We start from the raw sequence: 57,901 nt of genomic DNA, 5'->3' as shown, positions 1-57,901 counted from the left end.
TCCTTTAAAAATACAATAATACAGGAGGGAAGAAGGGAAAGGGGACATGTATGAAAACCTGTATATATGTTACAGGGAGGAAGAAGGGAAACGAGGGGCATGATGGAAACCTTTATATATGTTACAGGAGGAAGAAGGGAAAGGGGATCATGATGGAAACCTTCATATACTGTATGTTACAAAAGGGAAGAATGGAAAGGAAAACATGATGGAAACCTTTATATATAATACAGGAGGGAAGAAGGGAAAAGGGGGCATGTAGGAAACCTTTATATATGTTACAAGGGAAGAAGGAAAAGGGGGACAAGAAGGAAGCCTTCATATATGTTACAAGGGGGGAGAAGGGAAAGGGAGACATGATAGGAACCTTTATATTTCTTACAAGAGGGAAGAAAGTATAGGAAAGACATGATGGAAGCCTTTTTATATGTTACAGGGGGGAAGAAGGGAAAGGGGGACATGATGAAAACCTTCATAGCAATAGCTATGCTTTTGCAGACAGACTTAATAAATGTCTATTGGTTGTAGGTAGCCCCTGGCCAGCAACCAGTGCTCCCTGGGGGGGGGGGGGGGAGCACACTGCTACCGAATGTTGTGTCTGACTATTTAGCTGTATGCACTTGTATGCGAGGAGAACATACAATTGAATGCAGCAGGGTGATTGACAAGGCTAGGAGAGCATTGGCTTTTCACCCTGCCAATCACTGTTGTGGCCACAAGAGGCCGTTCCCTCCATTAGAGATGTGGAACATGAGTGATGTCACTTGTGCGCTCACAGAGCAGGGAGAAAGTTGACATGAGAAGACTACAGTACAGCAACCTCACAGGAGGTAAGTATGGCTTTTTTTCCTTATTTATAGAGGAGGAGACCTATGTAAATGGGTGGGGCTAAATCCTGGGAAGGAAGTTATCTATGGAGGTTGGGTATGGGATGGGCTAGCCAACTGAAAAGGGGGTACATAATTTGGAGGTACAGTCTACTCACAGTGGTGGTGGTATCTAACCAACAGAAGGATCACCAGGGAGATTACTGCTGGGGAAGGTGGTGGCTGCATGAGGAATATATACCAGGGGATTACCTACATGAGATGGTGCTGGAGGGCATGCCTTGGGGGGGATTGCCTGCATAGAGAGGTTTAAATAATAGATAGATCCACAAAGGGGAGTCTAATTTCTATATGAGGGCACAGAGGGCCCTAACTGCTGCTACATGGAAACAGAGGGAAATAATAACTATATTGGGGCACAGAAGGCCTAACTACTATATGGATGCACAGAGAAGCTGAATTTTAACATGAAGGTACAGAGGGGCCTCACTACTATATGGGGGTGCATCAGGGAGGGTCTGTATTCTATATGGAGGAACAAAGGGGGATAATCTATGTTAGGGTATAGATAGTGGCCTTTTTACTAAATGAGAGCATAGAGAGACCCTGCAAACTATATGAGGGCTAAAATTGGGTGTAAATACTACATGGAGGCATAAATTGGCTGCTCTCATATACCCTGTACACCAGGATTATTGGGGCTGATTTCTCCTACATATTTAGGCTATGATCACACTACGTAAAAGTACGACCATTGTTGCCATCGGCAACAACGGCCATACTTTATGTAGTGTGGAACATTGCCTACATTTCTATGGGATCCCGGCCGGAGCATTTACACATCGTATACGCTCTGGCTGGGATCCCTTGCGGACCCGCAAATAAATGACATGTCAATTTTCTGCTGCCACAATTCATTGAATTGCGGCTGTAGAAAACCCTGTCAGTTCACACAATGAAGCGAGCGGCTCCGGCCACTTGCTTCATTGTGTGCTGTGGTAGGTTCTGATGAGGGCGCGCATCAGAACCCTGAGGCCGGAAATATCATCCGGCCGGAAAGATCATTTTGCCGGTACTTAAGTACCGACCAGGATGATCCCGGCAGAGACCGGCCGTTCTGTGACCCGGCTGGAACGGCCGGTCGTTCACGTAATGTGAACATAGCCTTAATGTATTGTCATTTATTGTTTCTATGAATTAGTAAAGTAATTATTCCATTTAGTTATATTGCTGTAGTCGGGCTTTTTTGTATATAGATTATTTAGTATAGTTGCCTTGAACTGCATGGGACTATTTATTGTTATTAGAGATGAGCAAATACGATTCGAGCAAGATGATATTTGATCGAATATTGTGGTATTCGAAAGATTCAAATTCAATCGAGTAGTGAGGCGAATACGAGGGGAAATATTCGAAAGCCCTCCCATCTCAGTTGCCGCTTTTATTAATCCAATGACCATGCAGGGAGGCCGTGAGGGACCCTGGGAGTACGCACGCAGCGCAAAAACGGTATCTACCCTCATTGGATGGCTGAACCACATGACCTCGAATCTTAAATACTTGGCTCCCTCCTTTCGAAAGTCAAATATTTCACTACTCGCTCATCTCTAATTGTTATTACCCAGCATTTGTACTATACATTTACTCTATTTGTAATGCGGGTATACCCTTCAGGTGTTGCTAATTTGGTCTTTGACCATCAGCTATGGTATAGTTCTCATGCTGCCCAATAGATATTAGACAGATATATATGAGATAAAGAGATGTGTGTGGTATTACAACTTGGTTCCAATCTATTTTAGTGGAACTGATCTGCACTACCCCATCCAAGCTTTGGAGGTGAGTGGCGCTGTTTCTGGAAAAAGGCAGCTATGTTTTCGCAATGCTGATTAACCCCTTTTAATTTTTACATGGTTATATATGTGAAATGTAGAAAGTCTCTATGAATAATGTAGTAGAAAATACCCCTGCCCTCACTATTCTGTACAAAGTTGGGGAGTTGTTCACTTTTTATTTTTCCATTTTTATTGTTTGCTTTTTTTTTTTTAAATAGAGATGAGGGTAGAATTACGCCTATCAATGGGTTCAAGTTTCTATTCTTCATTTCAGGACTGACGGAATCATGTTGGCAATTGACCCAGTTGTGATTCTTGTACTGATTTTATTTTGCCTATTTTTAATAAAGTTTTTTAATGGGTCAAAAGACAACCATTTCAAAAACTTCCCACCTGGACCCAAACCCTTGCCGATCATTGGAAATATGCACATATTAAACCTGAAGAGGCCGTACCAGACTTTCCTAGAGGTAAGGTAACATTTTGTACCTCAGTATGGACGCGTATGATCTATACAGGAATAATTCCTTAATATAGCTCTTCCCGTTCCCAGCTCTCTAAGGAGTACGGCCCGGTGTTCAGTGTACAGATAGGAAGCCAGAAGATAGTTATACTGTGTGGATATGAGACGGTGAAGGACGCTCTTGTCAACTGTGCAGAGGAGTTTTCTGAACGACCTCATATCCCCATATTCCATGACATAACAAAGGGATACGGTAACTTCGTTTTTATCTTCTTAATTTTTTTTTTATTGTTGATATCATGGAATGAATCAACCAAATGCAGATACCAGTGTCCTACGAGCACATAGATTCGTTGATCTAAGGGACTGTCTTAAAGGGAATCAATGATTGTGTTCATGCTCACATCAGGCTAGTCCTGGGTTACTTCCGCTAGTCCTGCTGCCCGTGATTGATCTCTCCTTATACCACAACTAGAAGAGATCTATCAAGGTCAATGAGTGAGTGTGTGTGTGTCTGTGTATGTGTGTGTGTGTGTGTGTGTGCGTGTGTTTGTGTGGGGCGGATATTACAAGGTTGATAATAGTGCTATAAATAAACTGTGGTAAGATAGATAACTGCACCTTCATAAATCCCAGCACTTGTCCAATGTTAGAATCTTATACAGTAGTTAGGCTATAGCCCCCAAGGTAAGAACTGGGTAGCTACCCTCTAGGGGCACCCGAGGCTCCAAATATTAATTATAGAGTAGTTACAAGTCTACCCAGTCACTCTTTTTTGGAAGAACAGTCCGCACTTTCCACTCAACACCAATTTCTCTTTGTTTCTTAAATTCCCCTCCCTTTGACACCCCCCCCCCATAAAAAAGAAGTTTTATATTAACCCCTTAAGGTCCAAGCCAACTTTCGTTTTTGCGCTTTTGCTTTTTCCATTTTATGTTTAAAAGTCCATAGCGCTTGCATTTTTTCACCTAGAGACTTATATGAGTGCTTATTTTTTGCGAAACCAATTGTACTTTGCAATTACAGGCATAATTTTTCCATAAAATATGTTGTGAAATCGGAAAAAAATCATTTGCGCTGTCAAATTGAAAAAAAAACGAATTTGTTTTGATTTCGGGGAGTTTTGCATTTACGCCGTTCGCCCTATGGTAAAACTGACTTGTTATGCATGTTCCTCAAGTCGTTACGATTACTATGATATATAACATGTATAACTTATATTGTATAACTTATATTGTATCGGATGGCCTGTAAAAAATTCAAACCATTGTTAACAAATATATGTCACTTAAAATCGCTCCATTCCCAGGCTTATAGCGCTTTTATCCTTTGGTCTATGGGGCTGTGTGAGGTGTCAGTTTTTGCGCCATGATGTGTTCTTTCTATCGGTACCTTGATTGCGCATATACGACTTTTTGATCGCTTTTTATTACATTTTTTCTGGATTTGATGCGACCAAAAATGCGCAATTTTGCACTTTGGAATTTTTTTGCGCTGACGCCGTTTACCGTGCGAGATCAGGAATGTGATTAATTAATAGTTCGGGCGATTACGTGCGCGGCGATACTAAATATGTTTATTTATTTATTTATTTATTAATTTATATTTATAAAATGGGAAAAGGGGGGTGATTTGGACTTTTATTAGGGGAGGGGATTTTTTATTAATAAAAACACTTTTTTACTTTTTTTTTTACATACACTAGAAGCCCCCCTGGGGGGCTTGTATATACACAGCAATGATCTCTCATAGAGATCAATGCTGTGTATATACACAGCAAAGATCCATGAGATCGGTCATAGATTACTATGGCCTGCTGCAGGCCATAGCAATCTACTGCCGAGCCGGGATCAGCGTCATTCCGACGCTGAGGCCCGGCACGGGCAGAAGAACGGATCTCCCCCCCGCGATCGCATCGCGGGGGGAGATCCGACCCACTAGACACCAGGGATGTGATGTCTCAAGCCCTTCAATGCAGCTGTCAGGTTTGACAGCTGCATTGAAGTGCTTAATTAGCCGGCGCGGCAACGGGACCCGCGCCGGCTAACAGAGGCACTGCCCGGCTGCACGTGTCAGCCGGGATCAGCGCCGTTCAGAGCGGGGTCCCGGTATTAGATACGTCATGGGTCGCTAAGGGGTTAATACACTTATTATGTTAATCCCCAAAATGTGCAGTCTGTTATTTTAGCAGTATATAGTGGTAGTAGCCTGTTATTGAGACAAAGGTATATACATATTGTGTGGCATTAAACCTTGTCTAGGATCTGCAACATGTATAACTGGTAATAGTGTTTGTTTGTATGTGTACATATATATATATATATATATATATATATATATATATATATATATATATACCAACAAAACACAACAATCACTGAACTCAGGGAGAACAGCAAAAAAATCCAATGGCGTACTCCCTTACAAATCTTTACTGATTGTCCCCTACAAAATTTGAATATGCAAAGAATGGGTCCGTGAAGCCTCAGTTGCGAGTTTCAAAACACGGGAATAGCCAGATATCCCTCTCTCCAGAGAAGGAAGCCCGTTGCCAAGGGGTGCCTCCTAGTGGGGAGAGCACCAAACCACCCTGATACGTAGTCCCTCAGGTCCTGACTCTGTTGCGAGCTTTGGGACCTAAATAGGAAAACACCAGGGTGGCCCCTATAAGTCAAAGTCTAACTCTGTGGCGAGTATAATGACATAAGACAAGGGTTTCCAAGGCAGGCATTCATCCACAGACTGCAGTTTCGGGGTATTTGCCCCTCGTCAGTGTAGAGCAGGACTCTGGCTACCGGGGGAAAATTTTCACACTGAGGAGGGGCAAATACCCCGAGACTGCAGTCTGTGGATGGATGCCTAGCCTTAGTAACCCTTGTCTTATGTCGTTATACTCACCACAGAGTTAGACTTTGACTTGCAGGGGCCACCCTGGTGTTTCCCTATTTAGGTCACAAAGCTCGCAACAGAGTGAGGACCTGAGGGACTACGTATCAGGGTGGTTTGGTGCTCTGCCCACTAGGAGGCACCCCTTGGCAACGGGCTTCCTTCTCTGGAGAGAGTGATATCTGGCTATTCCCGAGTTTTGAGACTCGCAACTGAGGCTTCACGGACCCCTTCTTTGCATATACGACATGGAGAGAAAGGAGCTGTTGCACATCACATCTATGGCTGACACTACTGTCACTCGGCTATATATAAAAACCAACGCCAGGATGTTGGTATACAATTTGATCAAACCATATTGCCCCATGTACCACGTGCCGGTCTCCTGGTTCACATGGGTCCCTACATTAACCCCACACTGTATCAGTCAGCGACCGCCAACCCCGCAAAGCGTGCACAAACAGGGAAGCGAGGCCATGGAATGGCCCTGCAACCCCAATGTCACAGGACCAAACCCAAAGTGCCCCCCCAAACCCAGCAGGCAACACCGGCGGAGAAAGCTGCCGCCAAACAACACAAGTGTGAATATGGTATTGTACTCACAATTACTGCTGCAGATAGAATAGGAAAGATAGGAGGTACTGACATGTGAGCACAGGTGTATCCTGCTAATTTGGGTCATGTGGGTCTTACAAAGGGGAGTGCCAATGAATTTTATATATATATATATATATATATATATATATATATATATATATATATAAATATATATATATATATATATATATATATATATATATATATATATATATATATAATGAACATCTAAGATCATCTTAACTAATATTTTTTAACTATTATTTTCCCTTTCAACATGAGAATCTATGGCCTTTTACAGAATATTTTTCAGAGCATCCTTTCATTGACACAAGGTATGCTTATTTATTTATTAATTATTTCCATTGCTTAAAGTGTACCTGTCGTTATAGCTTTTAAAAGTTATAAAAACAGTGACACTTTAAACTGTAGTGTAGTGCATAAACATAATACAATATGTTTAGAGGACTTCATAAAGTGATTGCACCATCACAATAGATTTTAGTTCTTGCTAAGATCTGAAATTCCTCCTTGTATACAATAGGACAATATAACAGAAAACAGAAAATGGAATTTACTATGTTATAGATACCTGTGTTCCCCACTTTGTCATCAGCTTAATAACTCTAAACAATAAGAATTTTGTTCTATAGATCCGCTGTAAAATGTGGGGAAACCCGGAAGTAGATGCTTTATTTCCCTGCAGCACCACCATAGGTGTAATTAAGTATTACACAGCATCCATGTACATCAATGGGTTATCTGTGCAAAGCAGGACATGATAAGTCCTCCATAGTGATACTGTAAGGAACTTACCTTGTCCGGCTCCAGCGGCGTCTCCTTCCAGCTCGGCTCCGGCTGTCGGCTCGGGAGCGCGCCGCTGCTCCGCCCGCCGGAGCCGAGTGACGTCACGGAGACCCGACGGCGTCCCTAGCAACCGGGGACGCCGTGGGGTCACGTGACCGTCAGCTGGCGGGCCGGCACGCAGCTGATGTGTTTTGCACTCGGGCTGAGTGACAGGTCGCCCGGCCGCTCAGCCTGCAGTGCAACAGCTGCAGTGAGGCTGGACTCAGGAGGCCGGACCAATCAGCCTTTGGTCCGGGCTCCTGGTCCAGTATAAAGTTTCAGTGTGGCCAGCAGGTTATCGCTGGCTATTAGTTGTCCTGATCCCAGCTCCCCAGTCCCTTGTATTCTGTCCTATCCTTCTCCATTTTGTCTTGCCTGGATTCTGACCTTTTGCCTGTCCCCTGATTCTCCGCTCGGTTCTGATTTTGTACTGCGTTGCTCGTTTGGTTCCTGACTCGGCTAGTTGACTCTCCGCATTTTGTTTGTCTGTCTGTCTGCGTTTTATGTTCTGCACGTATACAGTATAGGGATTGTCTTCGTGGTTGTCCGCGACCGCCTAGGGTCGACTGAGGCAAGTAGGCAGGTGACAGTGGGTGGGGTCAGATTTAGGGCCCACTGTCTTGTGTCTTATCTTCCCCCAGCCACTCGTGACAGAATAGCCAGCCCAAAAATTTTGTGTGACGTGTGCCAACGATTTGTTATCATGGATCCTATGAAGGCACTAGTGGAACAGATGCAGAATCTGAACACATTGGTTCAGAATCTCGCTGAACGGGTTCAGGAGCAGGAGGCTGCTCCTCGACAGGTTACGATGACCACGCCCTCTCCCCCTGAACCGCCTGTACAACTCCCGGAAAAATTTAAGGGGGATAGAAAGAGTTTTCGAACCTTCAGAGAAGGGTGTCGGTTGTTTTTTCGACTGCGTCCCCGTTCGTCAGGAGATGAGGCCCAAAGAGTGGGAATAATCATGTCCCTCCTGCAGGGTCCCCCACAAGAGTGGGCATTCTCTCTCCCTCCTAACGCCATAGAACTAACTTCTGTGGACTTTTTCTTTTCGGCATTGGGACTATTGTACGATGACCCTGACAGGACTGCAGTGGCCGAGCGACAATTGACGTCCCTAAAACAGGGGAAAAGACCAGTGGAAGATTATTGCGCAGAGTTCCGCCAGTGGTGTATCCCATCTGGTTGGAACGACTCCGCTCTGCGCTACCAGTTCCGGGTGGGTCTCTCTGACCAGTTGAAGGACCTGTTAATAGCTTATCCTCCCCCTGAAACGTTAGAAGAGACAATGACGTTAGCCATTAGGGTAGACCGCCGGATGCGTGACAGACGAAGGGAGAAGTGCACCTCTGAACCTTGTAGTACCTCTTTCTCTCCTGTGTCTTTTCCTAAAAACCCCTCTTCCCTGCTGCCACCACCGGAGGAACCTATGCAAATTGGCGCCACCGATACAAGAACTAGACGAGCCCATCGGATGCAGCATAATCTTTGCTTATACTGCGGCAAAGCTGGACACCGGGTGCGGGAATGTACCTCCAGGCCTGGAACATCGTCGGAAAACTCCAGCGCCTGAGTGACTATCGAGGGGGTCACTCAGGCGCACAGGTACCACTCAATAAGAATAAATTGATGGTTCCCATCTCGCTATGCTTGGGCGAGAGATGTATCTCGGGGTTTGCCCATATTGACTCAGGGGCATCCGCTAATTTTGTTAATTCCGGGTTTTGGTCCGGTCTGGGGATATGCCCGCTTCAGCTTAAATGCCCGCTGAGTATCACGGGGGCGGATTTTACCCCATTGGCCCAAGGAAGGGTAAAATATATTACTCCTCCTCTCGAAGTGAAAGTGGGGTCGATCCATTCTGAGTGTCTAGATTTTTTGGTTATGGACAATTTGTCCTCTGATGTTATTTTAGGTTTACCGTGGTTGACCCAGCATAACCCTGTGTTTGATTGGGTAAACAGAGAACTTGTCCAATGGGGACCAGGTTGTGCCGCCCATTGTATTTCTTTGAATTTAACCGAATGTTCTTCGTTAGAAGGAGAGCTCCCTGAATTTCTATCTGATTTTCTTGATGTCTTTGATGAAAAATCGGTGGACGAGCTACCTCCTCATCGTCCATACGATTGTGCTATTGATCTAGTTCCTGAATCCAAGTACCCGAAAGGACGCATTTTTAACTTGTCTAAACCAGAGAGAGAGGCTATGCGTCATTATGTCAAAGAGAGTTTACATAAGGGTCACATCCGTCCTTCCTGTTCTCCCCTTGGTGCTGGGTTTTTCTTTGTGGGCAAAAAGGATGGTGGCTTACGCCCTTGCATTGACTATCGGGAATTAAATAAAATCACGATTAAAAATCAACATCCTCTCCCTCTGATTCCTAATTTGTTTGATCAGATTGTAGGGGCCCGGTGGTTCTCCAAAATTGACCTCCGGGGGGCCTATAATTTGATTCGTATAAAGGAGGGCGATGAATGGAAAACTGCCTTCAATACCCCCGAAGGACACTTCGAATACCTTGTCATGCCCTTCGGGTTGTGTAATGCACCTGCAGTTTTTCAACGTTTTGTTAACGATGTTTTTCGCGACTACCTGGGACGTTTTTTAGTGGTATACCTGGATGATATCCTGATTTTCTCTCCAGATTGGTCTTCGCATGTTGGTCATGTTCGTAAGGTTATGGAACTCCTAAGACTTAACCATTTGTTTGCTAAATTGTCAAAGTGCCAGTTTGGTGTTCAGGAGGTCTCTTTTTTGGGATATAAAATCACCCCTAGTTCTTTTGGGATGGATCCCCTTAAGGTGACGGCCATTACCAAGTGGGAGCGCCCAAGGAATCTTAAAGCTTTACAGAGATTTTTGGGATTTGCTAACTATTACAGAAAATTTATTAAGGGGTTTTCAGTGATTGCTAAGCCCTTAACAGATCTTACCAGAAAGGGAGCTGATGTGGATAACTGGACTCCTGAAGCCATTCTGGCATTTGACAAACTTAAAAGATGTTTTTCTGTAGCTCCGGTGTTGATTCAACCTGACTTTGAGCAACCTTTTATTGTCGAGGTGGATGCCTCAGAGGTAGGGGTGGGGGCTGTTCTTTCACAGGGTCCTGAAACTCTCACCAATCTCCGACCCATTGCCTATTTCTCTAGAAAGTTCTCCAAAGCAGAATGCAACTATGATATAGGCAATAGGGAACTCCTTGCCATTAAGTGGGCTTTCGATGAATGGAGGCACTTTCTAGAGGGGGCTAAACACAAAGTTAAGGTTTTAACCGACCACAAAAACCTTGTTTATTTAGATAAAGCTAAGCGTCTTACTCCACGACAGGCCAGATGGGCACTCTTTTTCACACGGTTTAACTTTGAAATCACCTTCAGACCGGGTTCCAAAAATGTAAGGGCAGATGCTTTATCTCGTAGTTTCGACGTCAATGAAGTCCCCATAAAGGAGTCTGAAACCATCTTATCTCCGGGGGTGGTGGTGGCTATACTGCAGCCCGATCTGGCTGCCCAAGTCGTCCAGTCTCAATCTATGGCGCCTAGAAATACCCCGGAGAACAAACTGTTTGTTCCCCCAAATCTTCGTTTGAGAGTCCTGGAAGAAACACATTGTTCAGTTTTGGCAGGTCATCCAGGTATTGCTGGTACTAAGTATTTATTATCTCGTCATTATTGGTGGCCATCTTGGGTCAGAGATACTAAGCTGTTTGTGGAGGCTTGTGAGATTTGCGCCAGGTCCAAGGTTCCTCGCAGATTACCCGAGGGACTTCTCCAACCCCTACCGGTACCTGCTAGACCGTGGACCCACATCTCAATGGACTTCATAACTGATTTACCACCCTCTAAGGGTAAAACTGTGATTTGGGTGGTGGTTGATAGGTTCTCTAAGATGTGCCATTTAATTCCTCTCAGCAAGCTTCCTAATGCTCGTACCTTGGCTTCTCTTTTTATTAATCATATCTTACGTTTACATGGTGTACCAGAGAATATTGTTTCTGACAGGGGAGTACAATTTGTGTCTAAATTCTGGAGGGAGTTTTGTGGTCGCCTGGGCATATCCTTGTCCTTTTCTTCAGCTTTCCATCCGCAGTCCAATGGTCAGACGGAAAGGGTTAACCAGTCACTGGAGCAGTTCTTGAGATGTTTTGTTGCAGGGTCACAGGAGAAATGGAGAGAATACCTGTCTTTGGCAGAGTTTGCCCTGAATAATCGTGAAAGTCAGTCTCTCAAAATGTCACCATTTTTTTGTAATTTTGGGTTTAATCCTCGTTGTTCTTCTGTACATGCGGCCGAGTCCATTAATCCATCCGCCGAAAAAATCTACAGAAAACTGTGCACAGTTTGGGCCCAGGCTCTTCAGAACCTGGTTAAAGCCCAAGAAAATTGTAAAAAACAATCAGACAAAAGACGTATATCTGGCCCTGAGTACAGGGTAGGTGACAAGGTATGGCTCTCTACTAAAAACTTGAGATTGAAAACACCATCTGGTAAACTTTCTCCTAAATATATTGGTCCTTATGCCATAGTAAAAGTTGTCAACTCAGTTTCGTTTAAGTTACTGTTGCCTAAGAGTCTAAAAATTCACGATGTCTTCCATAAGTCTCTGTTAAAGAAATATATTAATCCCGTGTTACCGTCTGCTCCTCCTGCTCCTTTGATTATTCAGGGTGAACTTGAATATGAGGTAGAGAGGATTCTGGATTCTCGCCGAGTTCAGAGTTCTTTACAGTATCTGGTTCATTGGAGAGGATTTGGCCCAGAGGAGCGCACTTGGGTAGCAAGTAGGGATATGCATGCACCTCGTCTCATTCGGCAATATCATTTGCACAACCCGTCTAAACCAGGTCCTGTTACTAAGGGTCCTGAGGCCCCTCATAGGGGAGGGGGTAATGTAAGGAACTTACCTTGTCCGGCTCCAGCGGCGTCTCCTTCCAGCTCGGCTCCGGCTGTCGGCTCGGGAGCGCGCCGCTGCTCCGCCCGCCGGAGCCGAGTGACGTCACGGAGACCCGACGGCGTCCCTAGCAACCGGGGACGCCGTGGGGTCACGTGACCGTCAGCTGGCGGGCCGGCACGCAGCTGATGTGTTTTGCACTCGGGCTGAGTGACAGGTCGCCCGGCCGCTCAGCCTGCAGTGCAACAGCTGCAGTGAGGCTGGACTCAGGAGGCCGGACCAATCAGCCTTTGGTCCGGGCTCCTGGTCCAGTATAAAGTTTCAGTGTGGCCAGCAGGTTATCGCTGGCTATTAGTTGTCCTGATCCCAGCTCCCCAGTCCCTTGTATTCTGTCCTATCCTTCTCCATTTTGTCTTGCCTGGATTCTGACCTTTTGCCTGTCCCCTGATTCTCCGCTCGGTTCTGATTTTGTACTGCGTTGCTCGTTTGGTTCCTGACTCGGCTAGTTGACTCTCCGCATTTTGTTTGTCTGTCTGTCTGCGTTTTATGTTCTGCACGTATACAGTATAGGGATTGTCTTCGTGGTTGTCCGCGACCGCCTAGGGTCGACTGAGGCAAGTAGGCAGGTGACAGTGGGTGGGGTCAGATTTAGGGCCCACTGTCTTGTGTCTTATCTTCCCCCAGCCACTCGTGACAGATACTCTTTGTAATGTCTCTCTACTCGGAGACTAGGATTGTGAACAGTGGACCCCCTCAGTCCGCCAATGAATCAGAATCCCCTAACAGGATCTATAATAATTGCTTTTCTAAACTGGAAAGCAGAGTTTTGGACTCACCAAGTTACCTGCACTTTATATTTCTGTGCACACTTTATGACTTCTGTAGACACTATAGAGAGACACTAAAGACTGGACAGTATGTTGTGTTTCTATATAATTCTGAATTAGCAATTTCCTCTATTTCCTCTGTCGACCAGTTTCTTTGCAGGTGTTCTTTTCTCCCATGGTGAGAATTGGAAAGTAATGAGAAGGTTTACAATTTCAACCCTAAGAGATCTGGGGATGGGGAAGAAACCCATTGAAAACCGAATCACTGAAGAATGTGACTTCTTAGTAAAGAAAGTTACGTCATATGGAGGTGAGTGATAGAGTTTTCTTTGCTACCATAGCAATATTCATAAATAACTATAATGGTGTCTTAAGTCCCGTTCATCCCCCCATTCTCAGTTGTAATGGATCATCATCATCGTTCCAGCTTCTCTATTGCTCTTACAAAAGAATTCCTTTCAATAATGGGGATTGTTTACTGCAAGAGCAGTGAGACTATAGATGTCATTGTCAAAAGGTTTTGTTATTTGTTTAGTATGTTTTTTTTTTTAATAATAATATTATAAATTAATTTATTTCTGGACACGAGGCATTGATCCAGGGATATAATCTGATCGCCTGGAGATTTTTGTTTACTCTGGGTCAGCACAGAAGACTGGACTTCAGAGAAACTTATACTTTTTTTTTTTTTAATTTTTATTTTACTTTATTTTGTTTAAATAAACTGTATTAGACTTATTTTCAGTGATAGTAATATGTACTTTGCCTACAATTCTCAGGGAAACCATTTGCAAACACAATGATAATAAATGCAGCGGTGGCCAATATCATTGTCTCTATATTGCTCGGTCACCGCTTTGACTATGATGATCCAGTGTTTCTAAGACTACTGCATTTAATCAATGAGAACATAAGGCTGGCAGCAACCCCAATGGTCATGGTAAGTTCCTTACATTACTCATAACCATGAATACTCATTTTACTATGGTATACACTAAGAAAAAGAGGCTGGTCTTGGCCACCTATACAGTGCCCCCCCCCCCCCTGAATATTTCATCACATGTCACACTTTTTTTTTTTTGGGGGGGGGGGGGGAACTGATGTAAAGTAGAATTGTCTTAGTTGCCCCTAGCAACCAATCAGATTCCACTTTTCATTCCTTGCAGATTTTTTAAAAAAATGAAAGGGGGAATCTGATCATTTGCCGGGGGCATCTGAGACAATTCTACTTTATACCAGTTTAAAAAATTTTCCCTAGTGTCTTATGATGATATACTATAGGAAATAACTGATTCATCACTTTTGTCCATTGCAGTTATACAACACTTTCCAATCTGTGATTCGCTGGTTACCAGGAAGCCACAGAAAAGTGCATGAGAATGCTGAAGAGGCACATACATTTATTACAGAGACCTTCACAAAGCACAAGGAGCAGCTAGATGTGAACGATCAGAGGACTCTTATAGACACTTTTCTTGTGAGGCAACAAGAGGTATTGTACATGAGCCATATTTTGACAGTGAATGAACGCTAACATATATGTACGACTGGATCCCTTGGCTAACATTTTTTGGCAATGTCAGAATTCATATATTGCACATTAGCCTTACACGATATAGTCAATTAATCCATCAACTTTTAGAAATACTTATGAAAAATTCAGGGAAATATGAGGTTGTTTTGTTGCATTTTACTGACCTCTATAGATGTGTCCAACCTCACCTTTCCCTTAGATAAGTTAGAGATAACGAAGGAAATATCCTTCTTGTTGTACTACTGTGCATTATCCTCACCAGAAGCTTCCTTTTAGAAAGCCACATGGCACATAATATCTGCTCCTACGTCTTACATTTGTTGATAATCCACATTTTTGTGAGAAGATTTTTAAATTTTTTTCTTTTTTTAGGATAAATCAGAATTTGCTTCTTATTTCCACAATGAAAATTTAACATTGGTCGTCAGTAACCTGTTCGCTGCCGGAATGGAGACGACCTCAACCACTCTACGATGGGGTCTTCTCCTAATGATGAAATATCCTGAGATCCAAAGTAAGGAACTATACTATATGACTCAAAATAATCCAGCGTTTCATAGTAGTAGCTTTTTTTTCCCATCTTTATATATTCTTATCGTAAGTGGGTGTACAAATGTCCACATGTGATAAATAATACCTGCACAATGTATTATCAACATGATGCAGCAATTGACATTGCGTATGGGTGTCTCAAGTCTCAGCTTGTATACAAGTCAATACACAATGTAAGCGTCAGTGAGCAGAAAGCTTGAGCCACCTTCTCCTTTCTGCACCGCACCTTAAAGGGGTTATCCAGGCTTAGAAAAACATGGCCACTTTCTTACAGAAACAGAACTTCTTCTGTCCTCAGTTTGGGTGTGGGTTTTGCAGCTCAGGTCCATTAAAATAAATAGAGCTGAATTTTAAAACCACACACAACTTGAGGACAGGGGTGGTGCTGTTTTTGCAAGAATGTACATAAGCTGTGCATTTTCTAAGACTAGATAACCCCTTTAAATACAAACCAATAGGAGGTAAAAAAGACTTTTATATTCTGGTGCAATCTCTCAAGTTTAGCTCTAAGGCCCCCTTAATACTTGTAACACTCATGATAAAAGACTAGGATTGTCATGAAAGCTAATGCCCCTTTTTTTAAATGGGTTTTCTGGGACTTTTTGTTGTTGATCTGTCCTCAGGGTAGGTCATCAATATCAGATCTGTGGTGCAACGACATCCGGCACTGTCACCGATTATCTATTTACCAGAACCACATATACAATTAACAGATTTAAAGGCAGAGTATTCCAGTTGCCTATAGCACCATTCTTAGTCAATGCAAAAAGCTGATTGATGGGGGTGTGAGGTATCGAACCCCTACCACATAGATACTAAAAACCTATCTTTCTGATAAGCCAGTGTTTAAAAAAAGTATTAAAAACCCTATGTAAGAAGAGAACACATGATACTCCATTGGCAACTGGTGATAGTTACGGATAACCCGCACAGTACCTTGTCATGTATAGTGCCAACTACAGTGTTTAATAGAAGTCAGTTAGTGCATTTATTTTCTTATTAGAAGAATTTTTTTTTTGTATGTCCATCCCAACAAATTAGAACACAATGACTGTCCCAATATTATTACAAAATTGGAAAATTCTAAAAAAAACAAAAAAAAAAAAAAAAAACACAAACCTTTTCTCCCCTTTCTCTCCCTAATGCCAGAAAATGTTCAATATGAAATAGAAAAAGTTATTGGATCATCTGAAGTTCAAGTAGAGCATCGGAAGAAAATGCCGTATACAGATGCCGTCATCCATGAGGTTCAAAGATTTGCCAATATAATTCCAACTAATATCCCCCATGCCACCACCAGGGATGTCACCTTCAGGGGGTATTTTTTGCCAAAAGTAAGTAAAATAAGTTTCTATACTGATAACATCCATTATATATCTTACTCATGGCCCCTCCGAATCAAAGCCTATGAGAGTTATGGAATGAACTGTGCAAAAGTTTAATGAACAGCACAGAATGCTGGGACTTCTATGCAAGAGTGAATTGGCAAACCCAGGTCAGGTGACCCAATTTAGGTGAAGACCCCAGATGACTCATAGTTGTCAGCTGTTAATGCAAATTAAGGCTATGTTCACACTACGTTCACACAGCCCGGATCATCAGGACCGGTACTTAAGTACCGGACGGATAATCTTTCCTCCGTTGAGCTCTGATGTGGGCGCATCAGCGTGCGCCAACATCAGAGCTTCCCATAGCACAGAGTGAAGCAAGCAGCCGGAGCCGCTCGCTTCACTGTGTGAACTTACAGGTCCTTCTGCGGGCGGAATTCATTGAATTCCGTCCGCAAATAATGGACCTGTCAGTTGTTTGCGGCGCCGTATGGGAACCGGCTGGAGTGTATACGATGTGTGTATGCTCCGGCCGAGATCCCATAGCAAATAATGCTATGTTCTACCCCGCAAATCTACGGCTGTAGTTCTGCGGCGAGAACTACGGCCGTAGATTTACGTAGTGTGAACATAGCCTCAGTGTGTATGTTATAAATGCCTATAGGGAAAAAAACTCCTTTAGAAGAATAAAATATGAATTCTATTGTAATTATTATTATTTTTTTAAATGAGAATTTCAGGATTGTATACTATTAAAGTTTTTGGTGTTTTTTTTTTTTTTTTTTGTAAGGCATGTACAGTATGAGGGCTATAATCCTGGTGACTATCTTTTTCAGAGCACATATGTGATGCCCTTATTGACCTCTGTACTTCGCGATGAAGCATACTTTGAGAAACCAAATGAGTTTAATCCAAAGCATTTTCTTGACTCCAAAGGACATTTTGTCAAAAATGATGCATTTTTACCATTTTCAGCAGGTAATTTAAAGAGGTTTTTGACCTCACACTGACAAGCAGGAGATTGGGGGGGGGGGGGGGGGGGTTACGACCGCTATACCCCCCACAAATCTCCAGATTGAATACAGCTGCGAGTGCGGCATATAACATGCGGCTCTACTTATTCCTATGGAGCTGCCAGAAAATGTTGAATGCTGTACTCGACTCTCTCCAACAGCTCCAGTCATTCTATATGGAGGGCCCAATAGGAATGAATAGAGCCACGGGTCACATTTCGTATCATGTGTGGACAAAAATACTGGCCTTTGCGAAAAAACATCAGGCTATACATTAGCCTTCCTTTTTGACAGGTTCCTAAACATGATGTAGATGAGGTTTTTAGTTTGAGTAATAATCCTTGTGTATATGTAAAATGGAGGTTAAAAAAATTGACCGTTAACATGGCCTCTATGGACTTGTCTTTTCTATCCTTACCATGTGGTCGCAAGTCCCGACCAGTTTTAGCCATCAACAGCCAACCAAAAATACTTCTATGCATGACTGTGGTCCTCCTCTTCTCCTAAAATAGTCCACAGACATATATGTTCATTCTACTTCATGATCCAGAGGTCTGGACAATGCCGGGTAATTTCTATGAGGACACACGGGCAATAGTATAATAGTATATGCAAAATAATTTTTAAAAACGTTGAATGTTGTGTCTTTTTTTCTTCAGGTAGAAGAAGCTGTGTCGGGGAAAACTTGGCAAAGATGGAGCTGTTCCTCTTCTTCACAAGATTGCTACAGAGCTTTACTTTTAAGGCTCCTCCTGGAGCTGAGTTGGACCTAACCCCGGCTCTTGGGTTTACAACACCACCTATGCCCCATTTGATGTGCGCCATACCTCGTACCTAGGAACAAGTCTACAGGGAAGCGATGAGTCAAGAGATAATGTATTTTAGTGACAAATGTGTGTTGTAGATCAATATTCTCGGACCATGCCAAGTGTTATAGCATTACCTCAACCACACAGCCAAACCTCAACGTCACTCCTATAGATTATAACTCTCAGGTATTCTAAAGTTTTTTTGCTGTGGACATTATAGCAATTATAACATTGAACTCTAAGCTTTTTCTTATTATTTATATTAAAGGAAGATCCTGGATCCAACATTTTATGTTTATTCACATGGTAAAAACTCTGCTTGCATATTCAGGACTCAAATACAGTTGGATACTTCTGTATGCCGATGCAGAGAGCTGTCAGCTCCTAGGCCAGCCATAACCTATTGTAGGGTAAAGATATTTCAGTCCCACGGACAGAAACGGGGGGAAGGGGGGGGGGCAGTTGAGTATTACACTCCTTAGGAACTGAGATGCCAGGCATAGGGTGCTCAGTACATAAAGAAGCAAGCACTCCCAACTTTGACTAAACTAGTCTAAGAAGAAAGTCTAAAAAATATATATTTTTTTTGTATGTTTTTTATTTGGACCATTTTCTTAAAGTGTCACTACCGTTTCACAAAACTTTTGCCACACCATAGAGACATGTCAAAAGTTTTAATTGGTCCGGATCTGAGTTTTCAGACCCATACCAACTGGGAGATAGAGTTGGGAGAAGACTGTACTAAGCGAGGTCCTCTCCTGGCTCTGTCATGTGATTAGTTGGACTTATCAGTCGGGGTCCATGGAGCTCCATTATGAGTCCGACTGATCACATGATACAAAGCTGGGAGAGGACCGTACTTAGCACAGTCTTTTCCTGGCTCTACTACCAGATTGGTACGAGTCTGAGCACTCACAACTGACCGATCAAAACTTTGGACGTGTCCGATGACATTTTCACAAATTTTGTGAAACGACAGTTTCAATTTTAATTAAATTTTTTTTGCCCAATTTAACACTCTTTGGGTGGAGCTACAACCAAGCCAGTAACTATTTGGGGGGGGGGGGGGGGGGGCAGAAAATAGATTTAAAGGGCAACTTTTTAATGTGTGTTAGTCATCTGCCTGGAGCCGTTCCGCCTCTCCCCCCCCCTCCAAAAAAAGTAATAAAAAACTATACATACACTAAAAACTATATTTACTGTCAACCCCTGTACTCTTCTCCCGCTGCCCATTTTGTGATGATGTCATCACAAGCGGGGGGTTTGACCTGGTCTTCCTCTTCTTCATCTTCTTGCTTTAGAATGAATGGAAGCGGAAAGGATGCCAGTGCGCGTGCACACCAGCAGCCTTTTCGTTGGCTGGAATGCATCACATGGCTTCCAACTCGCTTAGCTCTGATTGGCTGGGCAAGCTGGAAGCCATGTGATGAGATCCAGCCAATGAAAAGGCTGCTGTTGTGCATGCGCATCGGCAGCCTTTTCGCTCTCATTCATGCCATCGGACTGCGGAAGTAAAAAAGAAGATAAAAATGCGGACGGGGTTGACGGGGACCACGGCCGGCGGGATTTTTGAATGGCGATTGATTTAGGAGGGATGATGAGTATAGGGTCTGTGTCTGTTAGTTTTTTTTTTTTTTGCTGATGCCGGAGTTGCCCCCAAAATTGCTGCTTGTCATAACTTAGCCCAAAATAAGCCCCTTGCACCCATTGTATTATAGTAATAAGGTTAGTAATAATAAATATAAAACCTAGCCTAAAGCAAGGCAGCTACAATAAGTGGAGTTATGGAATTCTTTTCACATACATAGAGGATATTCCACCATTATCCCTGCTCAGCACTTGCTGAGCATCAAAACAATTGAAGGATTATCTTCTCATGTACTAGAAGCTTTTATTTGATGCAATCCACGCCAGTCGTTCAACCATCATGAATGGCATCATAATAAGTAATGCAGTAGTAATAGAGAAATCCAGGCTTAGTGTTACTCATATTCATCGCTGTCTTACACAACAGTAAGTTGTCACGGCAGGAACTGTGCATAGTGTAATGGTGTTAAATTGCTTTTGTAAGTCTGTGACTGCCTATTTATGTCATGCTCGCAGGTGTAGACAATGCTATGCGAAACTGAATTTGCCAGTTAACGCATAAATGGGGCTGAGTGATTGCGTCATGATTGTAATATTTTGGGGGGTTCTTCAGGATAATAATCTTAGGTATAAGGTATACCTTAGGTAAAACCTGAGACATAAGAAAAAAGGAAAAAATACAGTATACATATAGGGTCTTCTCTCCCTATGTACCAGTTGATTTTACATTGTATGCTCTATGTATGCATAGAGAGATTAGGTTATAGCTTGCTCTATATACAGCAGTCTTATACCCTTGTTTGGTTATGTACACACACCACAGAAAAGACTGGTCAGCTGTAACATTCCTGGCCAATAACGGCTACTGTATATATATATATATATATATATATATATATATATATATATATATATATATATAATTCCCTTTTGGTAAGGACTCAATTCTGAAAATATCAGCCTTTATTTTCAAACATCACTCGGATGACCTATTCCTTCCCACAGATTCTTCAGAGGATGGGGAGGTGGAGGACATCTGACTGTCCTAGGTGTATGCAGCCAGGAGCAGATATGGTCCATCTGTTTTGGTCTTGTGGCTCTATACAGCCGTTCTGGCAAGGAGTATGGAGAGAACTAGAAGCGAAAACCAGAATGGAGATCCTTTATTGTCCAGCAGTGGCGATCTTGGGGATACCACAGGACTTCAGGATGGGGAGGGAGGGTTTGGAGTTCTATTGTTCATTATGCCTAGGTTGAAACCCTATGATATCCCGTATAGAGATAATGTCGCTTGGGCACTATCCATGCTTAAGCACGCTGGTTATTAGACATAGGGTATATGAATGTGCTGTGCTTTTAGTATAGAGATTTGATGTATAGGTTAGGTGGAGGTTGTGGCCTACTAGGCTGGAGCCCGCTTTTTGTATATGTATGTTACATCCTAGGCGTGGTGACATTTCGGTTGATGTTGGGTATTTTTATTGTTTATGAATTTGGAAACATTTGATATTTTGCAATAAAAAATATTTAAAATAATTAAAAAAGCCGTTGTTTGCTGTGAAAATGATTGCTGTCTAAAAAACAAACAAACAAACAAAAAAAAAACGGCGTCAAAGGGGCAAAAAAAGACATAGTGTCAATATAGCCTGTGTGTATAGAGATGGCTCTTATATGTTGCTTAGGGTGTGTTTGCACTGCTTTTAACCACAAGACTATTGAATTCGATTTTTTTATTTTAAAATTAACATTTGTTATTGTTTAAAAAATGATTAAAAAAAAAAAACTGTGATCACTGATGCCGGTCAATGATAGTCACATAACCCTTTAAAGGGGTTATCCAGCACTGCAAAAACATGACCAATTTCTTCTAGAGACAGCACCACTATTGTCTCCAGTTTGGGTGAAGGTTTTGTAACTCATTTCCATTAAAGTGAATGGAGGTTAATTGCCAACCACACCAGAACCGGAGACAAGAGTGGTGCTGTCTCTGGAAGAAAGTGGTCATGTTTTTAGCGCTGGATAAATAAATGCTCAAGTCAATAACGAAAACAACATTTAAGTGGTTAAATGAGAGATGCTGTGTCGGACAGTGCCCAATCAGAATAGGTGTGTAAATTGACAGTTTTCATGGCAGCCAAAGGGCTTCTGAAGGCCGTCATGCTGGCAACAGGATGATCTGCTAATACAGCCCATACTAGCAGAGCACTGAACTAAGGGGCATTCACACATTCCATGTACAGTTAGTAAATTTAGTTAGCTTAAACAATAGTGCCAGTAAAAATTAGATTTAAAAAAATAAAATTGGGGTAAAAATATGGCAAATTTAGGCAACTTTTTATTTATCGAAAGAGTTTTACATAAAAAAAAAAAAATTATATAAACTTGGCCGAAAGTTTGGAAATTTTATTTAGCTCTGTCAATAGAAATAAGAAAGAGGATCCATATGAATGTAAGGAAGATGTCATTCATTTGTTTACCACTAGATGGTGCATTTGTGCAAAAGTCTGGAAATGCTTAAATGTACATTTCGTAATAACTTTAAAATCTAAATCAACAGTAGATGTGATATAAAGCAAGTTTGAAATTTACATTCAATATTTTTTTTGTTATATCATCATGCTATAAAACAAAGCTGAATCTATTAAAAATCAAGGTCCAGTCTACTGAAGGCAGAATTTCTGACTTGTGCTGGTTGAAAAAAACACTGGAATCCCTCCCAGTACAGAGTCACGGCTCAATGTGTCTATCAGTCATATGACTGCCTTCTTTCTGTGAACACTCAGATGGCCTGGGATACACAGGACTTCGTGTTTTCTGACTGTTTCTTGTTTTTTGAGAAAAAAAAAGAGTCAGAAAAATAATAATAATAATAATTAATAATAATAAAAATAATAATATACAGTATAATCAATATATTTGTAATTGTTGCACAGCTGTGGTCATGTAAGGGTTGTTGTTTTGTTTGTGATCTGCACACCAATGGGAGTTACTCCTCTCTTCTACCTATCTCTATCCTCCTTTCTTCTCGCACTCTCTTCTCCACCACTCACAGGATCTGTTACATAAACCCTATAGGAAGTTGTCACATGGGGAGAGGAAATGTAGACCCACTCTTAGTCAGTCCAGTGTAGACTTTTCTGGAGTGTGGGAGTAGACGGACACTTATGGAGAAAACAGAGACTTTCTTTAAAGCAACACTTATCCTCAAGATGCAGTACTAAACACCTATAGAAAGGACGAGTCAGAGGTCACCCCAACACACGCCGTGAACAGTTTAAACACAATGCAGGACAGTATCCTAAGGTAGAGGAACTGATAGAGCAAAGCAGCTAAGAGCCTATGCACTCTATCTCGCAACGCAGGTGACAACGGATAACTTTGGACACTTCGCTTAACTCAGGTAACTAGGACTGGGGCTTGTGTCACCCTGATAGGACTGGTAACTCAACACTGCAGGGTAAAAGGTGGTATAGCGACAAAGGTCGAAACACAGGCACAAGTATTTTTCTTCCTTCAAGTATTCTCTTTAAAGTGACACTGTCACCTCCTTTTTACATTCTGACATCTCTACACAGGTGTAAAGGGTAAATTTAGTGTTTTTCATACCTTATTTCATATCATACGTCTTGGTGCTTGTTCAAGTAAAAAGTCATCTTTTATCAACTGCAGATTGAGTTAAGTGGGCGGGGCCTCATGACATTAGCGCCACTTAGCCCTGCCCACAACGACACAGTTGGCCCCTCCCCCTCGTTGGCCATTGGAACAGGCTGGCCAAAAGGTCTAGACTCCACCCCCTTTACGTCGGCCAACCAATGGGCGTCAATGGGATGGGGCCAACGGGCCATTGTGGGCGGGGCTAAGTGGCGCTAATGGCGCTCATGACGTATGACATGAAATAAGGTATGAAAAACGCTAAATTTACCCTTTACACCTATGTCGAGATGTCAGAATGCACAAAGGGGGTGATAGTGTTACTTTAAGTCTACTTCATCTAAAGTTCTGGCAGAGCACAGTACTACATTGGGTTGGGACTCTCAAGACCTACTCCTCTCCACTACTCTGAACTCTCCCTATTCTTCTCAGCACACAACCAAGTCCACACTGCTACTCTTCTCTCTACCTCAAACAACTCTCGGTGCAGATCTAGTGAAGTCAAGCCTGCATTATACGATTCACTTGTATCACAGAAGATTTATCAGTAAAGAAAGAGTTTACAGTATTTATTTTTATCGGGACTCAGTGATTATTGCACAAGTTCCTACACACAAGTTACTCCGTTCTTGGGCCATCTCCACTTTCTGTGGGTGGCGGTACCGACAGTCCGGGTGGGTCATAACTCCACTCCGGACCACTGTGCTAAGCGCCCAAGGGATCCATCACTGCCCAGCAGGTCACCGACCATTGGGAAAGGATATAGACAGCCACAAAAACTAAAAGCTGGTGTGCCTTCATACCTGTGTGCTGATTCAGCACTCAGGTCACAACAACCTACCACCCGGCTGAGCTATACTCTACTGATCAACCATCACAGTAGTGGCGTAACAAAGCACCCTCTAGCAAGTGACCAGTCGAGCACACACCTGTGCCGTAACCAGGGGTTGCTAGGTGTTGTAAGCAGTCGGCTAGAGTGGTGGTATCACTTAGGCACTTTTCACGGTAGCCAGGAGTAGTGATGCCCATACAAGCACTGGGATTTGAAAAGGGTAGAACCAGGTGTGTGTAGGTGCAGCAGAGTAATAAGCACAGAGTCCAGCACTTAACCAGAAGATGACTTCAGTGAAATTTTCAGTACAATACAGGTTAACATGTGGCTGAAGAAAAGTGTGTCAAACATAATCACAGATCCTGAAGGGTCCACACTTAACTTTGGTTCTTAGAGTGCTTAAGGCAGAGTGTGAGTGTTGTGAGCCAGGGTAGCTATGCAGTGTTGTGGCAGCTCTGTGGGTGTAGGGTCACTTGGGCACGGTGGCCAGGAGTGGTGCTGTAACACCCCCCAGACAAACTGCACTGTGCTTGAGGTTTGGATAACCCAAGTCTGAAAAGATGTATAAGTGCAGGTGTGAAAGAATAGACCAGAGTCCAATGTTTGTAACGTGGTTTACTGGTAAGAACTTCAGTGCAAAACAAGTTAAAGACACTCTGGTAACTGCAGTTCAGGCAGGAGGTAGTAAGGAAAAGGTTATGACAGCAGGGTAGAGTAGAGGCACCTGTCCAATGTAGCAATGTACTCTGCCGGGATAGCATAGTAGAAGATAGAAGTAACAGAAGAAGAAGATACTTGTACTCTATACTTGTATATAAAACATATAATCTGACCGCCTTTTGGCCTATAGTGTTGGGTTACCCCTCCTGCTAGGGTAGTACGAGGTGCCATGTCCCTGCGCTTCTCAGAAGAGCCATGTGTTGCAGTAGGATACATTAACTTTTCCAGTGCCGAACTCCAGGTGTCTACCCTATGTGTTGCACACGGTATCCCTGGTGTGGACAAGGTTTCCTCAAAGGATGTTACTCCCTCCTAGGTGTTCTAGCACTGCATGCAGCTGTAGTCTGTGACATAAAGAAATTTCTCTTGCTCTGTGGTGTCTCTCTCCACCTCCACTGACTCAACGAGAAGACAAAAGAACCCTCCCACCAGGAACTAGCTCCATTTTATAGGGGTACCTTAGGGAGCCTGTGATTGGTGGGACTGTAAATGGGCGAGAGAGAATAATGAGGATAGGCAGAAAAGTTAGGGAAACAAGCCTGCACCTGTGATAGGAGGAAACACAATATGTGACATGAAACATTTAACCCTTGGACCTTCAGCTGTGCATAATACAGTACATACAATAAATACAACTGACACCTAGTGGGGAAAATACACAATACAATCTCCTTCATCCCCTTTTGTATGAACCTGAGAGAGTTACTTTGCCCAGGTGCATAGAAACTTAGTTGCACACCTCTGCTGGGACACTACGTGAGAAGTAGTTGAGTTGAGTGAATTAGAAAAGGTATAGTTGAGTTGAGCAGGTAGAAGGACTGTCCTGGGGACCTTGCCTATATAGTGGAGTACTTTGCTGGGATGGTAGGTAGGTAGTGACTTTTGTGAAAAAGACAATTGTACACATGGTTAAGATAGGTAGACAGGATAGAAATAAGATTGCCTTTTGCCAAACAAGCGGAAGAAGTGTAAGGTTTGGTAACATGAGTCCCAGGTTTAGGCGAAGCTAACCTCTCAAGGTTCCCCAAGAAGACCAAGCAAGTGTCAATGGAATACGTCAGCTAAGGCTCTTTGTTTCACTACAGATCAATCTCTGGTTCTGTACATTACCCTGACTCTAGAAGGATCCCTGGCATAGGCAAGGCTGAACCCAGGTGACAGTTACCCTGCCTTTAAGTCTAGCACTGCATAATACTAGTGGTAAGCTCCTGCAAACCAAATGCTATCTCTCTTCACCTCCAACTACAGACTGAAGTGCTCCCACCAGGAACTAACTTTCCTATATAGGGGTGACTGAGAAGAAGTGTAATAGGTTGACAGTGTGTGTGGTACCAGTGTGACATTGTGAAACAACCAGAGAGATGTAACTGTATATTATGAAATGTATGATATATGTTTTTAAACTGACATTCTGCATTTGGCCACAAGATGTTGCTGTTTTGCAGTATACAGCTAGTGTTGTTAAAGGGGTTATCCACCTAAGAGCTAAACAATGAAATGCTAGTATTACATACTAGCTGATGGTGTAGCAGAGCTGGAGCACGCATGGTGTAGCTATGTGCTGCATAACGGACATCTGTCCATCGGGGGTAGGGGTGTGGTGTAGGTTTAAATCTTTGTTTGCTGACTGTAAATTAAAACATTCTAGTTCCATCCAGACTCTCATCTATAACACTTACAATACACAAAGCTGAGACATAAAGACAGGTACATATGCAGAGATAGAGCTATAACATTTCAGATTACAAAAACCTAGGCTTAGAGACACATGTAAGTCTATGGAAGCAGCATGGGTGCATGGAGATGATGCAGATGTTGTCTACAAGTCAATAGACAGCAAGACCGGCCCCAAGAGAGATCACATGTCCTGTGTCTACAAAGGGAGGGGACAAGAGGGAGCTGAGTGTGGTCAGAGTGAACAAAGATAAGATGAATTTAGACATCCAGAGCAGGTAAATATGAGAAAAAAAAGGGAAAGGGTTATACATGTATATTAGACATGGTATGGTATTAGGAAGGGGTATCATTTAGAATATTGTTTTTGTTACCCAGATAACCACTTTAAGGCTGTGCTGTTGTCAATAGAGACAAACCTGACTGTTGGAAGATGAGACCTGAGTGAAGAAGAAGGAGGAGATAAGGGAAGTTTGGAGCAGCAATTTTGATGAGACAGCTGGCTATAGCAGACTGAGAGACCTGATGCCATCCACATGCTGTAGGGAGCAGGTATACTAGTCTGTGACTGGGGTCTATTGAGCAAGGAGAGACAACATAGAAGCTGTTTTAAATCCAATGTGAAGAAGAGCGACCGCCATCTTTGTTACAGAACTTTGAAAAGAGAGACTCCCTCACTCAGTAACGGTGACCGGTCATATATCTAAAGAAGACCAGTGCACGTGCGCACCAAACTTTCTAGGACCAACATCAGGCCTGTAGTTTGAATAGTTAGGGCAATTGTCTGTGACAGGCCACAATATGGAGAACCACAAGTCCCAGCCTTCCAGCAGGTAAATCCCCCCCACCCCACCCTACCAATATTTGTAAGAAAAGGACTCCGCAACCACAAAGCAACAAAAGCTCATTGTAAATGCATTTTTTGTTAACACATTTTTACATTTTAATGGATGAGTTACATTACATGAATATGTTCTTCATATGTGAGTTTATGCTTTTACTACTCTGATGGTTTATACAGTACTATACACATGTGCTGCGATCACTAATGTAAATGGGACCTGTTCACTATCAGCAGGTTCAATTGGTAAATTAGGAGTTAACATGCACTTGCTCTGTTTGATATAAAATGGGAGGGGATGGGAGGTTTCACCGGAAAGGAGACGAAATAACTTGTTTGTCGCTCACTCTGCTGTGGTCTGCTTTACTGTGCAGTGCTGGATTACCAAGGAACCAGGTGATCTACTCTCATTACTCCACGGTGCCGTGGTTACACACACACACACACACACACACACACACACACACACACACACTAGAGAAGAGCACAACTGGGGCATGCTCAAGCCCGACCGTTCGGCATTTGATTATCAGTGAAAAAGTTGGATGCAGCCCTAGGGAGTGATTGAAAATAATGATACATCCTATAGCCTATGGCTGCATCCATGTTTTCCAGGCAGCCTTAGGGCTGCATACAACTTCTTCAGTCACCGATAATCAAATGCTGAATGGTCGGACTCATCTGAAACACACACATACGCTGTATACGGTATGTGACATGCACACCACCGTACACTAAACACACGCAAACACCACTGTACACTACTGACAGGACACACTTGCCCACATGCACTGTACACAACACGCAGAAAACTGTACACTACATACGAACCCCTGTACACAAAAGCAAAGGCAGAACAAGGGGATGGGAAGGGTTGGGGGGGCAGTTGCTCTTGCTCAAGGCAGTGCACCGGGGGAAGGGGGGGGGCTGCCCTCCTCACATCGCCTCTTTCAGCAACTTTATTGTGACAAAGGCTCTGTGTATATGGAAACCCTCACCACCAGCGTCTTGTCACTGAAAAAGCACAAGAAGGCATTTTTACTGTGTGTGGTTTTGGGGGGGGGGTTGATGGTGGAGAGTGGGCACAGCAAGGGGGAATATTATATATGGGGGTGGAGGTGCACATGGGGGGGGCATCATATAGGAAGGTGGGTTGGGGGTTGACAGCAGGGGACATTATTATATATGTGGATGTGGGGGCAAAGCAGGGGCATTATTACTATATGGAGGGCACAGCAGGGGCATTTATAATGTATGGGGACACAGCAGGAGGTATTATTACTATATGGGCCCCAACAGGGGACATTATTACTATATGGGGCACAGCAGGGGGCATTATTACTGTATGGAGGGCACAGCAGGGAAGCATTATTACTATATTGGGGCCAAGCATGGAAAATTATTACTGTATGGGGCCATAGCAGGAGGTCTTATTACTTTATGGGACCCAGCATGGAACATTATTACTTCATGGGGGCACAGCAGGGCCCTATTACTATATAGAGGGCACAGATGGGGATATTATTACTGTATGGGGGTACAGCAGGGGGAATTATTACTTAATGGAGGGCACAGCAGGAGGTATTATTACTATGTGGGGCCCAGGAGGGAACATTATTACTTGATGGGGGCACAGTAGGATGCATAATTACATCATGGGCGCACTGCAGAGGGCAATATCACTATATGGGGGCACAGCAGGAGGCATAATTACTTCATGGGGGCACAGCAGGGGGCATTATCACTATATGGGGGCACAGCAGGAGGCCTATTTACTTAATGGGGGCACAGCAGGAGGCATACTTACTTAATGGGGGCACAGCAGGGGCATAATTTCTATATAAAGGAACAGCAGTGGGCATTATTACTATATGAGGAAACAACAGGAGGCATTATTACTATATGAGGAAACAACATGAGGCATTATTACTGTATGGGGACACGACACAGCAGGGGCATTATTACTTTATAAGGGAACAGTAGGGGGCATTATTATAATATAAGGGAACAGCAGTGGGCATTATTACTATATGAGGGCACAACAGGGTGCATTCTTACTATATGGGGACATAGCAGGGAGCAATATTACTATATGGGGACACAGCAGGAGGCGTTATTACTATATGGGAACAGCAGGGGGCATTATTGGTATATGGGTGCACAGCAGGGAACATTACAGTGTTCCTACTCCAACCACACACACTTGATGATTGGCTCAACATGCAATTATGGCGTCTCCGGGCATTTGTGGCGTTAATCATCTCCCCCAGGACTGCTCTGCATAGCCGCCCCCTGCAGGGATTACTGACTTGTCATACTGTCAAGCAGCGGGTGATAAGCATGCTGGGAGCACAGGTAATAGTAACTGTACATATCCCAGCAGCAGTAGTATAGCTCTGCAGACCTCCCAACAGTCAGTCTCTTCTGTGCTGCCCCGGGATGTTTTGACTCTTCCTCCTCCTCCTCCTCCTCCTCCTCCTACTTGTCATACTGAGATGAGTGGCACTCCTTCCCTGCTATCTGCTTATGATTTTATCTGTTTGTGTACTTTTATGAAGATCCAGGGGAATATAAGGAGGGGGATGTATAGTGTCTAGCTCCATACACATGCACTGTGACCATGGCTGCATAGCTGGAAACAACAGAGATGGAAAAAAACACAGCAGCTTCTGGACAAAGGGCTGTGATTGTGTAAAGGCTACAGTGAGTGTGTGATGCCCAGGAGATCCTGAAGGGCATACTGACAAGGGGGAATGAAGAAAGAGCAGCCTGTATAAGATTCGATCATGTGCCAGAGCTGTCAGGGAGAAAATGGTCACCCTATAGTGTCCGTCAGGGAGAAAGGAAGGGGGGCCATTGTGTGCTGGGCTGGATCTAAGGCAGTGCCAGCACTGTCAACTAGATGGTGTGATGGATCCCCGGCAGCCTGAATACTTGGCCAGGTTACTGGGGCAGCGGGGGATTTATCGGTGCTATATACTAACCTGTCCTGTTCCCCTGCCGCTGTCGGATCCCAGTGTGCACTGTTTCTTGTGTTTTCATAACGTCAGATAACATTGCGCTTCCACCACGAATGGATGCTCAGCATAGACTCTATAGTGAGCGACTGTATACTATGGGATCGCAATATCATTGGATATTCTGTAAACACAGGAAGTGGTGCAGAGTCGGTGGCCCAGGATCGGGTAATGGGACAAGTAAGTATACATTTCCGACATGTCCATCGCAGCCCTGGCTGCCTGGCCAAGTATTCATTTTTCTTGGACAACCTCTTTAAGCCCTGGTGTCACTATAAAGGATGCATGCAGCTGCAGATAACCAATTATTACTGTATGGGAGCACAGCTGGGGGCAATATTACTATATGGAGGGCACAGTGAGGGCATTATTAGTATATGGAGGGCACAGCAGGGGGCATTATTACTATATGTAGGGCACAGTGGGGGCAATATTACTATATGGAAGGAACAGATATATTACTATATTGAGCACAATGAAGGCATTATTATTGTATGGGGGCATTATTACGATATGGAGGGCACAACAGGGGGCATTATTACTATATGGAGAGCACAGTGGGAGTATTATTACTATATGGGGGCACAGCAGGAGACATTATTACTTTATGAAGGGCACAGTGGGGGCATTATTACTATATGGGCCACAATGGGGGCTTTATTACTATATGGGGCACAGTGGGGGAATTATTGTATGGGAACACAGTGGGGGTATTTTCACTATGTGGGGCACAGTGGGGGCATTATTATCATATGGGGCACAGCGGGGGCATTATTACTATATAATATTACTGTATGGGCATATTGGGGGCATTATAACTTTATAAGCACAATGGGGATATTATTACTATATGGGGCACAGTAGGGGCATTATTACTGTATGAGCTGCACAGTGGGGGCATTATTACAGAATAGGGGCATTATTACTGTATGGGGGCACAGTGGGGGCATTATTACTGAAGACAATATTATGGTATCTTACTCAAATGGCGGTGCCATACTCTGCAGAGACAAGTTGCATATGGGAAAAGTCTTCATGGTCATCAGAAGGGGAAGAAAAGGGAGAGAGAACAACTCTGACTCTGAGGTCACCAGTAGTCACTAGCTGTAACTGTAATCACTTATACAGGCTGCAGAGCTCCTATATAATACTAGTAGCTACCACCATAGGGGCAATGTATGAGGGGAATATTGATTATACTTGGGTTTGCGGTAGATACGGTGTATGTTTTCATGGTGTGTAGGGATTATTTAGCCTTTGTCCAGTGCTGGTAGTGCATGACTATGCTATTTTAGCTTTTTGCACTGATGTTGTCATAGGTTTTTAGGTCATCCACCTTTGCTGAAACATTGCCCAGTTATCTAATCTCTCTGCTCAGCGGCTGCCAAACCATGGAGGGAACATTGCACCCAGAGGCAGTATAATAGGTAATCGGTCTCATCCATCTCATACTTGGAGCCAGACCTGACAAGAAGATTTCAGAGATGCACCTGCTCAGAGGACAGTGCGAGAGCTGGACAGGTGATAACGTGGGATAGGGCCACAAAATGGTATCAGGAAAAGCTAGCTAAGCCTCTACACAACAGACACACTACACACATATCCATGTACACTGGACACAACAGACACCACTTTACACTACACACATATCGTCATACAGTGAACCAGGACCAGACTAGGACTGAAAAGCAGCCCTAACACATAAACCACCCTACCAGCCTACTGCAGCAAATTTTGCTGTATCAGGTCACACTGCTCAACACTCTCTTAAAAAATGTAAAATACACAAAGAAAATAGTATCTTTCTCCTATCTATCTTATATTAACTGGGCAACATGAGAATTTTCCTCTATCTAAAGGGCTTACCATGCAGCTATAGCAGTGACCAAAGGTGGAGGTTAGGCCCCAGGCCAAATTTTAGGGTACACAGCTCTGCTCATCATTATTCGTAAGGACGGGTACCCTATCAGTCTTGGTCAACTGATAAGCTGAATCGGATGTATTCTCTTGTTTTCCTTCGCTTACTCAAATGGAGTTCATCTTCTTCATTAATAATTTGGGACGTGAAAATTTTCAATCTAGAAGTTTATAATTTGGAAAATAGTTTAAAATTGTTGTGTAAAGTATGGCCTTGCCCTTGTGTAGGGTGTGAGGGTAGTGGGAAGCATGCCAATATTTCCTTACATACAGTAACTTTAGTAGCATCTTGTTTATAGGATTGGGATAGCCCTCTGGGCCAGGGATTTTCCCTTTCTTAATCACTTGAAAAAAAATCACAAAAAGAATAATACACGAAAAAAAGGATAAAATACAAATAAAAAAACACCTATACACATGTTTCTGACTTTAACTTCAATAATTACTTTGGAAAATCTGTCTGTGTAAACATACCCTTATTCTGGAAAAAAAGAAGCCATTGAAAAGAATGAAAAAAATAAAATAAAATAATAATAATAATAATAATAATAATAATAATAATAAATCATTATAATTACTATAATAATAATAATAATAATAATAATAATAATAATAATAATAATAATTGTTATTATTATTATTATTATTATTATTGTTATTATTATTATTCCTTTTTTTTCAGCTCTAGGGGCCCTTGTTATTGTTGTCTTGTTCTTTTGACATGGCACCTTAGCTTCTTATATTCTATTCACATAGCCAATTGTGTGGCAGGAAGGTACAATATGTTAAAGCGTCACTGTCATCATAGAAAACTTTTGACATGTCATAGAGACATGTCAAAAGTTTTATCGGTCCGGGGCTGAGTGTTCAGACCTGTACCGTTCAGGAAAATTAGCTGGGAGAAGAGCACGCTAAGCACAGTCCTCTCCCCGCTCTGTGTCACGTGATCAGTCAGGCTCATAATGTAAGTCTATGGAGCCCGTCCGATTATGCTGACACACAGTGGGAAGTGGACGCACTGCACGTTCTCAAAATCGGTATGGGGCTGAACACTCAGACATTGACCGATCAAAACTTTTGACATGTCTCTATGACATGTCAAACGTTTTCTATGATGACAGTCAAGCGTCATTGTGATCAAGTTAACACAGGCTACATTTGTAGTTTACATGTGGTTTTGGAGCATAGCGATAAGTGGATAGGGGAAGAGAGCTGATTGCTGTGTGTTTGTTCTAGTTGGCAGCTTAGCCATGCTACCACAATAATAATTAAAAAAAGAAAAAAAAAACTACTTTACAAAAGCTTTGTCACATTTTCCCATTCTTCTTTTATTCTGGAATGTAATTGTACAACCCACAGCAATGTCCTTATGCATTTATTATGTTTTCAATCATGGGAAGTTCCTGGGCCACATATCAGTAATGACCAGACTCCTGACGCAGTTCAAGTACCCAAATGTTTTTTTTGTTTTTTTTTCCATGGTGGCAAAAGCATAGAAATGTAAATGGGGGTCCTTAACATAGTAAAAGTTTCCATTTTCCATTTTAGGACTGACGGAATCATGTTGCCCATTGACCCGGTTACGATTCTCCTTTTGATTTTATTTTGCCTAATTTTATTAATGTTTTTTCAACCAAAAAACAATCTGTACAAGAACTTTCCACCAGGACCTAAACCCCTGCCGATCATTGGAAACATGCACATATTAAATAAGAAGAGGCCGTACATGACTTTCCTAGAGGTATGGTTACACTATGCATATATACAGGTTTGATATATATAGAAATAGAATGTTTTTGTTTGTTTGTTTGTTTTAGAGTTTTTACCATATACTTTAAACCTTCAGAGGGTTTGGCCTGTGGTAGGGATGTGAAGCTTTGTCTCCCCAGCTGTTGTAGAACTACAATTTCTATCATGGCTGGCATGATGGGAATTGTACTTTTGCAACAGCTGGGGAGACAAAGCTTCCCCATCCCTGGTCTAGGGTGGACGGTGGCCTCCTGGCTGTACACCAACAGATTATATTAGTGGAGAGAAGGGTTGGGTGTTCACCACCAGCCCTTTTGTAAGCTGGCACCAGAGTTGTCTGGCGGAGTCTTACCCCTCACCTCCCCATACACATGAACATTTTGTCATATCGAACCTTCATGCGTATGGGAAGTAACGTCTGGTTGACAAACATTTGGCCAACAGTTAATGAAGATGTATGGCCACCTTTATAGTTATCCCAAAAAACTAATTCTCCAGAATTTGAATTATTTATTAATTTTTCAGATTCTTTGAATCTCTAATATTCCTTTTTAGTTCACCATCGTAATCCAATGTTTAATTTACATTTCCTGGCTCTGTATAATATGTTCCTTTTCCATTCCCAGCTCTCTAAGAAGTACGGCCCAGTGTTCAGTGTTCAGATAGGAAGTGAGAAGATAGTTATACTGTGTGGATACGAGACTGTGAAAGATGCCCTTGTCAACCACGCAGAAGAGTTTTCTGACCGCGCTCATATCCATATATTCCATGACGTAGCAAAAGGATACGGTAACTTTTGTCCTCTTAAAGTGTCACTGTCATTAAAATTTCCAAAATCTAAATCAACAGTAGATTTGAAATAAAGTAAGTTTGCAATATATATTCCTTATTTTTTAGTTTTCATGCTTTATAACAAAGCTATACTTACTTGTATCCAGGTCTAGTCTTGTGCTGGTTGAAAAATGAGACTAAAAGCAAGACGTCCCGGTCAGTACAGAGAGTCACGGCTCAATGTGTCCATAAATCAAATTACTTCCCTCTCTGTGAGCGCTCAGATGGCCAGGACTTCCAGCATTTAGTCTCTTTTTTTTCAACCAAAACAAGACTAAAAGCTTCTTTCAGGAGACTGGACCTGGATACAAGTAAGTATAGGGTTTTTTTTTTTTTTCAAAGCATAACAACAAAAAAAAATAAAATAAAATTGATGTGAATTGCTAACATGTTTTTTTTATCACATTCCCAGCTGATTGAGATTTTGAAAGTTATAATGACACTTTCATTTTTTTAACTTTCAATGTAAAAGAATACATAGTCACAATGTGAGTTTAGCTGATAGGGCTAAAACTAAGGACGTGCAAATGCTACCACTACTGTAGGGGGCACCAAAGTTTACATAGGACCTGAGCCTTTTGGCCACTATGAATCCTAATATAAATTGTAAGTTATATTGTACATAAAGGAGGAACAGTTTCTACTTTTGACCCAAGTCCTCCTACCTTACTTACCTCCCTAAATGTCCCATGTTTATATGTGTTAATCAGAACCCACATTGCACAGTATATTGTTTAATAAGTTAGTGCAATGTATTTCCTAAACATTTCTATACTCAATGACTTTTGTGCTGTTGTTTAAATGGGTACTGTAATTTTTGACAGGTCATAGAGATATGATAAAAACTTAAAGTGGTCATGTTGTAAATAGCCAGGTCAAGGTGTTACATGAGAGGAGGGAAAGTATGGGCCCTATTAGACAAAGTGATTTTTAACAATTAATAACTAACAATAAATGATCCCAAACAAGATTGTTTATCGTTAACATGAAATCATTCACCATATTAAAAAGAACAATAGTAATTTGTTACGATTGTTACTACGATCGTTTACTCCATCTGATCCTAGGAAAAGAATCAATCATTTGACGATTTTGAAGCAACAATTTGGTTTTTACTAACAATCCCGTTTAGAAAAATTGTTAGAAAATTTGTAAGAAAAAATTGTTATTGCGCTCGTTTTTAAGATCGTTTAAGCCCATCTTTCACATAGGGTGAATCTTTGAAAGACTGTTTACACGAAGCCATCTGCGAATTTTTAGCGAACGACAAACGACTATTTGAGAACATGTTAAAAGATCAAAATGAACGATTTCTCGCTCGTCGCTTGATCGTTTGCTGTGTGAACGATTATCGCTTAAATGGGATCGTTATTGCAAAAATTTGAACGATAATCATTCCGTGTAAACGCAGCATTGAACCCTATACGATTAGTGAACGAATGCAGAACTACAGCGAATGATTAGCAAACAATTAGCGAATGATTAACGCTTTTAGGGCCAGTTCTAAATCAACGACACACAAGCGATTTTTCGATCGATCTTCTGCACGAGACAATTAATAGGGCCCTAAAACTATTCCTCGATCACAGCATTCACGATATTGCAGTTACGTCCCATGTGGACATTTCAACCCACCACCACTAGTTTAAAACGTGGAAATATTTTGAAGTCTTTACGTTTTTTATTTGACACAAATTGCTTGCAAATTACAATACTATACGCAAAATAACTATTTTCTTAACTATTTCTTGTTTCTGTGACATGAGACTTCATGGCCTTGATCGGCAGAACACTTCATGGACCATCATTTCATTGATACAAGGTACTGAATAACCATGTTTGTCAATTATTTCCAATGAGTATTCGTATTACAGTGTCAGACCCCGAAAATGATTTATTCTTCCTGTTTCTCTGTTTCTGGGAATTCTTAAAATATCTGTTCACAATTCCCCTATGAGTTGCGCAGGGCGCAGCTACAATGGAAGGCCCCTCTCCGCCCATGCCCCATTCCTCTCCACCTATACCTTGCCCCCTTCCACCACTAATGTCCAAGTATTTTACAGTACATAATAGTGTCTCAACATACCTCTTTCATGCTGCCTTAACCTGATTGGGCAGCATTAAAAAAGGTGACTAGTTCCCTGTAAATTTAACATATACCATATATCATGGTAGTCATGCATAACTATACTTTCTTCACCAGTACAAGGTTATCTTTAAAGGGGTACTCTAGCAGAAAAAAAAACCTTTCAAATAAAATGGTGTCAGAAAGTGCCAGAGATTTGTAATTTATTCCATTAAAAATATCCAGTCTTACAGTACTTCTCAGCTGCTATATGTCCTGCAGGAAGGAGTGTATTCTTTCTAGTATGACACAGTGCTCTCTGCTGCCACCTCTGTCCATATCAGGAACTGTCCAGAGCAGCAGCAAATCCCCATAGAAGACCTCTTCTGCTGGGGGACGGAGCCTAGCTGCCTATGGAGAAGCATACGTTTCTCTGTGCTCCTCTGCCAACCTCGGGTCTTCACATCACAAAGTGGAACCGGACACCCCAGAATGAGCAGAGCTACCAGAGACAGGCACAAGGACACCCCTAGAACCCCTTGAGTGAGGAACCTGCAGCCCGACATGGAGAAATACCTCAATAAAAGGTCAGCCTCTCCCGCCCCGGCCGGATCTAAGATGGCGCCGCCGGGGAAGAAGCAGCCCGCGCAGACCCGCGACTCTGATAATGATAGCTTGGGCGACTATTCTGAGACGGGGGAAGATGCAGAGGCCGGCCCCGTCTCCAAAAGCTTCATGAGGAGGTTAGTGGCCCCGATAATCCGTGAACTATCAGACCTACGCCACGATGTCCAGCACATAGGCCTCAGAGTGGAACAGGTAGAGACTCAGCAAGCGGACATTATCCGCCATAGTGCCGTGGTGGCGCAAAGCCTTAACTCTTATGGTGCCTGACTGAATGAGGCTATACTGGCCATAGAAGATGAAGAAAACCGCAACAGGAGGAAGAATATTCGCCTCCGCGGCATCCCTGAATCATTTGCCCACGAGGCCCTACCACAGATTGCGGCCTCCATATTTGCAGACTTGTTGGGCGCTGACAGAGCTGAACCGATAAAAATTGAGCGCATACACAGGGCCCTGCGCGCCAACCCAGCCCAAGGCGAACCGCCCCGAGACGTCATCTGCGGCTTGCTGGCCTACCCTGATGCCGCTGCTATCCTCAAAGCAGTGAGAGAAAAATCACCCCTGACGGTAGAAGGATTTGATTACCAGATCTTTCAAGACATCGCTGCCTCCACTCTCAGTAAGCGACACATGCTTAAACCACTGCTGGACGCTCTCCGGTCCAGAAACATCCCCTTTCGATGGCTATACCCGTTTGGGCTGGGGATCATGCAAAATAGTAGAATGCTGACAGTCCGCACGCCATCTGACCTGGACGCGCTGTGGACCAAGCTAGACATGGAACCGCTGGACATCCCCTCGTAGCTTCCAGTGCCTCCGTTATCGGACCTACCTTCACTGCCTGACCCTGGTGTTTGGACGGTCAAAGGCAAAACCAAGTCTCCACGACAGAAGAAGGATCGCTGCAACCTGGGAGATGGCTGATCACCCCTTGGATGCTCTGCAGTGTACCTGCCTCTGATTTGCCTGTTCTCCTATACGTGAGACTCTGTTACTCGGCTCTCCAAGTTCATTTCCAACTGTGTTGCTTGTTTATGGTTGATTTTCCTTTTCAGTAACAGTTACCCTTTAGTACGATTCCACTAGCCTGGCTATATAGCTTTATACCCCATCACACCTTTGGTTGGTAGTAGTACTAGGCCCACGGTTGTGCTTTCTACCCCACCCCCCACTTGCCGCCCTGCTCAGGGGCCTGGTTCTGTACTACTTTTTCTAGTTACCTGTGGACCCTTCCCCCGGTTCATGTTGCACTATGTAAATAAGTTTGTTACCTTTGTTATTGGCCTCCAGACTGAGCAGCCTCTTACCCTCCCTCATCGGTGAGGAACAAGCGGATTTTGTACCCTAACACGAAGGTAAACATAATACGAATAGGGTGATAGCTGCCATGCACTTTGCCAAATCTACAAAGACCCCATTAGTCCTTCTCGGCACAGATGCCGAGAAGGCCTTTAAAAGAGTTAACTGGCTTTATATGAAACACGTTCTTTTGAAATTTGGTCTACCCCCTCTTTTCGTCTCTGCTATCTTCTCCTTATATTCCTCCCCTTATGCGAAACTAAAAATAAATGGTACCCTCTCCCCAATATTTCACATAACAAACGGTACCCGTCAGGGCTGTCCCCTATCCCCCTCCCTTTTCATTATGGTTATGGAAACTCTTATACAAAGAATCCGCTCTGACCCCAAAATCTCCGGCCTCCGAGTAGGCTCCTTAGAACATTCCACGGCTGCCTTTGCTGACGTCCTTTTAATATTTCTCTCTAACCCCAAAACCTCTTTTCCAGCCCTGATGGATATTTTTAATGCTTTTGGTCAAGTCTCAGACTTCAAAATTAATTACTCCAAGTCTGAAGCACTAAACGTCTCTGCCCCCGCCTCCGTGATATCCTACTTGAAAGCCCACTTCCCCTTCCTATGGCCAGACAAGGGCATCAAATATTTAGGTGTATTTATCCCCCCTAACCCCTCTCACCTATTCACTGTTAACTTCCCGCTCTTACTCTCTAAGATCTCCTCTCAGCTTAAGAACCTCCAACTTCCTTTTATGTCCTGGGTGGGGAGGAAGAACTATCTGAAAGCCTACATTATGCCACAGCTCTTGTACCTCATTCAGTGTGCCCCAATTCACATACCTAAACATTACTACACTAATGTGAGGAGGACTTTTTCCCGCTTTCTTTGGCGCTATAGCAAACCCTGTATAGCCTACGACAAACTCACCCTTCCCAAGTCTTATGGAGGGTTCGCCCTACCTGACCTCAGAAAGTACTACGAGGCCTCTCACTTGGCTAGATGGCTTTCCCTAGTCCGAGCTGCTCCCAACCCCACTAGGCCCCCCCAGATTGACTTAGAAATATCTCTTTTATCCTCTTCCAAGGAACTGTTGCTTTGGAACCCACTTTTACTGAGCCCAGCTTCTCTACACGACTGCCCCTTACTGGCAACTACCCTTTCAGTTCTCAAAGACCTGTGTGGGCGGGCTGACACCTTCTTCATCCCTTCCCCGCTTACACCTCTCCACCTTCTACCCGCTCTTCACTCTAACTCTCTTACCCCTCCACCACCTCTCTGGAAGCATTTATCTAAGCACCGCCTCAGAGACCTGTTCAGCCAACACAACCCTCTAGATGTGTCCACCCTGCTACCCGCTAAGCACTTCCAATCTCAACATATTCAGAACCTTTGCCAGACCTATGTTTCATCTACCCAGAACCTGAGGGGTACCAACTGACTGGAGAGGCTAGTACTATTCCCTGAAAACCCACTGAGACCCATCTCTAAAATATACACAAGTCTCATCTCCCCTCCGGACGACCCATTACCGAATTGCCTCAGTGACTGGGAACGAGAATTGCAGACCTCCTTCACAGCAGACCAGGCCAAATTCATGATGATTCATTCCCACGGTTTCTCCCCCTATATCCGCATTCAGGAATCCTCATTCAAACTGTTCTCTCGCTGGTATAGGACCCCGGCCTTCCTATTTGACCATGGCATTACCCCTAATGACCTTTGCTGGCCGTGCTTGAAACATAGAGGAACCTTATCTCATATATGGTGGTTCTGTCCACTCATTCGGCCCTTTTGGGACCAGATCTTAACATTAATTGCACAACTACCAGGTCCCTCCTTGGACATCACCCCTGAACTGGTCCTATTGTGGACACCTTCCGCCCACTTCTCTCCTAAAAGAGAGAATCTAGTTACGCAGCTACTGGCTGCAGCTAAAATGCTGATACCCTTATACTGGAGGTCGACTCCCCCCCCCCCCCCAGTTACCAGGTGTATAGAGAAGGTTGAGGACGTTAGGCGCTTGGAGGAGGTCTGTAGTTGGCAAACCATTTCACATGATAAGCACTCCGCCTTTTGGTCCCCTTGGACATCTCTACTGCAACAGCACCATAGTCCATCCTCATCTCAGTAGTTTGCTCACAGGTTCAACCCCATCCCCCCCCTCTAGCCCAACTTGCCCACTGTACTCCAGTTCCCCCCCCCCACCTTGTTCCTTCTGTATACCTTTCCCCACCCCCCCACCCCCGACTGCCCTTAGGCTCACCCCTGTACCGGCACCCACTGAGTGTCACCCCAATCCATGTATACTTTGTTTACCTGTATGCTTGTGTGGCGGGTCGGGGAGGCCCTCTTTGTTTTCCTCCCCTTATATTGTGTCTTATGTTTATATGAAAAAATATGACTCCAATAAAAAGAGATTTGATAAGAAAACCTCTTCTGCTCTGGACAGTTCCTGACATGGACAGCGGTGGCAGCAGAGAGCACTGTATCAGACTAGAAAAAAATACACCACTTCCTGCAAGACATACAGCAGCTGATAAGAACTGGAATACTGGAGATTTTTTAATGGAAGTAAATAAAAAAATCGCTGGTACTTTCTGGCATCAGTCAATTTGAAAGAAATTTTCTTTTGCTGGAGTACCCCTTTAAAAACAAGACATTTTGTGTTGATATACAGTAAAATTTGGAGCCAAGGAGAACAAAAAGCATATGCACAAATAGGTAGCACATCACAAAAATACTTTATTACAATATAAACATAAATACAAAAATTCCACTAAATAGATAAAGCAGGAGTATAGCAAAAAGGGAGACAAACCCCAATAACACTCTACTTTAAAAACAATTAAAATGTCCACATAAGTCCGGCCGGTGTACCGGCAAGGACTATTCAACCACCCTGACCCAGGACTGTACGACCATAATCAAGAATATAACCAACCTGCCTAGGCAGAGTCCCTATAACATATCCCTATAACAACACCACAATGGTATATCCATATAGGTAGGACAGTACAAAGTAGTCACCATAACAGTCCTAGAAACGTATGGAAAATGGGTCAGGTGGGAAAGAGAAACCCCACGCGTTCCGCCGTCCAGCGGCTTCCTCAGGGATAACCCTGAGGAAGCCGCTGGACGGCGGAACGCGTGGGGTTTCTCTTTCCCACCTGACCCATTTTCCATACGTTTCTAGGACTGTTATGGTGACTACTTTGTACTGTCCTACCTATATGGATATACCATTGTGGTGTTGTTATAGGGATATGTTATAGGGACTCTGCCTAGGCAGGTTGGTTATATTCTTGATTATAGTCGTACAGTCCTGGGTCAGGGTGGTTGAATAGTCCTTGCTGGTACACCGGCCGGACTTATGTGGACATTTTAATTGTTTTTAAAGTAGAGTGTTATTGGGGTTTGTCTCCCTTTTTGCTATACTCCTGCTTTATCTATTTAGTGGAATTTTTGTATTTATGTTTATATTGTAATAAAGTATTTTTGTGATGTGCTACCTATTTGTGCATATGCTTTTTGTTCTCCTTGGCTCTTTGTCTTTTATATGCATTGGTTTAGCACTCCTTTAATTACAGCGGTGCCCACTGGTTCTATATATACAGTAAAATTTGGACTTGTTCCCATTATGTCCATCTCTGGGGGAGTTTACTCGGGTGAAGTAATAAAACACCAGAGAGAAACTAATGTCAGAACTGATTTTTTTTTTGTCAATGGGATCATTCCTGACCGCCGACCTGTAAAAGAGCTGGACTGAGCTAGAAACTTAATAGTAAAATCTGTCCTGCAGCATTGTCCTGTCTGGCTATGAAAAAAAAAATGTGAACACTGATCTATTTTTGCATTTGTTTACCATTGTAAATGACCATAAATTATTTTCTTTTGTCAACCAGTTTCTTCCCAGGTGTTCTTTTTTCTAATGGTGAGAACTGGAAAGTGATGAGAAGATTTACACTCTCAACCTTTAGAGATCTGGGGATGGGGAAGAAAACCATTGAAAACCGGATCACTGAAGAATGTGACTTCTTAATAAAGAGGTTTAAGTCGTATGGAGGTGAGTGGGACTCTTTTTCCACAGTTGACTATTATTAAAACTGTGAAACTTTTTAGGTAAGGTCTCCAAACCAGAAGATAAACGAATGTGGTTTACAGCTGTGTTGCGGCCCCTTTATTCTAGAAATTGGTGGTCAACACAGGGCTCAGACCCCGACTGATTACAACTTCTGATATGTCTCAGTGTCATGTAGGAGATTTAAAAAAATTAAAAAATAAATAAAAAATGAAACCAGGCCTGCTGCAATTTCTAGATTATGAACACATTTGAAGCCACAATTACAAATACAACACAGGATAAAATGTAAATGAATTCCGTAATTTTTTTTTTAACAAACAGAAAAAAACAAAAAACTCACAAATAGTAAAGTAAAATAGTATACAAGTTTGTTACAAGTGCACATTGGAAAAGTTTGATATGTGTAGTGCGCTACCACAGGTGGCTCCCTAGGTTTTATACCACCCAGGTAAAGTAAGGCTGCATTCCCACGTTCCGTCATACTGACGGATTACGGACGTGGAATGCATGTACCGGAGTCCCCCCGCTCCCGGACAGCATCTGTTATTAGATGCTGGGAGCGGGGGAGACTGTATTCATAAGCGCCGCTTATGAATACAGTGTCCCCCGCTCCCAGCATCTAATTACAGATGCTGTCCGGGCGCGGGGGGACTCCGGTACATGCATTACACGTCCGTGATCCGTCAGGACCACGGAACGCAGGAATGCAGCCTAACTCTCTTAGGTGTTACACCAAGTACTGTGCGCTGGGATTTCCACTCCAACCACTAAGTGTCTCACTTCCCATGTGCACAGCTGCAGTATATGGGAAAGATTAAAGTTTCACTGTTGTGAGTTTTTTTTTTTTTTTTTTCAGAAATCAATAGTACAGGCGATTTTAAGAAACTTTGTAATTGGGATTTGGAATTTTTATCATGAAAAAGCAGTTTGAAACTCTCCCTCTGTCTTCATTGTTCTCCTATGGAGAGAGAAAAATAAGAAACCAAAACAGGACAACAAAGAGTTAATTAAAAGCTACAGCACAGGCTCTCTCCTCTGACAGTCACTGCTGAGCTATCTGACCTCTGAATTGCACTCTGAATAGCTCCCCTGCTGAGGAATCCTTTGTTCTCTGTTTTCTGCTGTTGACATTTCTGCTCCGTCTCTTTTCCCCCCTCCCCTCTTCATAGAGCAGACAGGATGGGTCTGATTGAGATTTCCTGATTCTGAGTAGTGGATGACAGAAAGGAGAGAAGGGAGGGTGGACCTGGGAAAAGGATTTTTAAATGCAGATAATGGCATATTTGCCTGATAAACCCAATTACAAAGTTTCTTAAAATCGCCAGTACTATTGATTTCTGCAAAAGAAAAAATCACAACAGTGACACTTTAAGCTATGTTCTTGTTTATTAACCTAACTGTGTTTAAACTCTGTACACTTCTACACTGTCGATCACCTACACTTCCTGTAACATGGTGCTATATAAGTTAGGGGCTTCCTGTCAGTCAATGAGTTCTATTCCAGTCAGCAGTTTTGCAGTCTAGTTGCAGGGAGAGACAACAGCAGTTATGCGCTGCTAGACCCTAGCAGTGGGGCAACAGGGAAACAGGACAACCCTTGTCTATAACGTGGATCTCCTAAGTCAGGACAGTCCCCCCCCAAGGGGAGGCACAGGGACTGATCCCCAGTAATGCAAAAGTGCACTAAGCTGAATTACTTTACTGACACTACGCTCGACAACGTGCGGAAACCTTTGCTAGTTAGCTCCACCCAGAGACCAGGACCTAGCACTTGTACTACCTCAAAGGGCAGTTACTAAACTTGAGTAGGAGAAGTTCTTTAAGATTCTAAATTTTCAACACTCATCCCGGCAGAGTACTGTTACTGATTAGACAAGGACTCCTATCCGGCCCCTACACTACCTTTGGAAACAAGTTCTTTAGTGCTTCAAAAACATGGCCCCTTTTCCCCCACTCTTGCCTCCAGATTGGGTGGGGTTTGAAACTCAACTGCATTGAAGTAAATGGAGCTTAAAGGGGTTATCCAGTGCTACAAAACATGACCACTTTCTTCCAGAGACAGCACTGCTCTTTTCTCCAGTTTGGGTGGGGTTTGCCATGAAGTGAATAGAGCTTAATTGCAAACCATACCTGACCTTGAAACAAGAGTGGTGTTGTCTCTGGAAGCAAGTGGCCATGTTTTTGTAGTGCTGAATAACCCCTTTAATTGCAAACCACACCTGAACTGGAGACAGGAGTGGGGGGGAAAGGGGCCATGTTTTTGTAGCGTTGGATAACCCCTTTAAATGCATATTTTGTCAAATTCTCAGGAAAACCATTTGAAGACAAAACGATAATAAATGCAGCAGTGGCGAATATCATTGTCTCCATATTGCTGGGTCACCGCTTTGGCTATGACGATCCGTTGTTGTTAAGGCTAATGGGATACTTCAATGAGAACATAAAGCTGTTTGCATCCCCAATGATCATGGTAAGTTCTTTTACATTACCTACAAAAATACAATAATTCTACTTGCTTGGTCATGTTTATTCTAGTCTAAGTATTTCCAGAGTTGTCACCTGCTTCTTGCTGTACCTGTTGTCAGACAATGACTATATAATGAATTTATTAATAATAATAATAATAATAATAATAATTATTATTATTATTATTATTATTATTATTATTATTATTATTATTATTATCCTTTGCAGTTATATAACACTTTCCATTCTGTGGTTCGCTGGTTACCGGGAGATCACAAAAAAGTGAATGAAAATGCCTTTGAGACTCAGAAATTTATTCAAGAAACCTTCACAAAGCACAAGGAGCATTTAGATGTGAACGATCAGAGGACGCTTATAGACGCTTTTCTCGTCAAGCAACAAGAGGTACTGAAAATAAGCCATTGTTAACAAATCTATTGGAAAATACACCATTGGGTTACATTATTGTAATGACCCTTAATATCCAAAATAACCAGTGTGCAGCACAGAGAGCAAAGCTAGACAGACTAAGGGTCCTATTCCACCGGAAGAGCAGGACCCAATCAACAACGTAAACAAGCGCCGATCTGCTAGATCGACGCTTGTTTTCTTGGCCTATTTCACGGCCCCGATGATCATGAAACAAGGGCTGCAGGGACATCATTACCCTTACGATTTTAAGCTGATCGTTCTCTGTATTCCACGGAGCGAAAATTGGCCGAATCAGGCAGAATGGGGCCTATTCGGCCGATTATCGCTCCTGTGGAATAGGCCCCTTGGAGTGACTCAATGATTGTGGTACTTGCTCACAGGTATCTGGGCCCATATTGACTGCATCCCACAGCTTCTGGAAGATCCATTGGTGGTGACTACTCCAATGTAGCGTATAAAGAGACCCAGTCCAATCATGAACTTTAAACAAAAAAAAGTTACAGTACTTGAAATGACCTTTACCTTTTAGGACCTCTTTTTAGGAATAATTTACATTTTTTCTAAGAAAATCATTCTAATTATTTCAGGAAAAATCTGAATTTGCATCTTTCTTTCACAATAAAAATTTAACAATGCTGGTCAGCAATCTGTTCGCTGCCGGGATGGAGACGACCTCAACCACTCTACAATGGGCTGTTCTTCTAATGGTGAAATATCCTGAGATTCAAAGTAAGGAACTGCTTATGATTCAGATTAATCCTGGGGTTCATCACCTCCTAGAGATTATAGGAATTGTCCCGCGGGTGTGCGTTCTGTACTGTGCTGAATAACACCTTTGGGGCAACGCTGTATGAAATCTTCATGCAAGGTGCGCGCTCTGGCCGGTATTGCGTTCAACCGCTTGCACTGTGTATCCCATTTTGGGCTGGATTGTGATGTCCCAAGTTACAGGTAGGTAGGAGGGACATACAGCCTCAACATGTTTCGGAAGGCCTCCTTTGTCAAGCCTCTTTCATACACTGGATCCATAGTTTGATGTTGTTTGTGTATGCAGTCTATACAACACTTATAAGCAATAGCACAGATCAGGAAAACTATAACCAATTGATACAATACAGTGAGAAGAACAGGCATCAAGAGCTATGGGTGTAAATGCCAGGGTATCATGCATAGAAGCTGTTCTGTGGCCCAGCAACTATGAAGATAAGCTGCCGTGTGTCTACACAAGAAGCAGCACTATTCCTGGTTATAATTTATCTTCTATATGGCATTTTTTTTTTTTTTTTGTCAGATCTGCAAAATCTGTCATTTTCAGTTTTTACAGTGGGCGGGAGCGCCTGTTCACACAGAGGAGGAGATCCTGCACTGTCTTTGTGCTGTAGTGAGCCGTTTAAACAAGGTATAAAGCCCTGGTGAGTAGGCGTGATTGAACAGCAGAAAAAGCTAGGTTCAATCAAACTCGAACCTAAACGGGCCTTCTACATTTGATTGCTGAAGCCTTCATGGTCCGTGCGGAAGCAGGAGACATGCCGGGGACCGCCTGGAATTCAGAGATTCAGCCTAGGTAATAGTCCCCGGGATGTCTGCTCCTTCCCCACGGACCATGAAGGCTACAGCAATTAAATGCAGAAGGCCCGGTTTGGTTTGCTTTTTCCGCTGTTTGATCAAGCCTACTGGTGAGGTCTGTCACTTACAGAGCTGTCTCTGAGCACTCTCTCTCTCTCTCTCTCTCTCTCTCTTTCTTTGCTGTTGTACCCAGGCCCTACCACTAACATCCTGCTTCTCCTTCCAAAGGCTTGTCTTGCTTGTAACTTGATCTACCACACAGCAGTAGAATACAGTTTGGTGGTGGTGGTGTGTGTTTGGGGGGGGGGGGGGGGTTCTTGGGTAGAGATGGAAGTGCAGTGTCCCAGAACACGCAGACTACTACTCCTATTATGCCCATTTCTATTTCTGTGTCAATGCCTGTTCTGGTAAGTGTTTGCACTGCAACTGCTGCTGGTTTTCCCATGGTATTCTCTGGTTATGTGCATTCTCATGTGTATTCTCATGTATTCCTGTGTATAATAACATTGTACAGTGGTATGCAAGGCCGTGCCAGTGCCCTGTAACCATGGTTCTTCCAATGGCCGACTAGCCCTGGCCAGGAACAACCATGTGACCTCCCACTTCCTCCTAACAAGTTAGTCTTCCCCCTGCTTCCAAGCAAGGAGGGTGTGTATCGTCCCTCTCCTACCTCAGAGGAGTTGGGCTTCTTCTCTGCAGCTCCCACTTCACCACTAGAAGTGTGGATCAGGTGCTCTGCTATATTCAAGTCTTCGGCTGTATCTGCCTGCTCAAGTGTCTGGAGTCTTCTCTCTCATCTGGGTGTCATTCCGTTATCTCTCCTCATCGCTACAAGGATTCACAGCAAGTATTACTCTCAGGCTAATCCACCCAGCAACGCTATCTCTCTCATACTCCTACTCCCATCATACGGCACGTATTCTCACAGCCTATGCAGCATCACTCCTGCTTTATTTGTCAAAGCCTGCTATATACCCGGTTGCTACCGGACAGAACTGTTTCTACTAGTTACCTCATCTATAATAAAACAGCTGTTACTGAACCCTGGCATTGGTTCCACTAACTGGTGCCCTGACTAAGTGCAGCGAGGAATCGCACGCCCATCATCACCCGCAGATTCCACAGCTGTGCCGCCCTCAGGCCTATACCGTGACAAGTATACACCCTGCAGCTGCCCCGGTTATTGCCCGCTCATAACAACAGCACTGCGGAAGTGGCCCCCAGGGGCCAGGGCATCGCAGAAGATGCTTCAAAAAAGAAGGAAGCATTTTGTCTGATAATATATATTACAATTGATATTATTGATATATGCAAAGTTTGTTGAAACAATGGTGCCTAAAAGTATAACTATTATTTACATTTTCATTGCAGAAATAAATAGTACAAGCGATTTGAAGAAACTCTGTAATTGGTTTTATTAGGCAAAAAACCTCTTTAGTCAAAAAGCTGTTTTGCAGCCTCCCCCCTCCTCACTTCATTACAGAGGAGCAAAGTAAAGACAGATTTGCTGAACCCATTATAACCTATAGAGGGAGGAGGGGTCAAGGGGGATGAGTGAGCAGGAAGAGGACAGAGCCAACTCTTACAGTTTGGAAACTGTCTGGTACATAGAATGCTGGATTCAGAGATCAGAAAGCTCAATGTTTATCTGGGAGCTTGGTGAGAAGATTGCAGGATGTAGCATAGCTCTCTAATATATATTAGCTGCTTGTCTCTTCTCTCTGTGCTCACTCATCCCCCTGAAACCTTCCCCTCTCCAAAGATAATGGGCACAGAAATCCTGCTTCTTCTGAAGTGTGTGTGGAGGGAGGTAGGAAAACAGCTTTTGAGTACAACAGGAAACTTTTCTGCTTAATAAAACCTCTTAAAGAGTTTCTAAAAATCGCTTATACTATTGATATTTATTCATATTTAAAAAATTACATTTAAATGACAGTTCCGCTTTAAAGGGAATAGTTTCGCTGCAATTCATGTTCCAAACCGCTGACAATGTTAGATCACTATTAGGTCAAAAAGACACATTGTACCTTTCATATATACGTTTGTGTTTCCAGAACATAGAAAAATACCTTTATTCTATAGAAAAAAAAAGTCTTCACCGATGCTTCCCCAATTTTCTGAAGTGCAACAAGCTGTAACACCTCCTTACACCCTCCTCCCATACCTTACCCTGCTTGGGACTCAGCTTCCAGGTGTCAATCATGCAGGAAGGGGGAGAGAGGTGGCATTCCAGCTTTTAGCATATTAGGAGTTTAGGAAAGCCTCTTTGACTCTTTATACCAGTCTATCCCTCCAAGTTATCATGTCACTGATTTTCTCACTTCTGGCCCAGGCTACAGTATATCCCAGGGGATATATTCTATACCAGAGGGTGTAAAAAAGCCTAGGCCAGAATATATCCCTCCAGGTCATAATGTTATCACTTCACTGATTTTATCTCTAATTTGAGCAGGAGGAGCTTTTTATGGCCTGTGCAAAATTTTACGGTGGTTGCGCAAGATCAGTATTAGATGCAAGTGCCTTGATACATCTTGCACAATTTTTGCCTAAGTTTTTCGCAGTAAATTCCCCCCCCCCCCCACAAAAAAACGGATTGAAAAACGCTTTAAAACTTCTTCTTTTTTTTTTTTGTGTACACAAAAACACGGTGCACTAAAAAAAAAGATGCATTTGTTTTTTTCATTATGGGAGTTAAAGTGACACTGTCGCCCCTTTTCTGTATGAGGACCTCTCTGCTGTAAAGTCTAAATTCTGCAGTTTTCATACCTTACTTTATAATAGATTTCTTGGTGCTTGGTCCAGTAAAAAATGCTTTTTATCGCTGGTGTATTGTGCCACCTGGGTGGGACTTCATGGTCTCAGCGCCACTTAGCCCCACCCACAGCACCACCCTTGTTCCCTGCCCCTCCATGGCTGGCCCATTCCAATGGCCCTCAAGGAAATCTAGACGATGATGATGTAACAAGGGGCGAGGCCTACAGTGCTGTTGTGGGCGGGTCTAAGTGGTTAAGAAGCTCCGCCCAGGTGATGCAATCCACAGATGATAAAAGATCACTTTATACTGGAACAAGCACCATGACGTATGAGATAAAATAAGGTGTGAAAATGGCTAAATTTTCCCTTTACATCTGTGTAAAGTCATAATGCAAAAAGGGGGTGAGAGTGTCACTTCAATGGAAAAACTGATCAAAATGGAGGCATAGAAACGCATCCTTTTTTTTCCATCCATTTTGCGCAAAACAGATGAAAACATTGCCAAACATTGAAAAAAGGGGCCGGCAATGGGAACTGATGTAAAATAGCGCAAAACCCTTAATAATTCCTGCACAGATATTTATGAAGTGCACAAAATTACCTTATTAGTCACAAAAATAAATAAATAGTGCAAACACAATGATAAATGTCCCCGATGTGTTTAGATTTTTAAGATTTACATCAGCCAGCTTCTCACTAAAGTCACCAGACAAAGCTGAATCCCCAATAAAATGTTTAAAAATTAAGTAATTCTAGTGTATATCACTCAGTGCTACTGATTTCATGGGGGTATAAAAAGACCTGAGGGGGTATGAATTGGCCTAGGCCAAAATATACCCCACGGTGTAATCTAGCCTAGGCCATTTTAACACCGGGTATAGTCTGGGCTGGGGGTATACTCTGGGCTGTTACACCGGGCAGCATCTGTGATAAGGTGCTGGGAGCGGGGGAACTGTATGTATATGCGCCGCGCTGTAATGACAGCGCCACGTGGCTGATTCATTACAGCGCGGTGCATATGAATACAGTTCCCCCGCTCCCCGCAGCTTATCACGATGCATGCCCGGCGGGGGAGAAGTCAGTTACATGCATTCCACGTCTGTGTTCCATGCAGAACACGGAACATGTGAATGCGGCCTTACAGTCCTGGCCTGACATGGGGTCAGATAAACTGAACTGAAAGTTGTCAAACTCAGTTAGGCTAGGATTTGTGGCTATATGATAGACTCAGTAATGCATCTTTATTACACTTGTTTGCAACCAGCCTTAAAGCGACTCTGTCCCCAGAATCTGACCCCCCAAACCACTTGTACCTTCAGTTAGCTACTTTTAATCCAAGATTTGTCCTGGGGTCCAATCAGCAGGTGATGCAGTTATTATCCTTAATAACAACTTTTAAACTGGCAGCCCCGTGCCCTTTGGCCGTGGCTTAGTTTGTTTATGCATTAGGCTAGCACTACCTCTCCGTCCCTCCTCCCCACCCTCTTCACCATTTTTCCTATTCCTCTGCAGTGAAAACTATACAGCTGCTTAAGGATCCAGCCCATGTGCCGTGCTCACACAGGTGAGGAATAGGAGGCAATCTGCCTGGAGCATTCCTAATGATGAGGAGGGTGGGGAGGAGAGACAGAGAGGTTGTGCCAGCCTAATGCATACACAATGTTAGCCATGGCCAAAGGGCAAGGGGCTGCCAGTTTAAAAGTTTTTCTTTTTTATGACATCAACTGCTTCACCTGGCGAACGGACTGAAGGACAGATCTTGGATTAAAAGCAGCTATCTGAAGGTACAAGTGGTTTTGGGGGGGGGGGGTCAGATTGTGGGTACAGAGTTGCTTTAAAGGGATTACTGGTGTGCTACAGTAAAACACTATAAAGCCTACGGAGAGTTAAAAGAATTTACTGTTTTTCCCCTCCATGGCAGAAAATGTTCAAAATGAAATAGAAAGAGTTATTGGGTCTTCTGAACCACAACTAGAGCATCGGAAGAAAATGCCGTATACAGACGCCGTCATCCATGAGGTTCAAAGATTTGCCAATATAATTCCAACTAACGTCTCCCATGCCACCACCAGGGATGTCACATTCAGAGGGTATTTTATACCAAAAGTAAGTACTTTTTTTTTTTTTTATAAATAATGAATACATTAAGAAATTGGGAAAAATATAATATATCTTTGATACTACTCTTTGAAACTAAAGCTAATCATTTAAAAGTTTAATCAAAGAAAAACAAGATTCCCGACATAGTTCCCAATCAACGCAGTGTGATTGGGATAAGCAATAAGCGCAGTTTGCATAGGAGTGTGAATTGAAGCCAACTTAAAGTGACTCTGTACCCACAATCTGACCCCCCCCCCCAAAAAACAAAAAAACAAAAAACAAACAAACACTTGTACCTTAGGACCTTAGGATAGCTGCTTTTAATCCAAGATCTGTCCTGGGGTCTGTTCGGCAGGTGATGCAGTTATTGTCCTGAAAAACAACTTTTAAACTGGCAGCCCTGTGCCCAACAGTCAAGGTTTAGATTGTATATGCATTAGGCTGGCACACCCTCTCTGTCCCTCCTCCCTGCCCTCTTCATGATTAGGAATGCTCCAGGCAGATTGTCTCCTATTCCTCACCTGTGTGAATACTGAACTGGATCGTTAAGGCACCTGGGCAATGTTCAAACAGGAGTAAATGTTCCAGTGGCATTCCTAATGATGAAGAGGTTGGGGAGGTGCAAAATTAGGGCACAGATACTCCCGTAGGGCATGGGGCTGCAAGCTTAAAAGTTGTTTTTTAGGACAATAACTGCATCACCTGCCGAACGGACCCCAGGACAGATCTTGGATTAAAAGCAGCTATCCGAAGGTACAAGTGGTTTGGGGGGGTCAGACTGTGGGTACAGAGTCGCTTTAATGGGATCAGAATTGGGTGATCATGATGGTGCTCTGCCTCATGGAGATATAGATATTGAACAGTAGATGAAAATCAGGCGGCACTCACCAAATCGAAGGAAGATCATTTATTGTGGATACAAACAGCGATCAACATTCATATGAGACAAGCAACATGCAGGGGCCTGTTGCTTGTCTCCTATGAATGCTGATCGGTGTTAGTATCCACAATAAATGATCTTCCTTGGATTCGTTGAGTGCCGCCTCATTTTTCATCTACTGTTCATTAATCATTTAAAGGGGCATTCTCATCATAAACTGCTGTATATGTATTATATCATAAATGCTTGACAAAAAAAGTTCTACATTTATATTAAAAAATATTTTTATAGTTTCTAATAATTTTTGTGTTTTTTTTTTTTGAGTGCATATATGGGATTTAGAATCTTGATGACTATTTTTCAGGGCACACACGTCATACCCCTATTGACCTCTGTCCTGCGAGATGAGGCCCACTTTGAGAAACCAAATGAGTTTTACCCTGAGCATTTTCTTGACTCCAAAGGGAACTTTGTGAAGAAAGAAGCATTTTTGCCATTTTCAGCAGGTAACATAATGTAATAACTTTGTCTTCTGGTAGCAACTGTAACAGCTTGGGTCATGGATCCACTATATTATTGCTAACAGTGATGTAAGCCACACCAGGAAGCAAAATCTAAAGCCCCTATTACACGAGGCAACGGAGAGGAGCAAACGAGTGCTGTCAGCACTCGCTTGCTCCTCGTTCCCCGCTCGATGCCGGCGCTATTACATGCTTGCTAGCAGTGGCGGGCGAGATGCAGCTGGAGACATGTAGGCAGATAGGAACACAGCACGACTCACAGCTGGAACGACAAGCAGCAGGAACGATGGGTAGGAACAACACGCAGGAATCATGGAGAGCTGGGACCACACGCTAAGGGAAGCATGCAGAGGCTCCAACAAAGCAAGGACAGGACAGGTGCAGGTATTCATAGTGTAGCAGTGTTTTATGTGCAAACCAATCAGCCTGGCGCCAGATACACGCTTCCTGCGAGATGTTATCACAGTAATTACCTCTACTGTTCCTTCTATGGACGCTATGCATTCAGCAGAACACAGAGAGGTGTTGCAGGCCTATACTGCACTCTACAATGCACCCCTATACCATTTTAGCCAAAATGTGTCTTGCAAATTACAATTACAGTACCTCTAATGCAAGCTTCAATATATGGCCTGTCTACAGTATCAGAATATGTGCCCATAAGCTGGTTATAATTCACCACCATGACCACCAAGAGCCAGCCATAACCTATTGAAATGCATTATTAGATTTTTGCTCTCTATACTACCAAGGTAGCCCAAAGCCTCGGTGGTCCAGATGAGAGAGAACTATATGTTAGTCTATGTGTGATCACATGTCAAGATGTATAATAGTTTATACAAACAAATGAATAATTGACACATTTTGACTATTTTGATTTTCCTCCAGGTAAGAGAAGTTGTGCCGGAGAGAACTTGGCCAAAATGGAGTTGTTCCTCTTCTTTACAGCACTAGTGCAGAACTTCACACTTAAGGCTCCTCCTGGTGCTGAGTTGGATCTAACTCCAGATGTTGGTTTCACAACACCACCTATGCCCCATCTGATATGTGCCATACCCCGTGCCTAAGCCTACAGTGGAATTATAGTGAATGAATGTACCCATCCCCCCCCCCCCCCCCCCCCCCACACACACACACACACACTTTCTTCTCCTTCACACTTGGGATAGGCGTGGGGGGTATTTTGTTATTAAGTTGGGTATGGTAAAACAGTTATGAAAGAAAGTATATTATATTTTGATATTAAAACGACTCTGTACCCACAATGACCCCCCCCCCCCAACTACTTGTACAATTGGATAGCCGTTTTTAATCCAAGATCTGTCCTGGGGTCCGTTAAGCAGTTGATGCAGTTATTGCTGAATGATGATGCATCACCTGCTGAATGGACCCCAGGGCAGATCTTGGATTAAAAGCAGCTATCCGAAGGTACAAGTGTTTTTTTTTTTTTTTTTTTTGGGGGGGGGGGGGGGGGGGGGTGTTCGGGGGCAGATTGTGGGTACATAGTCACTTTTAGTGCGATATAGGATGCACAAATGTTTTAAGTAACTTGGATCTGTATTTTAATTTGTGGAAAATAAAAAAATATATAACTAAAATATAAAGTATTAGAAGTTTGATGCAGTACAAAGTGATGCACTCACATCATAGCACCTGCCTGTATCATGCTACTGACTGCATAGCCCACAGGCTAGAAGAGGGCTGTAGCTTGAATGTTTCTCATGAGAATAGGGTATGGTGAGTATTAGACACATTGTTAAAGGTCAGTAAGGGGCACTGTAACAATATGCAGGGGGCTATTACTTTGTGCAGACACCAAGGTAGAGGCTTACCCTGTGAATACACTAAGGGGATACTGTCACTGTGCAGAAAGCACTATTACGGTGTTGATGCTTCTAAGAGAACACCACTGAGTCACTGATTCTGTGTAGGGCACAAAAAGGGCATTATAATTGAATATTACTAACTGAGGAATGGTCTGTTTGCAACTATTTACTTGCTGGAGACTGGAAAGTATCCATATATGCCGAAGCCTTGGGTGCTGTAAGACGGTGATGGGCTTGGGGACACTTGAGCACTTGTCATTGTGGCCAGGTGTTAGAACCCACCCCCGGACACACAGGCACTGTGCTTGAAAAAGGGTAGCCCAAGTATAAGGTGTAGGTGCAGATGAGGCAAGAAAAAAAAATAAGAAAGAGTCCAGCACCTAAACAGGATGATGTTTACTTAAAAAACTTCATTGCAATACAAAGGAGACAGTGGTGAACTCAGCAAGTGCAGGTGACTAAAGAGAAGTGAAGTAAAGGTAGTTTAATGCAGGTATAGGGACCGTCTTAGGGACCTTGTCCAAGTAGTAGTGTGCTCTGCTGGGATATTGTGCTATAGAACAGTGTAGAGAAGAAAACTCGTACTCATGTTTAGTTTGTAGCTGACAAAATATTGAAAACAGTGTTGTGAGGTAGTCCGAGCCCCAGGTCTTTACTGCTGACTTCCCAAGACTCTCCAAGAGAGCTGTGTGTTATTCAGTAAGGTACTTCAGCTGACTTTGCTCTTTGTCTTGCTGAGGATCAGCTCCTTGCTGTGGTAACTGTCTTGAGAATACTTTGAGAAGGATCCCTGGCGTGGACAAGGTATACCCTAGAGGACGGTTACCCCTCCTGGGGGTTTAGCTCTGCATACTGGTACAAGTTGTTTTTATAGAAGAATCTGTTAGCTTTGTCTGTGGTCCCTGACAATGGCCCTGGCCAATCCTGGCTTCACTACAGCAGGAACTCTTTCTCTTAGCTGTGCCTTCTACCACCATCTACCAACTAAAGAGCTCCCACCATGAACTTACTACCCTTTTATAAGGCTATCTCCCATTAGTGGGGAGAAGTGTGAGTGGTTAGAGTTGTGTGAAGCACCTGCACCTTTAATTGGAAAGCACAATAAGGCATAAACAGTACAGTTAACCCATTATCTTCAGCTGTGCTCGGATATATAAAGACATAGAAACAGCACAACACCTAGTGGGGAAACACAAATAAGCACCTTCACCCCCTGTTTGTGATATCTGACAGAGACACTTTACCCAAGTGGAATAAAGCTTAGTGGACCACCCATACTGTGACACTACATATATTTATAAGGGCACCAACAGATGTAATATTGGGGCAAACTTTCCCCTAGAAAACTGGCAGGCACATTTTCTGCTCAGCTTGCTCTAGTTGGGACTAGGAGAATGGGTGAAGAGCAAAATCAATCCCCTTATATCTGGAGTTTACAGTGTCTTACTGGAAAAAATATACCAATTAAAGGGGTGCACCAACATGGGGGCACTTTTTTGGGGGGACCGGGGAGGAGGTGGCTGAAAATGATGCGGGAACCGCCGCTGGAACTGGGGAGGTAAGTGGACGTCTTTTATTTCAGCCACCTCCTCCCTGGTCCCCCCCCAAAAAAAAAGTGCCCCCACCCTGGAGCACCCCTTTAATGCAGGACATACAGCAGCTGATAAGTACTGGAAGACTTGAGAAATTTAAATAAGACTGAAATTACAAACCTATATAACTTTCTGAAACCAGTTGAGTTGACTGAAGAACTAGGCTTCACCTTTAGCAGTTGCCTTTCCTGGGTCCTCATTGTTGCTCCCAGTGTTCAGATACCCCCAGAACTTACAGTAGAGCAGAATAGAATGAACTGTAGGCAGATGCAAAGAAAAAAAACGACCTTTAGGAAAATATCAATCCTGGAAGGTAGCAATGATTAGAGATCAGCCCTCTGCTTTGTGCCTTTCTTTCACTTCTAGACCTCCTCTAGGTTGGGGGGTTTGGTCAGTAGAGATTATCGAACATCGGGAAATCTTAGGTTCGATCGAACTTGAACAATTTTGAACGAACAGCATTTGA

At 43.1% G+C, this 57,901-nt stretch overlaps 2 protein-coding genes across 3 annotated transcripts; both read left to right on the top strand.

Annotated features, from left to right (window-relative positions):
• The first annotated feature begins 2,949 nt into the window (after window positions 1-2,949).
• On the top strand, window positions 2,950-18,439 carry LOC138796044 (cytochrome P450 2K1-like). Its single transcript, XM_069975930.1, has 9 exons — window positions 2,950-3,132; window positions 3,216-3,378; window positions 13,335-13,484; window positions 13,954-14,114; window positions 14,490-14,666; window positions 15,081-15,222; window positions 16,410-16,594; window positions 17,425-17,566; window positions 18,261-18,439. Exons 1-9 carry the CDS (start codon window positions 2,950-2,952, stop codon window positions 18,437-18,439), a joined length of 1,482 nt encoding a protein of 493 aa, XP_069832031.1.
• Window positions 18,440-28,035: 9,596 nt separating this feature from the next.
• LOC138796042 (cytochrome P450 2K6-like) lies at window positions 28,036-55,621 on the top strand. 2 transcript variants are annotated; one of them, XM_069975925.1, is made up of 10 exons: window positions 28,036-28,111; window positions 34,198-34,390; window positions 35,025-35,187; window positions 43,131-43,280; window positions 45,608-45,768; window positions 45,993-46,169; window positions 46,784-46,925; window positions 52,438-52,622; window positions 53,861-54,002; window positions 54,906-55,621. In XM_069975925.1, the coding sequence occupies exons 2-10, from the start codon at window positions 34,211-34,213 to the stop codon at window positions 55,082-55,084; spliced, it is 1,479 nt and encodes a 492-aa protein (XP_069832026.1). In that variant the 5' UTR covers window positions 28,036-28,111; window positions 34,198-34,210; the 3' UTR covers window positions 55,085-55,621. The 2 variants fall into 2 exon arrangements, with proteins under 2 accessions (XP_069832026.1, XP_069832027.1); XM_069975926.1 differs by lacking the exon at window positions 28,036-28,111 and adding an exon at window positions 32,183-32,253.
• Window positions 55,622-57,901: the final 2,280 nt, after the last annotated feature.

The sequence above is a fragment of the Dendropsophus ebraccatus genome, chromosome 6 (assembly GCF_027789765.1).
Source record: "Dendropsophus ebraccatus isolate aDenEbr1 chromosome 6, aDenEbr1.pat, whole genome shotgun sequence".
NCBI lineage: Eukaryota > Metazoa > Chordata > Amphibia > Anura > Hylidae > Dendropsophus > Dendropsophus ebraccatus.
Note: the sequence above shows the minus strand (reverse complement) of the source record. Positions and strands in the feature narration are given on the sequence as shown.

Coding starts and splice junctions, on each gene's coding strand:
- LOC138796044 (XM_069975930.1), top strand. CDS start 2,950: ATGTTGGCAATTGACCCAGTTGTGATTCTTGTACTGATTTTATTTTGC. Junction 3,133..3,215: donor CGTACCAGACTTTCCTAGAG/GTAAGGTAACAT, acceptor TCCCGTTCCCAG/CTCTCTAAGGAGTACGGCCC. Junction 14,115..14,489: donor CAGCAACCCCAATGGTCATG/GTAAGTTCCTTA, acceptor TGTCCATTGCAG/TTATACAACACTTTCCAATC.
- LOC138796042 (XM_069975925.1), top strand. CDS start 34,211: ATGTTGCCCATTGACCCGGTTACGATTCTCCTTTTGATTTTATTTTGC. Junction 46,170..46,783: donor TTCTCGTCAAGCAACAAGAG/GTACTGAAAATA, acceptor TAATTATTTCAG/GAAAAATCTGAATTTGCATC. Junction 46,926..52,437: donor GAAATATCCTGAGATTCAAA/GTAAGGAACTGC, acceptor CCTCCATGGCAG/AAAATGTTCAAAATGAAATA.